The sequence below is a fragment of the Mustela putorius genome, unplaced genomic scaffold (genome assembly GCF_011764305.1).
Source record: "Mustela putorius furo isolate JIRA1106 unplaced genomic scaffold, ASM1176430v1.1 tig00003856_pilon_pilon_pilon, whole genome shotgun sequence".
In the NCBI taxonomy this organism is placed as follows: domain Eukaryota; kingdom Metazoa; phylum Chordata; class Mammalia; order Carnivora; family Mustelidae; genus Mustela; species Mustela putorius.
In genome coordinates, this window is record NW_025422008.1 from 1,713,519 (window position 1) to 1,781,375 (window position 67,857).

The following is a 67,857-nucleotide window of genomic DNA, read 5'->3' on the forward strand; positions in this document are numbered from 1 at the left end:
ATAGTTCCTGGGTCCCTGAAAGAAATTAGGTACTTTGGGAGGCCTGGGTGGCTCAAGAGGTTAAAGGCTCTACCTTCCGCTCAGGTCCTGATCCCGGGGTCTGGGGATAAGGCTCTGCGGCAATCTGCTAGGTGGGGGGCATGCTTCCCCCTCTTTCTCTCTGCCTGCCTCTCCACCTACTTGTGACCTCTGTCTGTCAAATAAATAAATAAATAAATCTTTTTTTTTTTTTTTTTTTTTTTTTTAAAGGAAAGGAAAGAAAAGGAATTAGGTACTTTGTCCTTGCTTTCTGAATACAAAGACAATGATGTGAAGTTCTTGGGGCTGGACCTCACAATTTGGGCAATCTTTTTTTTTTTTTTTTAAGATTTTATTTATGTATTTGAGAGAGAGAGAGAGAGAACATAAGCAGGGGGAGAGGGAGAGGAACAAACAGACTCCCAGCTGAGCAGGGAGCCTGATGCAGGGCTTGATCTCAGGACCTTGGGAACATGACCCAAGCTGATGGCAGATACTTAATGCACAAGCCACCAGGTGCCCTGGGCCATGATTTTTAGTAATGTGTGGAAAAATCAGTAGATTTTCTCTTCTCGAATAATTTATTTTATTTTATTATTTGTTTGTTTGTTTGACAGAGATCACAAGTAGGCAGAGAGGCAGTTAGAGAGAGAGGGGGAAACAGGCTCCCTCCTGAGCAGAGAGCCCGATGCGGGGCTCAATCCCAGGATCCCGAGATCATGACCTGAGCCGAAGGCAGAGGCTTTAACCCACTGACCCACCCAGACGCTCCTCGAATAATTTTTTTTAAGTTCTTTATTAGAATGTTTGCAATATGTCTGTGACAAAGGATTTGGATGTGGAGTATACAAACAACTTCTATAATTTGACAATGAATAAACAAAGGCAACAAAAATAACAAACATGAGTAAAAGACACTTTACAAAGGAAGATACATGCATTGTCAATGGTCAATATGTATATGAAAAATGTTTCAACATCAATAGTCATTAGAGGAAAATGCAGAGTAAAACCACAATGAGAAACCAGTGTACCTCCGTTAGAGTGGCTAAAAGTAAAAAGATTAATATACTATAAATGTTTGTAAGGATGTGGAACCACCTGAACTCTCATCCATTGCCTATACATAAGAATATAAAACATTTGGGGCATGCAGCTGGCTCACTTAGTAGGACATGCTACGCTTGATCTCTGGTCATAAATTCAAGCCCCACTTTGAGTGTGGAGATTACTTTAAAAAAAAAAAAAAGGAATATAAAGCAATCACTTTGGAGGGGCGCCTGGGTGGCTCAGTGGGTTAAGGCCTCTGCCTTCGGCTCAGGTCATGATCTCAGGGTCCTGGGATTGAGCCCCGCATCGGGGTCTCTGCTCAGGAGGGAGCCTGCTTCCCCCTCTCTCTCTAACTGTCTCTCTGCCTACTTGTGATTTTTGTCTGTCAAATAAATAAATAAAATCTTAAAAAAAAATCACTTTGGAAATCAATTTTCTTTTTTTTTTTTTTTTTAGATTTTATTTATTTAGTGAGAGAGTGCACGTGAGCTGCAGGAGGGACAGAGAGAGAGGGAGAGAGAGAACCTCAAGCAGAGACCCCGCTGAGTGTTCAGGCCCTCTTGGGGCTCGAATCAATGACCCTGAGATCCTGACAAGAGCCAGAATCAAGAGTCAGACACTTAGCTGACTGAGACACCCAGGTGTCCCAGTCTTGTATCTTTTAATAAAGTTAAACAAAAGGACTCTATGACTAGCTTTTTTGTTCCTAAGTATTTACTCAAGAGAAATGAAGACACGTGTCCATAAAAATGGTGTACACCAAAAAATGGTGTTCATAGTTGCTTTATTTCTAATAGCCCCAATCAGGGAAAACCTCAAAGGTACAAAATTTGTGTACAATCTACAATGGAACCCTACCCAGAAAAAAAAAAAGAAAAGAAAGAAAGAAAGAAAAGAACTATTGGCCTATGCAAGAACACGGATGGATTACATAGATATTATGGGAAACGCAAAAAGCCAGACACAAAGTAGGCTATATGCTATGAGTGCATTTGTATGATGTTTTTATTTATTTTTATTTATTTATTTATTTATTTTTAAATTAAATTTAATTTTTTTAAATGATTTTATTTATTTATTTGACAGAGAGAGATCACAAGTAGGCAGAGAGGCAGGCAGAGAGAGAGGGGGAAGCAGGTTCCCCGCTGAGCAGAGACCCCGATACGGGACTCGATCCCAGGACCCCAAGATCATGACCCAAGCTGAAGGCAGCGGCTTAACCCACTGAGCCACCCAGGTGCCCCAATTTTTATTTATTTTTTAAAAGAATTTATTTATTTATTTGACAGACAGAGATCACAAGTAGGCAGAGAGGAAAGCAGAGAGAGAGGAGGAAGCAGGTTCCCCCACCCTGAGCAGAAAGCCAGATGCAGGGCTCCACCCCAGGACCCCGAGATCATGACCTGAGCCAAAGGCAGAAGCTTTAACCTACTGAGCCACCCAGGTGCCACTGTATGATGTTTTCAAAAAGGCAAAAATACTCTATGCTGATAGTCCTTAGATCAGTGGGTGTTGGTGGGGGGAAAGGGAGACTGAATGAAAGGGGGCAAAGGGAACTTCCTAGAGTGAAGGAAACATTTTACATATATATATGTTTTTAAGGATTTTATTTATTTATTTATATGACAGAGAGAGATCACAAGTAGGCAGAGAGGCAGGCAGAGAGAGAGAGAGGGAAGCAGGCTCCCTGCCAAGCAGAGAACCCGATGCAGGGCTCCATCCCAGACCTTGAGATCATGACCCAAGCCGAAGGCAGTGAGTGGCTTAGCCCACTGAGCCAGCCAAGCGCCCCAACATTTTATATTTAGATACAGATGTGGGTGACATCACGGTATGTATTTGTTAAAACTTCATTGATAGGGACACCTGGATGGCTCAGTGAGTTAGGTGTCTGCCTTCAGCTGGGGTCATGATCCCAGGGTCCCAGGATCAAATCCCACATTGGGCTCTCTGCTCAGTGAGGAGCCTGCTTCTCCCTTTGCCTGCCTTTCTCCCTGTGATGCCCCTGCTGGTGCTTGAGCTCTCTCGGTCAAATAAATAAATAAAATCTTTATAAAAACATAAATACGGGGGCGCGTGGGTGGGTCAGGGGGTTAAGGCCTCTGCCTTCAGCTCAGTTCATGATTTCAGGGTCCTGGGATTGAGCCCCACATTGGGCTCTCTGCTCAGGGGGAAGCCTGCTTCCCCCTCTCTCTCTCTAACTGCCTCTCTGCCTACTTGTGATCTCTGTCTGTCAAATTAATTAAATAAAATATTTAAAAACAAAACATAAATACGATCCTGGGATCGAGCCCCACATTGGGCTCTCTGTGCAGCAGGGAGCCTGCTTCCCCTGCCTCCCCCACCGCTCTGTATGCCTCTGACTACTGGTGATCTCTCTTTCTCTGTCAAATAAATAAATAAAATATTTTAAATAAATAAATAAACTTCATTGATAGATTCACTAAAAATCTGTTCATTTCACCATATGCACACCATACCTGAATTTAAAAATGTTTATAATAAAATTTTTAAAATTCTAATGATAAAAATGAGCTAATTACAGGTAAGATGTATTGTAAAGGCAAAAACTGAAAAAAAAAAAAAAATCCATTATTAAAGAGCCAGTTGAGTAATTAAGAATGTGATAGGGTTCTCAATTTTTGTGGCTTCTTTATCTTTTTTTAGAATGTAAACTTGAATTGTTGTGTACCTTTTATTTACTTAGTCTTTTATTTTAGATTATTTATTTATTTATATGGGAAAGAGAGAATGAGAAGGGGGAGGATCAGAGGGAGAAGCAGACTCCCGGCTGAGCAGGGAGCCCAGTGACGACTAATCTGGGGACTGCAGGATCACAACCTGAGCAGAAGGCAGTCACCCAACCGAGCCGCCCAGGTGCCCCTGTGGTGTACCTTTTACAATATTTATCTATCTCCTCTCAACTGCAGATTCTTTGAAGGTAGGGGCCACCCCCATTTTTGCTAGTCTGAAAATCAAATATTCTGCATTGTTATGCCTATAAACACGCGAATCATTTTTTTCATTTTGGGACTCTCTTTGGGCCCCACTCTGAAAGACCCGCGGATCCCCTTACCCAAGAATCCAACACTGCCACTGGATGCAATCAGCAAGAGGTTCTTTATTGTTACGCAGGCACCTGCGGGTGGTCAGCAGCTCCTGCTAGCTGAGCACACCCGGCTGTGGTGGCGCCGGGTTTTTATAAACAGGTACAAACAAGTTTTGGGTGGGGCGCAACTGATTGGTTGACAATTAGAACTTTTGAAAAAGGCATACGTGGAGTTTGCTGATTGGCTTTGGGGACCCGCGCAAGCGAAGAGAGAGGCGGGAAGGGGGAACAGGCTGATTGGTTCTGAGGGCCCGTGTGCGGGAGGAGAGAGGCAGGGAGGGGGAACAAGAAGGGGGAAGGTAGGAGTGCCATCATGGCGTCTTCTATTATTTCTATAAGCCAAGCAGTTACAGAAGGGCAAAAGAGCGATTAATAAGCAATTAATAACCTAATTAATAACCTGGTCTATACCTAAAAGCCAGCGGTTTACAGAAAAGCAAACAAGCGGTTAGTTATCCTATCTATCTTCTAGGGGAGGGGTCTTTCATTCCCCCCTTTTTCTTTATCATGGATAGAATCTTCTATCCGTTCGTCTTGTTCTTGCATGTCCTGCCCTTGCATTGAGCTAGTCCGGGGCTCTGTTTGTTTGAGGAGTTGGTATCGCTGTGTCAGTACCATAGTCTGAACAACAGACAGGTGATCTTTAATGAACTGTACTAACCTGTTTAAGACACAAGGACCAAAAGTTAGAATTAATAACAGAATGATGAGAGGGCCCGTTATAGATGACAACAAAGTAGTAAGCCAAGGCAATCTGTTGAACCAGTTTTCGCGGTGGAGAAGGGTGAAGAGGGGGTGCAAGGCATCAGCCCCCTTCTCCATCCTCAGCCAGCCTCCTGCTCCTTCATTATTTCCCCCTGAACAATTTTGACTCTTAAATCTTTAAGGTGGTTGAAGGTGGAAGGTCTCATCTTCTGTAACTTCTTCCTGCTGAATAGGGGCGTAGAGCTGTCCCTACCTACTGGGGTCAATATTGATCAGTGGAGGAATGTATAGGGGAGTTACGAAAGGCAGAGGCAGCCGAATCCAGCGCTGACAGTGAAGAGGCGTCCTCTCATGCGACAAGGATCGTCTGTCATGGTGAAGTCATTGCAGCACCAAGTAGAGAAACATTGAACAAAGCAACATATTAAGGTTAATGAGGTGATAAAAATGAGAAGCCCGAGAAGGAGATTTGGCCATAGTCCTCCTTCAAACCAGGAACTTAACCAATCACTAAAAGAGAGAGAGAGAGACTTATCCCTAAGACAAATCTGGACCTGATGTGAAGTCATTACAGTCAGGGACTGTCCCATAGTGAACTTTGAGGCTCTTTTATGAGGGAGGCTGTTCTAGGTTTTGCTAAAGCATCTATTTGCAATCGCACCTCAACAGAGGTGGCCTCTAGGATAAATATGACTAAGGGATGAAACCAATAAGAAGACCTTTGAGTGGTCCAGCCTTAACAATATCCTGATTACAGAGGATCACTGGCAAGTGAGAAAACTTGTCAAGAGATAAGGGGAGTCCCCCATGGATCATCCAATCCACTCATAAAGAAAGTGGGGTCATCCATTATCTCCACAAGTCCATAGTTAATCCTATGGAGTGTGGTATGGTGGTTTTTAGGCAATTTCATTATCCCAGCCACACATAAGGTGTTAGTTAAGTTATACAATTGTAGGGGAATCAATCCCATTTTCCAGTTGTTTAATCACGTGCTGTGGGGTCTGCTAATATCCCCACAAAATAATAAGATCGACTAAAGAAGCTATTGTGCAACTTCTCTGAAGTTTACCTCAAATTGTTTAGCTTAGATAAACAAACATTTAAAGACAATCAAATCTAGAATTTAACATCCATAAAGGTGTGTTACTAAAACAATTTTTCTCTCTAAAATAACCCTCATTTCCAGAGATAGCCAAATCAGGACTAATTCACTTGTGAAACAAGTCCAGTTTTAACAAACTTGGCCTAATTATTTACATAAGCTCAGCAAGAACAGTGACTGTGATCAATAGATCTTTTAGAATCTGCTTTGCTGGAACTTTGTATAAGGAATCTCTAGGTTGAACTTTTAGTAGCCTCTCCGGGCCAGAAGCCAAGCCCTGTACTGGCCATCAGGCATGCCTGCAATACCTTTGGGCGAATTCCTCTTCCGGAGACTGCACCTACCAAGGAGTGACATTCTTTACTCACCTGGTGGGGCTGCTGGGAACTCTGTAAGCAAGGTATCAGGCCAACAGTCCCAAGGGGCTTTATGGATCCAGGTTTCATAAAGTCAACCTTAGTTCCTTTAAACTGTCTGGTCATATCTGAGTCTTTTCAAATATGACATCCCAGTCAAAGCCTTGGTAAAATAACCCGTGTTTCCAATTCTTTACTGTTACAAGGAGAACAGATTCTTATTGAACTTATGCAAATGACTGATTGCCATGGAAGAAAATACTTACTAAGACCTTTTGGTTTCAGAGGGTTCAGATAGAGAGAAAAGGTGAATGCTTTGAGCACTTTTACAAATGAGCACTTTTACATCTCTATAAGTTACAGATAACTAGGAGGGAGTATCCCTAGTCTGTAAGAGTAAACAGTAGAGAGAACCAGCAATGTTTAAAGTAAGACAAAACATTAACAGACACAACACTATAATCTTTTAGTTCATTTAGTCCCATGTTACTAATTCTGGTGAATGCGGCTTTAGTCAGTTCTGGAAATTCTTACCCATTTCAGTTTTGGGATTTTCAAGCATATCAAATATCTGTATTTGTCCTGAAAGTCCTTTATAGGAATATCCTTGAAGATAAAACTCATTTAGGACAAAATTACCTTCCCTTACCTTCAACAAAATGTATTCCCATTCCTTAAATCTTTCTTACTTTCCTACATACAGTTTCCCATTATTTCCATCAGTCTTAGTTACACTAAGCAGAACTTTGTATTCTTAGAAACACCTTTAGTTATTAACCAATTGTGAACTGTTACAACAGAATTCTTCAGGTGGCAATTTATGAATCAGTTAAGTGGCAAACAAGTTTACCAACAGATTTAAATACTCTTAGTTTCTTTGCAGTAAGAAGTCAAAAAGCACAAACCTACATCCAGTAATTAATGACTTAGCATTTTATCCTGTTTGGTTAGGACCTAGATGTCCACAATTTAATTCCATTTGTCATCCAAGCAAAACTTTAAAACTTTCAGACCAAAGACTTTGAAAGCTACTTCAGCAATTACCCATTAGAACTTTGAGATAGACAATTAACCATCAGTTTAGCCATTTCTTTGCTAACAAATTTTAATAAATAACACAAGCTTATTTGACCCTCAGTAAACTTTGATAGAATAAAGCTTCACATTTACTGCTGTTAACTTCAAAGATGCATCTATCTTAATTAAACCAACAGACTTAACTTAGTTCCAACACTGATTTACGTTCCACCTGGGCCCACTCCACTTTGAATGTTTACCTGAGACACAAGTGGGAAGATCTGGAGTGGGTGTGTTAGGTCCAGGGGGTACTCTTCTTGCTCCTTGACAGTGAAGAGAGAAGGAGCCGTGGTGCATGATCTAGAAGCTAGTCATGCAGGCTGCACACACCTTGGTGCAGAAACAGAAGGGGAAAACAGAGGAAACAAAGTGCTGCCATGAGGCAGAGAAGGGATTCCTGGTTTTAGAGCTCATAAGCCCCAACAGAGGAGCAGATGCCATGCTTTCCCACCAGCAAGGGGGAAGGGGTTAGGCAGTTCAAGCCAGGCCAGAGAACACAGGGAAACTTCCCCAAAACAAAGAGAGTTTCGGCAGCTGCTTGGGAATATTCCTTATAGTCTCTGTCTCGAGTTAGACCAACCCCAGTTGGCTCCAGTAATAGCCATTAACACGGGAAGTGAGTGAGGGAGAAGCCCCATTTTAGACTCAAAACACCAAGGACAACGAGTAGAACACACAAAACAATTAACAAAAAGGTCGCTGCGCGGTTTCGGTATGCTACCGAAAGCAAGGTTTCCACCGGCCCAGAGGAGCCTCGAGATCTCCCTGCGGTGGACAAATTCCGTCCAGGGCCGAGGGGTTCCTCTGGAACGGACAAACGGATATAACCCTCGGACAAATGAGGGGCTCCAAAAAATTGGGCCCCTCGACACCCTGGAGCGTCCCCCAGGGTTGGCAGGGGAGAAGTCCGAGCTCGTCAGCTCCTTCTCAAGCTGCCTACAAATACAATCCAACAACGCACGCTGTTGTACAAACACTATACCGCTACCCGCAGTATAGGTCAAACAGAGGCCTCACAAGACTAGAGACAAACAAGAACACGAGACTGGATACAAACGAGAACATGAGACAGGAGACAAGAATGCTGGCCAGCTTACCTCCCGGTGGGAGTCAGTTGGATCCGTGGGCAGGAGTCCGATGATCTCGGTGGGACCTCCAAATGAAAGACCCGCGGATCCCCTTACCCAAGAATCCAACACTGCCACTGGATGCAATCAGCAAGAGGTTCTTTATTGTTACGCAGGCGCCTGCGGGTGGTCAGCGCGCGCCTGCGGGTGGTCAGCAGCTCCTGCTAGCTGAGCACACCCGGCTGTGGTGGCGCCGGGTTTTTATAAACAGGTACAAACAAGTTTTGGGTGGGGCGCAACTGACAATTAGAACTTTTGAAAAAGGCATACGTGGAGTTTGCTGATTGGCTTTGGGGACCCGCGCAAGCGAAGAGAGAGGCGGGAAGGGGGAACAGGCTGATTGGTTCTGAGGGCCCGTGTGCGGGAGGAGAGAGGCAGGGAGGGGGAACAAGAAGGGGGAAGGTAGGAGTGCCATCATGGCGTCTTCTATTATTTCTATAAGCCAAGCAGTTACAGAAGGGCAAAAGAGCGATTAATAAGCAATTAATAACCTAATTAATAACCTGGTCTATACCTAAAAGCCAGCGGTTTACAGAAAAGCAAACAAGCGGTTAGTTATCCTATCTATCTTCTAGGGGAGGGGTCTGTCAACTCCACTCCCTTTCAATCTATCACATACCATCTGTATGGGGCTGAAGTGCCACAGAGAGTGAAGAGGCGGCACAAACAGCTTTTCCACGGTGCATTCACAACTGGTAACAATGCCTGATCTCTAGTACCTCCACATTTTAAGAGAAAAGAGAAAATGTACCAAACAACCACAGGATGACAATAAAAGATCATATATGTCTGCAAGCCAGCATTTTGTGGTTTGTATGATTTGGGGAAAAGAAAGAGATGAATGTCGCCAGAAGAGCCATGGTGGGGGCGCAGAGGGAGGAACTGATGTAGGTTGATTCTTTGTAGCATATACTCTTTGCCAGGAACTTTATATTAATATCTCTTTTAATCTTCACAAGGTTCATGCGAAGAGGAACCTCCTATTTTAGAGATCTATAACTGAGAGTCAGGGGTTTAAATAACCATTCTACAAAATCACCAGGAGCAAATCTGGATTGATACCCAGGGCTCCTGCCTCCAAACCTGCCTTGTTTCCATTATCCCACCTCAGTATTCCTAAAAAGAAGAAGATTTTGAATGGATCATGAGACTGGGGCTAAAACACAAGCTGATCTCCACAAAAACCATAGAGAAGTCCCCTCTTCACACATCCCCAAGCCCTCCTCAAAGAATTGGAATCATGTCATCTGCCCCACCCAGTACCCCTTCCTCTCCCTCTCCTTTTGGAATGGCTGGAGGAATAGGGGAGGAAGGAAGAAGGAATTGCATTCGCCTTTCTTGGGCCCTCCCCCTCCTGGGATCTCAGCCTTTCTACCATCTACCTTTCCCCACACCAGCCCATTCACTCCATAATCAAGTGCTTATTGTGTGCCAAGAATAACTGTGCTTGCCTCTAGGGATAAGAAAATGAATAAGACAGCACCTGTTCTTAAGGAGTTTAGGGTCTGAGACAGGAACAAAGACACTAGACTAGATTGTAATAACCTATATAATCCCCATCACTGGAGGGAGGACGAGGAAATGCAGGGAAAGGGACCTGAAGAGAGCTGACAAAGCGGGTGTAATAGGTCTAGAACTCTCTTTACTGAAGGACAAATAATGCCCTTCTGACTAAATTCCTTTCCTCCTCCTCCTCCTCCTCCTCCTCCGGGAGGAAGCAGGCTCCCCGCTGAGCAGAGAGCCCGATTCAGGACTCCATCCCAGGATCCTGAGATCATGACCTGAGCTGAAGGCAGAGGCCTTAACCTACTGAGCCACCCAGGCGCCCCGGGAAAGTGAATTTTTAAAAACATGATATTTAATTGGTGAGGAGGAGTCCCAACATTAAAACCCTCAAAACCCCACAGTGACAGTGGCGGTTAAATCCAGAACTGCAAAGGCGAGCTGGACCAAAGCACCCCTCCCCACCTGCGGAGCACGGAATCCTACCTCTGACTGGATTTTGTTCAATGGGATACAAGGAAAGGGGAAAGTCTCGCCTCTCAGGCAGATACCACACAATGGAAGCCTTCTGGGTGGTGCCGCTGTAGCTTCGGCCTGCAATTGTGCTGGTTGTAGAAGCCAGGCCAGTGAGCCTCCTCACCACCAGCCTCCCTAATGCCCAGGCCCACAGCCGGAGGCTTCACCTCCTGGGAAACTGAGGCCAAGTGGTTCACTCCCATCACCAGAGGCCCGACAGTGCCTCACCTGAGCGTTGAGCTGTGAGGAGGCTCATTTGTGTAGACACCTCCCCTTCACCCCAACCACACCCTCCCCCAAACTGTGGCCTTTATGAGTCTCTTTGTGACCACTTCCTGGAGCGCCCCCAGTGAGGGCTGGGGAGATAGAGGTTGCCAAGTCTGAGAGAAGAGAACGCCTGGCATAGGGGGTAGGGTTTCCTCTGAAACTAGTTGCCTCGCATAAAAGATTACCCCAAATCCTCTCCCCCACTTAACCCCTCACTTGGTCTTAAAGCAATGAAATTTGTATCAGATTGATTTTTGCAACCCACACTTACTGGTTACTTCTTGCTGGGCATGAGGGACACAAAGAGGAATAAGGTCTGGTTTTAAACGGTGTCAGTCTGATGAAAACTGAGCTGATTAGTGTACTATTAGACATAGATGCTATCACAGCAGAATGCATAGGGTCTGGAGGCTTTCCAAAGGAGGAGTGACTTCCACCTGTGGAGGTGCAGAAAGGCTTGAGAGGAGGCGGCTAACCTTCACCGTTGGAGATGAGTAGGGTCTTAAGTGGACAAACAAGGGGTGGGGGGGTAGAGCACTGTAGGTAACTGCACTACCAGAGTGGGGTTCTGGCAACCACAGGTAGATGGAAAACCTGACTGCTGGTGGGAGGATAAAGGACGTATCAGAGCAGGGTTGTTAAAGTGCTCACTCTTGGGGCACCTGGGTGGCTCAGTGGGTTAAAGCCTCTGCCTTCAGCTTAGGTCATGGTCTCAGGGTCCTGGGATCCAGCCCTGCATAGGGCTCCCTGCTCAGCAGAGAGCCTGCTCCCCCCCACCCGCCCTGCCTGCTTCTCTGCCTACTTGTGATCTCTCTCTGTCAAATAAATAAATAAAATCTTTTTTTAAAAAAGTGCTCGCTCTTGCCATTGCTGTCTGGCCACTTAATAAACTCTTGACTCTCAGCCATACAGCTTTAGGGTCTTATTTTCCTGGGTTACAGATGAGAGATGTAAGCTTGGAAGTTAGGTTATTTCCTAAATTCACACTGTGTGGGTATGTTAGTGAGTAAGGAATGTCAACCCAGGACTTTCTGACTACAAATCCTAGGCAATTCCCAGTTCCCCATAGGAGGCAGGCCCAGAAACTGTTTTTCGAAGGCAGTGGGGGAGGGTCTCATTGAAGGATTGAGGCAAGGCAGTAAAATGAGTAGACTTGTATTGACAAAGCTGCTGCTAGAGGAGAGATGGTAGAAACTGCAAGAGAAGTCCAGAGATGAATGGGTTTCTTCAGGCAATCCTTGCAAAATGCCCGGAGGGTAGAGCTTGAGGAAGTGATTCCGTGTACCTGATGTCACTGCTGAAGCCAGTCAGGGAGGCTGGAGGAGAGGAATCCGAGCAGGAGAGTGACAAGAGAAAGAGAAATCCAGGGTCACACGCTCAGATTAGGACTGCAGGAGTCGGTGGATTCAGCGATTAGGAAGTGACTGGTGACCTTAGCCATATCACACAGAGGTGGAGGCAAAAGCAAGATTCGATGAGATATGTTGTCACTAAGTGAAAAAGAAGTTTAGACTAGAATCTTATTTTTATTTGTTTAAGATTTTATTTATTTGACAGAGAGAGATCACAAGTAGGCAGAAAGGCAGGCAGAGAGAGGGGAGGAGCAGGCTCCCTGCTGAGCAGAGAGCCTAATGGGGATTCGATCCCAGGACCCTGAGATCATGACCTGAGCCAAAGGCAGAGGCTTAACCCACCCAGGCACCCCTAGAATCTTTTTTTTTTTTTTTTTTTTTTTTTAGAAAAGCAGGTTACTATGTTCCTGAGCAGTAACCTAGAAGAACATTCACCAAGGTGATAACAGTGGTGGTCTTGGGAGGAAAGGTGTTGGAGGGCCTATTACTTCTTTGTGATATTCTGAGATAGTTGGTATTACTTCTTTATCAGAAAAAAATCAATCAATTAAAATATCTTGTGAACTAAAAGCAAGTGGATGCTGGGGGGCAGAGAAGGACAATTTATTCTGGAAGCTTCTTGGAAAAAGAGAGGGTCAAAAGGCAGATATTTCTGAAAAAGGAGCCAGTGATAGCAGCAGCAGAAGCAACGTTTGATTAAAAATATTTTAAAATACCTTACTAGGTGCTTTTTGAGGGGGCTGGGGGATATTATCATGAAATGTCTAAGGCATTCTTTCCTCATTTCTACACACGAGGAAAACAAGGTTTGGTGAGTTAAAACCTTGTCCAAGGCAGTTCATCTCCTAAAAATTATCAATGGGGTGCTTGTTAAAAATAGATTCTTGGGCTTCCTCCAAATTGTCCTGAGTCAGGTTCTGGAGAGGAAAAGCCTGGAAAACAAATAACCCAGGTGATTCTTGGGTTCTGTCAAGCTTGGGGAGCACTGCACTGAACCATTCCAGCTCTCTCAAGAGCTGATACTAGGGAGAGGCTTTCCCTGCTGGAGAGAAGGGAATAACCAAGGGGTCAAAGAGAGGTCAAGGAGTTAACTTTGAACAAGAAAAGGGATGGCCCGTTGGGGAAGTACAGCCATAGAGGAGTGTGGAGGGGTATATATCATGGATTAGCCCTGACCTCTGAGTCAGAGAGCTCATCTCTGAAATAAAGGGCTGCTGCAGCATAGTAGAGGGTTTGAGGCCAGGGTAAGGTTTAATTTGGCTTGTATGGGGAGCAGAAAGTAGGAATGACTCTTTCCTCGACAGTGGACAGGCTCAGAAAGACTGTGGGACAGGGAACAGCAGCAGGACTACCGAGATGCCCAAACATTCCTGTTCTAGGATGGTCCAGTGAAAGCAGGGAGTAGTGGATGATGGGGTAGAGACCTCAGCCTTTGAGGGGCCTTGTTTAGCCTGCTAAGGAACTTGGAAGTCATCCTGAGGGCAAAAGGGAATCCTTGAAGGAGCAGCAGAGTGGTATGTAAGATTGTGTTTCCAGATAGATCACCGATTGTATCAGGAGGACATTTTAAATGGTTAAGACTGGAGAGAGTGGGGGAAAAAAAGGACTAGAAAGAGGGAGACCAACTAGAAAGACAATCCCAACAAGGCACGCTATGGGTTGGTTAGATGGAAATAGGGAAGAATGTCCAGATTCAAGAAATAGGAAGTGAAACATGGGCAAGGCTTGGTAATTATTTGAAATTGGGAGGTGCTGAGGGAGGCAAGCAGCAATCTAGAGTAAGTACCCATGGAAAGTACACCTGCTGATTGTTTGGGAACACCCAGTTCTGCTACAGAAGATAGGAAAACAAATGGGATGGATGGAATTTATCAGAAGTGTTGCATGAGGATAAGTAAATCTGTAAGACACATTAGAATATATTTGTGTGGGGGTGCCTGGGTGGCTCAGTGGGTTAAGCCGCTGCCTTCGGCTCAGGTCATGATCTCAGGGTCCTGGGATCAAGTCCCGCATCGGGCTCTCTGCTCAGCAGGGAGCCTGCTTCCCTCTCTCTCTCTCTGCCTGCCTCTCCGTCTACTTGTGATTTCTCTCTGTCAAATAAATAAACAAAATATTTTTAAAAAATAAAATTTTTTTTTTAAAAAAAGAATATATTTGTGTGAACTGAGATAGAAAGGGAGGAAAGGCGCGGGCGCCTGCTTGGGTGGCTCAGTTGATTAAGTATCTGCCTTAGGCTCAGGTCATGATGTTGGGGTCCTGGGACTGAGCCCCCTGCGTCAGGCTCTGTGCTCAGTAGGGAACCTGTTTCTCCTTCTCCCTCTCCTTCTGCCCCTCTCCCTGCTCAAATAAATAATCTTAAAGAAAGAATGAAAGAAAAAGAAAAAAAGAAAGAGAGAGAGAGAGAAGACCCAGCAGACACTTATGATATTTATGAAGTATGAGCCACCTGAGGCACATGATATTCAAGAAGTCAGTTTGACAGGACAGATGCACATTGAACACCCCAGAATTCAGGATGTAAAATCCTTCCATCCAACTTGTACCCCCCCCATTGTTTTCCCCTTGCTCCTCATTGTGTGTTCTACATTTATGCAATACACCATGTGAGTCAAGCATCTTGATTTGGTCTGTGAGCCTTTTTTTAAAGTTCATTTTATTTTATTTTTAGTCGTCTCTATACCCAATGTGGGGCTCAAACTCATGATCCCAAGATCAAGAGCCTCATGTTTTACTGACTGAGCCCACCAGGTGCCTGGTCTGTGAGCCTTTTTCTTCTGTAACCTCAGGGATAGCTTCTTGGTACTGCACCAGCAGGCTGCCTGGCATCAGGGGATCACAACCCAGCTCTGACTTGAGTAAATGGGTAGGATTGGATGGTGATGCCAACACCAGGAATATAGGATGAGGGCCAGGTTTTTCTATGATGGGAGCTAAGGATATACTCAGTTTAGATGTGTTGCGTTTAAGGCAATGAGGACTTGAGGTCAGGATGGCCAACAGGTGGTTGGATATACTGATGTAAAGTACGGGGCTTTAGATACTGTTAGTCATTACTATTTTTTTTTTTAAGATTTTATTTATTTATTTGTAAGAGAGAGAGTGAGAGCGAGCACAGGCAGACAGAGTGGAAGGCAGAGTCAGAGGGAGAAGCAGGCTCCCTGCGGAGCAAGGAGCCCGATGTGGGACTCGATCCCAGGACGCTGGGATCATGACCTGAGCCGAAGGCAGCTGCTCAACCAACTGAGCCACCCAGGCGTCCCAGTCATTACTATTTAAAGCAATGAGCTTGGATGAGATCCCATGGAGAAATGAGAGTTTTCCAGGGTATAACTCCTTGGGGTACCTGCGTGGCTCAGTCGGTTAAGCATCTGTCTGCAGCTCAGGTCATGATCCCAGAGTCCTGGGATTGAGCCCCGCATTGGGCTCCCCACTCATAGGGAAGCCTGTATCTCCCTCTTCCTCTGCCTGCTGCCCCCCCCCCCTGCTTGTGCTCTCTCTCTGTCAGGTAAATAAATAAAATCTTTTTTTTTTTTTTTTTTTTTAAGGATTTTCTTTCCCACTGTTCACTCCCCATTCCTTTTATCATCTCTTCTGGTGCCCTAAAAATAGTCATACAGCCTCACCTTTTCACAGGAACTTTGTGGGCTATCTCTCATGTTGACCCTTCCCACCATTTCTTTTCAGTGATGTACTCTCTGCAATAGAACTTCATTGCTCTTTCCCAGCTCAGCCCTGGGCAAGCCCCTTAGGAATTCTCAAGCTACTTAAATGACAGACTTTCTTGTGGTGCTGCAAGGAGAGCATGTGAACGGAACCCCAGGCATCTAGGTCCCAGGTCAGGGTCTCAGGGCTTGGGAGAAGTTGATTCTCAGACTGAAGGTCAGAGCCCAGCACTTTGTCATCATCCCAAGGAGGGCAATGAAGCAGAACAGCTAGAACAAAGGTGACTGGGGGCCAGGGCAGGCGGGGAGGGCGGGGGGGGGGGCGGTTTGGGGAGGAGGTGGTTGTTGTGGAAGATTCAGTACAGTCCTAAAGATGCAGAGCCATGAATTCGTTATCATTTAACTATTGAGTGATTCAGTTTGGTCACTGAATAAATATACCGGGCACCCTTCAGTGAGATTTGATATTATCTCCTCCTTCTGTCTAAGGGATCATATCCCTGACTCCAAACCCTTTTATGTACCAGAAAGACTGGATATTAGGCATTTAGTATTGGCAAATGTAGGACATAATTGTAACAGCCCCACCTTACCCCAGCCAAGGAATAGGGCTAGAGAACTCCCCATTGCCTCTGAGCTCGCAACCCTTCTATTCAGATGGGGAAAAAAAAAAAGAAAAATCTACCTTTTTCGAATCCAAAGTCTGGAAAATAACTGATCTTCTGAGGGTCACCTCCCTACCCCCAGCAGTAGTTTACAGGAACCCTGGAGACCGGTCAGGGTCTGAAGGGAAGTATACTTCTTTCTATTTATTTATTTATTTATTTGACAGAGAGAGAGATCACAAGTAGGCAGAAAAGCAGGCAAAGAGGGAGGGCGAAGCAGCCTCCTTGCAGAGCAGAGAGCCTGATGCGGGGCTCGATCCCAGGACCCTGAGATCATGACCTGAGCCGAAGGCAGCGGCTTAACCCACTGAGCCACCCAGGTGCCCCTCTTTTCTTCCTTTTTTAATCTAGCGAACATCTGAGGGTCTACTAAGTGCTGTTCATTGTACATCACCAATAAAAAACATTACAGTAGCAGCTGCTAGTTCTTGAATTCTTCTTGGTGGGTTTTACATGAACACCAGCATGCATTCTCTCGTTGGATCTTTACTTGTAAGGTAAGGACTGTTATTATCTCCAATTCCCAGTTGAGGAAAGTAGGGCTTCGAGAGGCTCATTTACATGGGCCGTGAGGGCTGCAGAGCCAGAGGTAGCATTTAGATCTGGGATGTCAGCAGGATGCCATGCTGGGCCCAGGCATGGGTTTCTGCCTTCAGCAGGTCTCATTGTGGTGCAGTGCAGAGCTGACGAGACTCAGTGCCATCAGTGTAGTCAATGTTGTCAGTGACGTCACTGTGGCATGAGCAGTGCCTTCAGGGAACACCAGCACTGGAGGAAGCCACTGGCTGCAGGAGACAGAGGTGGGGGTGGGGGGTGGCGGGTTGTGGGGGTGTAATGCAAGAGGGAGAAACCCTGTCTTCCAGAATGAGTGAAGGTTAATTAGTTGGAGAAGGGAATTCCAGGCATTCTGGGAAGTGGTGGGAGTGGAGGCAGAGAAAGCCACCGTTTTGCTCTCCTTTAACTTTGGAGTTTAGGAGCTTCGGCATTTCAGAGTCACCCATCCTCCAGACAGTGGTCATTTGTGAGGTGCTAGGGAACCAGGGCAGCCGAGAACACTGGCCAGGACTTCCTTCTCAGCATGTTGGAGTCTTTGCACTTCGGCAAAAGCAAGTCCAGGAAAAAGCAGAACTGCCAAATGAGGAGAAGAGAAAAGAGCAACCAGCCCTTCCTGACCCAAAGCTTGCGTCCACTCTCTCCAGAAATGCCTGGAAGCTGGGGCGGGGCCCTGGCCTGGATGGGAGTGATAGGTGTGGACCAATCTGTGGGGGGGGAGGGGGCGGGGAAGAGGGGGCAAGCCGGCCTCCCAGCCAACCATGACTCCATTACTTCCATAGCATTACCAGTGCCCTTTGTGAGTATAGTTCCATTGCTGAGCTGCCTGACCATTCTGCTTGTCTTCTCTCATCTGTATTTGGTGAACCCTTTCTCCACTTGTTCTGACGCAGTGCTTAGCACCCACGAGCACTCAGGGTAGGGCATGACCTGCTGTGGATGCATGACAGTTGGGCAAAACCAGGGGCAGCAAGTTCCCTGGTCCCAAACTGGTCTCCTTTGCCACAGTGTGTGTGACTGTGACTCCCGTGCCACTAGTGTTTGTGACTCTCCATAAAGCCCAGGGAAAGGAGCCCATCCCAACACGTGGGGCCCTTGGCTTCCGTCCTCCAGGACTCCAAGCTAACCTAGCAGAGGGACAGGCCACCTCTGAACCCTGAATCCTGGGGACCTTAAGCCACCTGATCCCCAGGGGATGGGACTGCTTGCAGCCAGTAGGCCACTGAGATGCCCTTTGACAAGAGTAGAGGCCCGCCTGTCTTGGGGAGCACCAGGCCAATGCCGGGGGTCTCTGCAGGACCTCAGATGCGCAGTCAGGGTGGCCCAGGGAAAGGTGGAAGACAGGGGAGTCCAACTGGTCTGTCAGGGGCCCACATGCCCTCACTTTCAGAGCCTGCTTGTCCTGAGCACCCCTCCAGCACACGCACATTCTGGATCTTCTGTGGGCTCCTGCCTTCCACGGTGATCACTGTGGGCGCTGCAGTGCACCTTTCTCTGGACGAAGGGCAGGAGAGCAGGAATGCTCAGAATTTGAGAGCTGGGTGTGACCCTAAGTGTCCTAGCATCCCTCTCTCTAGGGTGCTGAGCAAGGATTCAAAGAGAGCAACTGAAAGAATATGAAAAGAGGAGGGAGGAGCTTAGGATGTCTGTTTTCTGTCTAGCTTTTGGCCTGGGTGTCTCCCTCCCTGTATACACGCATCCACGCATCCACGTACACATGTACCGCCCCCTACCAGCTCTGTTTTCCATGAAAAGTTTTACCTCATGAAGTGTGTTTCTTGTAATCTCCCAAGCCCTCAAAACCAAGTCCAAAGTGGCATCCCAAAATCCTTGAACATAACTTGATCAGACTGGGTGGGAACACCTGACAGGTCTCTCAGGAAGGCTGCTTAGAGGAGGGAGGTGGGGTGCAGAAAGGCCTGTGCCAGCATCTCACTGGGTTTCTTCTCCCCCAGCCCTCCAACCCCAGTTTCTCTTCACAAGTGTGCAAACTGAAATCTATATTCCCACGGCGAAGACGTGACACAGGTAGATTGGAGGGTGTATGGGATTGGAACAGCAATTTTATGTTGGTGCTGGAAGGAAATGTAGAGTTCTTTTAGTTCAATTCCTCCATATTAAGTGAGGAAAATGAGGCTCAGATGGGGGAGAGGCCACTGGTTGGGGAGTAAGAGAAGGGCTGAGCATCCTGCTCTACAGACATTCCGGTTACTCCTGGCTACTGCTCCCGGGCCTCCCACCCCTCCCGCTTTCTTCTATTCAAGGTTAGAATGTCTGGACTGGGCCAAAGAAACTTCAGTTTGTGGACCTTGGTCGGGGAGAGATGGGAGGACTGTGAGAAGGAGAGGTGGAGCAGAGGAACGTGTGTACATTGAGATTGAGATCATCTTCCAGAGGAGGCAAAGCCTGAACCCTTCCCTCCTCAGCCCTCCTCACTTTCTTCTGCCTCCAGAGCGATAGAACCCAGAGATCAAAATAAGTGGTTTGTTACGCTTGTGTGGAGCATCTCCACTGGTCTCCATCTGAGCCCTTCCTGCTGGTTTTCCTGACCAAACCGCACCCCGATGCCCTCGCAAGGGGATGGGGGTCTGACACCTCTTTCTGCAGCCATGCTGGCCAGCCATACCTGGGGAGTGCCGGCCCTTACTGCCCTCCCACGGTCTCCCTGTAAGGCCCTGCAACCAGAACCTCCCATTTGTCTCTGTGAAGGGCCTTGACAATTGCACTACAGTTAAAGGTGTATGCAGAGAGTTTCTGCGCCCAGTTCTAAATTGTCTTTGGGACTTGAAGTTTTTTGGTGATTCTATATGACGCAGGGAAGTCAAGCCAGGTCTGGTGACTCAACCTCACTTCCAGTCTCCTGGAGGCCAACAACCTTGGGCTGCCACCCTGCAGACAGCCCCCTACCCTTCAGGCTCAACAGTAGGGTGGGGTTGGGGAGGGGAGCAAATCTCAGCCTGGGTCAGCCCTGAGAATCCCAGGAGGGACTGGCTGGGGCTCCAGGCAAACTTCACTTGTTGTGAAGCTTCTGGGTAAGACTCCATGTAAGCAGGCTGGCCTGGCTCAGGGGTCCCACTGCAAGCCAACCAGGGATCCTACCACCCGCCTTCTTCTGGTTCTCCCTCTGGAATGGGCCTCTTCCCCAGACCAGAAACAGCACATAGAGCAACTGCAAATTGTAATCTAAAAAATAAGAGGGCGGTGTTGGCAGGGAAAACGGAGGGTATGTGAGGAGTCACTAGCTGGGAAGATGGGCAACAGGGCCCTGGGGACTGGCATGGGAGGAGAGGTTTCTGGGAACGGAGAGTGTGGTGAGCTGGGAAGCATTGGTGTGGGGGATTTCAGCCAAGTCCTAGGACTGCCCCTCCCCCCCTCCTCCAGGAGGCTGTCTTCTTGGCAGACAGCAGATAGATGCATGACAAAGGTGCCGTGATGGCTCTGTCCTGGGGGTGGAGGAGATGACTGGGGAGGGGCCCCCTCCTGTTCTAAAGCATGTCTCTCCACCCCCACCAGGCCTCTTAATCTATCTGCCTTTTGGGCAGTTAGTGGCTTAGAGGGTGAGTACAGTTTCAGATTCACTGCCCCGTAGATTTTTCAACGGACATATGTCAAGTATTGAAATGCATGCGTACACTTAGTTGTCCATAAAGTTCATACAGATGGGTGCTTGAGCAGTACTGTGTTATATAGGCACAGGAGAAAAAAAAAAAAACAGGCTCAAAAAACTCACTGATAGCAAGGTAAAGACAGCAGGCCACAGTCAGGAGGGCCCCTGCAAGATATCCAGGCTCTCAGAATACAGACACTGAGCCACTGACACCAGCAAACAACTGCAGACAGGGCTGAGCTGAAGAGCTGCCTTAAGGTTGGCGGAGGTCAGTGTCCCTAGGCTCAGGATTCTGACCTTCCAAGCTGTGGAGAACTCTGATCTAGCCCCTCAGTTTGCCCTAGGGCCTCCATCTAGGACATTTTTTGTTTTTATTAGATTTTTATTTTTATTTATTTATTTGACAGAGACACAGAGAGAGAGGGAACACAAGCAGGGGAAGCAGGAGAGGGAGAGGCAGGTTTCCCGCTGGGCAGGGAGCCCGATGCGGGCCCAATCCCAGGACCCTGGGACCATGACCTTAGCCTAAGTCAGATGCTTAAGGACTGAGGCACTCAGGCACCCCAAGACAAGTTTTTGGAGCAAACACCATTCTTCATAGACGGGAACTCTGAGGGCTATTCTCTTGCAAACAGAATCAAGCCCTAGGCCAACAGTGTGGGCCCTCAGGACAGTCAGGGAGGCCCAGTAAAATAGACCCTGGTGGGGGAGAGCTTAGGAAAGGCCTCCTGCACCCCCTCTCCAAATGGTTCTCCACCTCTTCTGCATCTTTCTAGCCGCTCCACTAAACAAAGTGCATCCCTTGGCCTAGGGGTCTGGGGGAGGGGTGGCTGATGAGGCTGGACGCCTGAGTCTTCCAGAGGAAGGGGAGCAGGCTACCTAGGTCCCAGTGGGGGGCCCTGTCTGAGGCTCAGGCTTTGAGGGGTTGGGGGGATGGTGTTGCTGGAGTTCTTTTCCCTGCTCAGAGAGGGATTCTGTGGGGGGGGATTGGGGCTGGGGGTTGGGGGGCAGGAAGCTGTCCCCAGGGGAGCCATCCAGGCCCATTCAAGGGTTGAGCACTTGTTTAGGGTTAGAGCTGCCCCCTCTGGGGACTGGGATTGTCCAGCCAAGGCCATTGTCCTGCCCCCTTCCCCCAGTCCCTTCCAAGCTTCTTTGAACCTGAAGTCAGATATTTTTTCCTGCCCAGCTCTCTCCTTTGGCTTTCCCCACCCAGGGCCTAGGAGGGCTGGAGAGGCCTGGGCTGGGGAGGTGGAGGAGGAATGGCCAACGACGGGGCTACAGGCTCGGGTCCCTGATGGGGGACAAGGAGCCTGAGGTGGGGGGTCTCCCAGTGGGGGGCCTGTGGGGTAGATGTGTCTGATCCCTCCGTCTGGACAAAGTTAGAGAACGTGGGCCCAGTCAGTCCAGAGTCTGGCCCTTACAAGGGGAAGTGGCGGTCAATTCCTGGGTCTGGTAGGTTAGAAGGGGCTCTGGAGCAGAAGACTCCAGGCGTGGAAGAGAGCCCTTGGAGATGGGGTAGTCAGCCCACTTGGCTGAGGAGTACAGGGCATCTGTGGCTTTGGGGTGACTTAAACATGGCCAGTAATTGGGATGGGAATGCCAAAGCCCCGGTGGGGGCGGTGGGGATTGGGAATGAGGGAGGACAGCAGCCGGTGGCTGTTAAGCAATGAGGGGTAGCTCCAACAGTCCTCTACACATGCACACTCAGAAATGTTTGAGGGGCTGAGAAAATGCCTAGGCCCCAGTCAGGAGATGGGGCCCCGGTCTTTGGAGAGGGGTCAAGCACCGGGGCTCCTGAATATCGGGGAGGAAGTGTCCCAGCGAGCCCAGACAGTTCTAAGGTGTGCAGAGTCCTAGAGAAGACGGGCAGCCCCTCGCGAGTTGGAAGTGAAGGTCCGAATGGGGGCCTGCGTCAAGAGTCCAAAGCCTGGAGAGTCACTTAGCTGGAGCTCCCTGGCTTCCCGCTCGCGCGACGGACCACAGTCACCATGAAGCAAACACCCTCCGCCTCAGTTTCTCCCACCCCCACCTCCCTCTCCTCCACCCATCCAGGGGGCGGGGCCAGAGGTCAAGGCTAGTGGGTGGGATTGGGGAGGGAGAAAGGTGTTGAGCAGTTTCTTGGAAAGCCCTTATTTTTCCAGGCCCCCGGCTTGGGGCGCCTCCGTTCCCCATGGCGGGACACCTGGCTTCCGACTTGGCCTTCTCGCCCCCGCCGGGCGGTGGAGGCGATGGGCCGGGAGGGCCGGAGCCCGGTTGGGTTGACCCTCGGACCTGGCTGAGCTTCCCAGGCCCTCCCGGCGGGTCGGGAATCGGTCCGGGAGTCGGGCCGGGCGCTGAGGTGTGGGGGATTCCCTCGTGCCCCCCGCCCTATGAGTTCTGCGGAGGGATGGCGTACTGTGGACCTCAGGTTGGAGTGGGGCTGGTGCCCCAAGGCGGCCTGGAGACCTCCCAGCCGGAGAGCGAGCGGGGAGCCGGGGTGGAGAGCAACTCCGAGGGAGCCTCCCCGGAGCCCTGCGCTGCACCCCCTGGGGCTGTGAAGCCGGACAAGGAGAAGCAGGAGCAAAACCCCGAGGAGGCGAGTGAGCTAAAACGGGGCTGGGAGGAGGTGGCGGGGCTGGCGGGAGGGGGAGGTGAGGTGGTAGCCTACAGCTGCCTAGGCCTGGAACCCAAGAGGGGAGCAGGCTGGGGCCGTGCTCAAGTCAGAGATGGGTGTGTGGCCTGAGAGCAAGGGCAAGGTGGGAACCAAAGCTGGAATTCAGAGTGAAGGTAGGTGAGGGCTGGGGCAGACCAGGGAGGAATCGGAAGCTGCCCCAGGCTGGCCTTGCTTCCTGCCTGGCCCTTGTCAAGTAGCCCCTTTTAGGCCTGTCCTGACCAGGGTCGCTCACTTAATAACCAGCCCAGCGCCATACCCAGCTTGGGGTTTGAGCCCCTTCTCCCACCCTTAACCCTTCTTGAAAATTTGATCTTACCGATTCAGGATCTGGGCCTTAGGGTTAAGTGTGGCCTAAGGGTAAAAACAGTGCTTATCCCAGGGTTATTGTTCCTGAAAGTCTAGGGTGGGACTGATTTCTGATAGAAGCTCCTGTTTGGGCTGTGTGTGTGGACGTGTGGGGTTGGGTTTACCTCCCGTCAAGTTTAGGGCTTGTCTTCCCTTGACCTCTGCCTTGGGGCTAGTGAGTCACCATTATGCAAAGTGCACACCCTGGCACCAATTTCAGCCTTAATTCTGTTAGTTGTGGGCAAGCCAAAAAGCTAAGTGGAAGAAGTCCTCCCCAGGCCATTCCCCAAACGTAGGGTCTGCCGAGGCACTGAAAAGACTTCTGTGTCCAGCACTCCTGAAAGACGAATAAGGCTGTGACTTCCAGTCCTCCAAAGACAAGTGTAAGCAATTAGAGATCAAGTACTAAGCCCTTAGACCTCACAGAAGGAGGTGCGAGCGCTTCAGCCGACCCAGTGGCCCTAGACTTTGTAGGAGGCGACTGAGCCTTGAATGATAATGGCTGCCAATTGTGGTCCATTTCCTAAGTGCCTGGCTGTGTGCTCAGTGCCTACATCATTATCTCATTAACCGGCACAAAATCTCCCAGGGAGGTATTATTAGCCTATTTCACGGGTCCTACCTACCAAATGATGGAGTTAGGATCTGCGCTGAGGTTGCCTTATTTCAGATCCCATAAGTAGGATTTACACAAGCCAGTTCAGGGAGCGGAGGACATTTAGAGCTCTGAAGCATGTACTGAGCGTTGGCCTATTTGAATTTGATGTGATCAACCACCCTTGGAACCCTTCCCTCAAAGCTTCCAGGACTGCACATAGGTTTAGCTGCTCTTCTGGTCCCTTTGGCCACCCACCAGGGAGTGCCCCAGGGCTCAGTCCATCACCCTCTGCTCTATCAGTACCTTTCCTTCCTCTTACCTACCCTCGAGCTCAAATGCCTTGTACACGAGACTACCACTGTACACGGGACTACCACATTTTCTGTCTCTTGTCGGGATGGCTCCATGAACTGCTCCACCTGAACCTAACTATCACCCGTCGCTCAAGGCCCCAACCGTTAGTCGTCAGTGCTTTCACATTTTACATCCCATCTTTTGGAAACTCAGCTACCTTTCCCTTGGAAAAATACCATAAAGCTCTACCGGCCTGGTCCCAGCTGCCCAGTGAATGGGGGATGGGGTGGGGTGGGCGGACGGTAGTTGCATCCTTAGTCTGTTGTCAACACGTCATTTTGAAATCAGGTCATTTTACTCCACACCTCCATCCAGTGGCTCCCCATTTCATGGACAGCAGGATCCACAAGACTTGCCCTGCGCCCCCTTTGATTTTGTGAGTTCCTCACCCTCCTCCCTTCCCATCATCCTTCACCCACTGCAGGCCTTTCCACTTGGCTCTTTCTCTTTGCTCAAGCTTCAGTTTTCTTTTCTTACTCTTTTTTTTTTTTTTAAAGATTTTATATATTTATTTGACAGACAGAAATCACAAGTAGGTAGGTAGAGAGGAAGAAGCAGGCTTAGCAGAGAGCCCGATGCAGGGCTCGATTCCAGGACCCTGGAATCATGACCTGAGCCGAAGGCAGAGGCTTTAACCCACTGAGCCACCCAGGCACCCCAAGCTTCAGTTTTCTTTTTTTTAAAGATTTTTATTTATTTATTTGACAGAGAGAGATTACAAGCAGGCAGAGAGGCAGGCAGAGAGAGGGGAGGAAGCAGGCTCCCTGCTGAGCAGAGAGCCCGATGCGGGACTCGGACTCGATCCCAGGACCCTGAGATCATGACCCGAGCCGAAGGCAGCGGCTTAACCCACTGAGCCACCCAGGCGCCCCAAGCTTCAGTTTTCTTGATCCTCCTTAAAATTGTCTGCATCCCCATCATCTCCTACACTGCTGTACTCTGTAATCCTCTACCCTGCTTCACTTTTTTCCACAGTGCTTATAACATAGTAATGAACTGGATAATTACTTGTCTCTCCACGTGAGAATGGAAGCCCCCTGAGGCCCGGCTTTCTGTCCAGTTTTCGGAGCTGCTGGTTTATAGAAAGGGCAGTACATCTGTTGAATTAATCAAGGAGCATGCCTATGTGTTACAAAAAGATAGAGTAAAAATACAGAATAATCCAATTTGAAAAATGAGCACTAACTATATACCCTTCACTTAATTCATACCTTTTTGGGTATCTACTTTGTAGTGTGTTCGTGTGTATGCATGCCATGTCGTACCCTGGAAGCAAACTGGGGGAGAGTATAGGGAAATGAGAATTAGAGACATGGTGCCCTTTTACTTTCCTAGTTTGGAAACTGCCTCAGATTGGGGTAATGCTTGAGTCAGAAATCTATTGTGAGTATTAAGTGAGCTAATAGGCAGCAGCTCCCTACATAAGCTGACAGGTGTTCTCCTGGAGGAAGGCCTGCCTTTCTGTCTGTGCACACGTGGTGCTGTGTCTGTGGGATGTGTTGCTTTCTGGGGTGAATGACATTTGTAGAGAGGTTATTGCTAGATACTTAGTAGGCATTCTGGTGCAGATACTCCCATGGACCATTCCTTGAGGCCCAGATGGGAAGGGGGGTTGACCACTGATGTGTTTGTGTTTTTACATGTCCTCTGCCTTTTTGACTGCAGTCGCAAGACATCAAAGCTCTGCAGAAAGACCTGGAACAGTTTGCCAAGCTCCTGAAGCAGAAGAGGATCACCCTGGGATATACTCAGGCCGATGTGGGGCTCACCCTGGGGGTTCTCTTTGGTGGGTCTCCCTCAGCGTGTCCTCCCCCCCCCCCCAACACAGGGACCACATCTTCCCTGGAAGAACATGCCTGAACTTGGAGTATTCTCCCCACCAGTGGGGCAAGGGGAAGGGTGTTTCTGGGGCAGGCTTTACACCTTCCGCCTCATGAAAGAGGGTAGAGAGTGGGGGAGGAGGAAAACGTACTTGGACCTTGAGTTCCCTCTGGGAAGAAGTGGGACCCCGTTTGGGGTCTTGGGGTCACAAAGGTACTGCTTTCTGCCTCACCTTGCTTGCTTCTCTCTCACCTGGCCTCCCCAGGGAAGGTGTTCAGCCAGACCACCATTTGCCGCTTTGAGGCTCTGCAGCTCAGTTTCAAGAACATGTGTAAGCTGCGGCCCCTGCTGCAGAAGTGGGTGGAGGAAGCTGACAACAACGAAAACCTACAGGAGGTGAGGGTGGGAAGGGAGGCTCAGGGATCTGCCGAGTCTTGGGCCGGTTGTCCATGCTTCCTTTCCTGGTTTGCCGCTCTCCTTCATGGGGCGCGTGATCCTCAGTGGGGTGGAGTAGAATTCCTCCAAATTCTCCAGAACCGCCTGTCTAGATACCCCCTCAGGATTCTTCACACCATCTGGTGCTGGCGACCCATCCGGGCAGTGCCCCATAGCAGTCTGCGCTTTTTTTTTTTTTTTTTTTAAAAAGATTTGTATTTCTTTATTTAACAGAGAAAGAGATCACAAGATCACAAGTAGGCAGAGAGGCAGGCGAAGGGGGGGTGGAAACAGGCTCCCTGCTGAGCAGAGAGCCCGATGTGTGGCTCGATCCCAGGACCCTGAGATCATGAATCATGACCGGAGCCGAAGGCAGAGGCTTAACCCGCTGAGCCACCCAGCCGCTCCAGCAGTCAGCTCTGAGTCACTACCCTCATGGTGCTCAGCACGCTCCAAGCCTGCCAATCCATGTCCTCCCTTGGCCACTTCTTCCCCTTCCTCCCTCACCAGATATGCAAAGCAGAGACCCTCGTGCAGGCCCGAAAGAGAAAGCGAACAAGTATCGAGAACCGCGTGAGAGGCAACCTGGAGAACATGTTCCTGCAGTGCCCGAAGCCCACCCTGCAGCAGATCAGCCACATTGCCCAGCAGCTCGGCCTTGAGAAGGACGTGAGTGCCTGGTCCCTGGGTGTCCCCCTCCTTCCCGGTTATTACCTCCATTTCCCTGGCTCTGCTTCTTGCCCCCCAGCCACTGCTCTAGATCTGGCTTTGGGCCAAATGACTAAGCAGAACCAGCCCCACTTCCCAGAGCTTAGGATCCAGTGTCACTCTACCTTGTCTTCCATCCCAGGTGGTCCGAGTGTGGTTCTGCAATCGTCGGCAGAAGGGCAAACGGTCAAGCAGTGACTATTCGCAACGAGAGGATTTTGAGGCTGCTGGGTCCCCTTTCTCAGGGGCACCAGTATCCTTTCCTCTGGCACCAGGGCCCCATTTTGGTACCCCAGGCTATGGGGGCCCTCACTTCACTACGCTGTATTCCTCAGTCCCTTTCCCTGAGGGTGAAGGCTTTCCCTCTGTGTCTGTCACCACTCTGGGCTCTCCCATGCATTCAAACTGAGGTGCTGGACCTTCCCAGGAGTGGGGGCCCGAGGAAGGGGGAGAGTGCGGGGAAAGAGAACCTGGGGTTTGTACCAGGGCTTTGGGATTAAGTTCTTCATTCACTAAGAAAGGATTTGGGAACACAAAGGGTGTGGGGGCAGGGAGTTTGGGGGGACTGGTTGGAGGGAAGATGAAGTTCAAGGATGCTCTTGTTTTTAATCCCCACATCACTTTCCTAAATAAAGAAGCCTGGGACACAGTAGGTAGATACTCTTGTCTTCGGTTTGTCCTCCTCTGGTTACTGAAGAAGGGATGGGGATACCCAATAGTTAATAGCTTAGACCCCAGTGACCCTGACACCGAGGTGCCATTTAAACTGCTAAATCATACGATGTCAGAGGGAGAGCCGGTATTGGAACCCACTGATGTGTAGAGGGCCCCTATAGGTGTGAGCTAGTTCCTCAGAGCCTGTGACTTAACAGTTCTGGGGAAATTTAAGTGGAAGCCTTGTTTTATTCATTTATTTAAAAAGATTTTTTTTTTTAAAGATTTTATTTATTTATTTGACAGAGATCACAAGTGGGCAGAGAGGCAGGCAGAGAGAGAGAGAGGAGGAAGCAGGCTCCCTGCTGAGCAGAGAGCCCGATGTGGGACTCGATCCCAGGACCCTGAGATCATGACCTGAGCCGAAGGCAGCGGCTTAACCCACTGAGCCACCCAGGCACCCAAAAAGATTTTATTTAATTATTTGACAGGATAAGTAGAGAGGAAGGCAGAGGAGGTGGGGAAGCAAGCTCCTGGCTGAGCAGAAAGCCTGATGCGGGGCTTGATCCCAGGACCCTGAAATCATGACCTGAGCCACCCAGGCGCCCCTTACTTTTTAAAGATTTTATTTAAGGGAGAATATGAGCAGGGGGAGGGGCAGAGAAAAAGAAGCAGACTCCAAGGTGAGCTCCAGCCCAAGACCTTAAGATCACAGCCTGAGCTGAAATCAAGTGTCACTCAGTTGAGTGAGCCACCCAGGCACTCCTGGATTGTCTTATTTTTGTAGCCCACTCACTGTTAGGAGCCGACTTTGCTTTCCTTACTTGAGTCTGGAAGTGTCCTTTAGTAGCTTTATACTAAGGAATCAACTTGAGATCCTTTTCTTCTGCATATTGTCCCAACTAGAAACAGTTGTGCTTTGTTGATACCAAAGTCCATTTGGTTTCAACCTAAGGGATTTGGCCTACCCTGTCCGTGAGTGATGCACCAGACCCCCAAGTTTTTGTCCTGGTTCTGCTGTTACTTGGGCCCTTGCTTAGAGCTGTGTCCTTGATGTTGTGGTAGGGGGACTTGGGTTGGTAAGTCTAAGTAGGAATAGAAGACCATGGACTTAAAGATTGTAATAGGTTAAGATGAGGCTTTCCTAGTGAGAGCTATAAAACCTGTTTGGACCCTATGTTGGTTTGGTATTGCTTGGTGTAGGCTCACAGAAGAGAACCTGTGAGCTGTACTTGGGTTCCACTGCTCCACAACTAGACCAGGTGAGCATCTCCTCTAGCTGGTGTATCAGTTTTTCTCTTTTCAAAGGTTCTGCCATCCTCCTGAACTTGACCAAATGCCATCTACCTTATTTTAATGGCAATGGATCTGTTTTTCCTTTAAACTAGGAACCTTAATTACCTTTTCTCCAGTCTCCCATCTCCAGCCCATTCTAAACCAAGTAAGCAGGTCTAAACTTCCCTGTGCTGTGCTCATCTCTTCCCCTAAAGAGTCAAGTTTTCCAGACCATACCCTTCAGAACTCCAGGAGTATCAGACCTGGAAAAAGAATAAATATCTAGGAGTGAATGAAGCTGCTTATTCTTTATTTGAAAATAGAAGCAAAGCTCTGAAAAGCCAAGTCATGATCGTGGTCAGTGCCAGTGGTTGACTCAAAATGTAAAAGTTTCGAGGCTGTGCCTTAGGTTTTCCCAGAAGGCCTTAGTGATGCCATCCAAGAACATGTTTGCTCCAAGACCTGAAGCTTGTATCTGCCCAGGGATTCTATAATTAACGGGTGCTCTGACCACAGACATTCTAGTACCCATGACATGGACCTGTAGCTTGTAACGGAATTTTCAGGTTGCTGGCAGCTTCCTGGAGGCAGCAATTTCTTTGGCAGGAAACCATCTCTTCTGTCACCTTGGCCGTCAGGGCCTGCTTCATGCCTTGAGTCAATATCCATAGCAATGGACACTTTCCCTGTAGTCATCCCCACTGGAGAGGCAAAGGAAGAAGGGGGCATTTCTTAGGATCCATCGGTGCCCCACCCTGTCCACCTATGGCGTGGAGGTGGCAGCTTTCTGTCCTCTGGTGCCTTGGTGGTGGGTCTTAGGTCTGGATACCTATACGACACCCTGGGCACCGGAAGTCAGCCTCCCTGGCAGCCTGGATGCTGTAGCCAACACAGGCCACATGGAACCAGAGGTCACAACCATCACACTGAACCCAGGCAACTGTTTGTTCTTCCGGTAGGTAGCAACAAGGGGCTGCACAGGGCTCCCCACTCCCATCTGCTGGGGGAGCCCTGGGAGAGCGCACTGGGTGCTTCCGAGGTCGTCCACGCCTATTTCTAAAGAAAGTGACACAAAAACCAAGTCACTGGAAACCTGCAGAAGCAGCCTAGAACTTTACCTAGATAATCCTAGAGTGAGCCTAGATAGATTAGGGACCAGAATAGTAGAGCTGACCCAGGTCTTGCCAGTCCAGTGTCTGTTCCAGCTCCGTCTACTTCCCATTCCCATCTCTGTTTCCATCCCTGTTCCTATCCCCAGAGCAGATGGTCACCTCCCAGCCTGGGGCTCTACAAAGGGATCAAAAAGGAGTTAAAAATTGACAAAAAGGAGTTAAAAATTGAGAAAGATCTCTCCACTTACCCACCAGGTGTCTGTGGGGTTGTCTCTACACGGAGTTTCTTCCTGGGCTCCATAAAGACTGGTGGGGGGCCCTCAGGAGTCTCTCCCTCATCATCCAGCTCTGCCAACACTCGGTGAGCGGATTTCCTCCGATTTCTTGGGGGTGGGGCAGAAGGAGTGGTCCCCACCTCCCTAGGAGGAGTGGGAATAGGCAGGCTCTGTGGCTCACCCCCACTCCGGGAGAAGGTCAGGGGCAGAGGTCTGAGCTTGCTGAGACTACCGATGGAATTGAGGATCAGTGTGGCTTTGGGGGCAGGGGAAAGGGTGCTGAGGGGGCGCTGTGGGGCCCCCTGGGGGGGCAGCATAGGCCAGAAGCCAGCCTTGGTTCCCTCTTCACTAGACCGCGGGATGGTAATGGCTGCGAAGTCTTGAGGTTTGACTCGGACTTGCTGAAACATGAAGTAGAACTCCGAAGGGCTGGTTCCTGGGGGCCCTTCAGGACCAAAAGTCACAAGGTCCCCATCACTCAACTCCAGCCTGTGACCCCTTAGGAGTCGGACATTATTGACCAGAGTCCCTGTTGGTGGCAGGGCACCAGACAGATACAGAGAATGACAAAAACAAACGACAAGAGTTAGGAGTGGAGAAATCTGGCCACCTCTGATTTTCTAGGGAACATGAGAACAGGACACCTGTCCTCAGATTCTCACATTTGAAATCCCTCAGCAGGTGATACCAGATATTAAGCTCTTTGTGAATTGGGAACAAGTTTCTTTTTTATGCCATCCCAACAGGGCACATGGAAAGAATGGACTCCTTCCCTCACTGCTGAGGTCTCTTTCTCCGACACCCAATGCAAAAAGTTAGTGAGTACCCTAGACTGACTGGGTTGAGATCTTGGCTCCACCCTTACCAGTTCTGTTACCTGGGCAAGTTAACCTCCCTGTGCCTCATTTTCCTAGTCTGTAAAATGGGAATGATAATAGTGCTCTCCTACATTCGATGCACTTAAAAACAGGGCCTGGCTCAGAGAGTAAGCACTGAACGAATGTTGGCTACTATAGTTATCTAATCTCCACAACTCTCCCCAGACAGTCTTTACAAAGCCTTACATTTTACCTATGAGGAAACTGAGACCCAGAAAGGTGAAGGGACCAGGCCTTTCTCAGGCTGGCTGCAAATGCCTGCAAGTCAGGGAGTAAGACATGCCCAGATCATTAAGATACAATCCAAGGTGCACCTCAAGTCAGTTAAGTGTCTCCATTGGGTTTAGATCAGGATCTCAAGAATTCCAGGATCTGTCCTGTATCCAGGCTTCCTGCTCAGCAGGGAAGTCTGCTGCTCCCACTCCCTTTGCCCCTCCCCTGCTCCTCTTTCTTTATCTCGCTCTTACTCAATAATCTTTTTTAAAAAACCATAATCCAACACATAACTGCCTTCAGATAAGAACAAGGTGCCTCAGCAAATTTGGAAACTGAGTCATCTGAGCTTGGCCCCCCAGTGGCTCCAGAACATCCCCACTGTGATGCTTCCCTAATGACCCAGTCCCCGGATCTACCAACTCCTGTTCAGATGGTTCCGACTAGGCAGGGATCATCAGGGACCAGCCCCACAGAGAGCTTCTGACAAGCATACCTTTAGTGGGAAGATGCAGGTCTGGACTAAAAAACGGTCCAACCCAATAGGGAGTTTGGGAGGCAGGCAAGGTCCCTGCGGAGCCCCTTAATTCATTCCAGCCTAAGAACTGCAACTGCCCAGGCATAAGAGCGTCCCGCTTACTGCTCACCTTGGCTGCTATGGTCCTCCAGGCTGACCCTCCAGTCATCACCCCTGCGCTCAGCGTGCAGCTCTGCGTGGACTCCAGAGATGAGGCTGGGTTCCTGCTGGGGCTGCAGCGGCACATCACACAGGTCCGCCCTACGGCCCAAGCGGTAGGTGCAGCCAGCCCCGCTAGGGTGGAAGGTGTAGAGATCACCACCCCTGCCTCCCCCTATGCGCAGCAGCTGGAAACAGGGCAGCATGGGCGGTGCCCCCTCTGCACCACCTCTTCCACTTCAGGAGTCCATACACCTTTCTGACACCTGAGCCATGCACGCTCGCCTGAGTTCACTTTCCTTCTGATGCAGATTTTGAGCTGTGCTTTGTGCAATTTCAACTTCGAGCACAGGCCTGAGTTTTCACCAGGGGTCAGTGGCAAATTTCACATGAGAACCCAGGCCCGAGTAGTCCAAATTCAGAGTGCAAGGAACTTAAGGCATGCGATGCCAACAAAACTGTCAAGCAGCTTTACAAAGGAAAAATTCAGGATAGGTCCCAGCGTAGTGCAAAAACACGTCCTACTGCATGTGATTGAACTAGATCCTCAGGCCGTGAAGTATTCAGGGAGATTCGATCTGTGCGGGGCAACAATATATTAGGGAGCTTCCAGGGAAATGCAAACTGTAGATGTGTGTATAGGGTTTCCTGCTTCTGTACAATATTAACTTGCCACCTCAGTGTAATTTGGAGAAAAACTTCCTGTCAGACTCGCTTACCCAAATAGTGTACCCCTCCTGCTTGCTCGTGCCTCGCCCTTCGGGCCAATCTTTCCTAACTATCTTTAACCCCAGTGGGAAGGGAATCCATTGTCATCCCCGAAAAAGCAGTGGAAATAGTTCCTACGTTCTCCGACAAAACAGATCTAATCCTGATTTCCCAGCTTCTCCGGGTGGGATATAAACAGGGAAAGAGCGCCCCGAGATCCTGCACAGCAAGCCCAGCCTTTTCCTCCCCTGCCCAGTCCCGTTTCCGATCTACCGCGGTGCGGTCTCCAAGTAGTCTCTCCAGGCAGTGCCAGCGTGTGCGGTGGCCGTGGGACCCCTCCGGCTCTGGCCAGAGCTGGCGCTACCGTGGCTGTTTGACAGCGAGGAAGCCGGGGTCCAGAGGGGCGCGGTCTCCGCGCGCGGGCAGCTCCCGCCCCGCCTTCGGAACTCCCGGGTCCAAGGTGCGCGCAAAGCGAACCCGCCCCGTACCATTCCTGATTGGCCAGCTCATTTATGCCCCCTCCGCTCCATTGGGCGACGCTCGGGGAGTGCCCGGACTTCCCGCCTTCCGCTTTCTCTGATTAGTTCACAGGTTTTCCCGGGTTCCCGGAGTTGGGAGGAGCCGTCAGGGCGCGGAGACTTCCCCCAATGCCTTAATTGGGCCGGGCTTTAGATACGACTACGACTGCGCCTGCGTCCATCTTTTTTCCCTCCTCCCTGGATGGAACGGCGTTTTAGAGCGGCCCGCCAAGCTGCCCGCTTTGCGCAGGCGCGGTCAAGGGCGGAGGCCGCGCCCAAGGAGCGAGGTGTAGGGGTTGTGGCTTAAGGGCAGAGGGCGTTCTCGCGCTGGGTAAGGGGCGTTCGGGAAGAGTCGGTTGGGGGCGGGAAGGGGCTGAGAGGGGGTACGGAGGTGGGTTCAGGGGTCCATAGGGGAGAGGGCTATAGGGACCAGGTAAAGGAACAGATGAGGTGGCCCTAACAGCCTTAGAGCCCAGGGTCCAACAGGTTGAAGACTCGGGTTTCTGGGGGAGAGGTGGTGGGGTGGAAAGAAGTGAGAGCCTGCTAGAGTGCAGGGAAGCTCGAGCAGGCAATTGGGAGATGAGGGGGAAGTGAGGGACCAGAATAATTCCTTCAGGAAAAAAGCAGATGAGGCCGTACCCAGATAGGGGGAGGAAACACGTGAATTCTGGTGGGAGGATAGGGAGACCTTGAAGAGATCTCTCTTGTGCTCTGGGACTCTGGAGAGTGGAGGGGAGGCGACAGGAATGTCAGCTGAGGGCACAGTAAAGAGAAACTGAGGAAAGTTGCTGGAAGGGTTTGGATGAGATGTCAGAAAGCTGGCTTTTCTGCCAAGAGGTGTAGGCTCCCTGGATTCCCCGGGTACCTGGGAAGATGTCTTGCCCTTCATGTGGCCATATTCATCTGGGGCCAGGCCTTGGGCCAATGCTTTAATAGGGAAGGACCCAGGAGTCATGGCTTGGTGGTGTCTGGATGGGCTTCCGGAAGGCCTTGCTGAGCCATGGAGAGAACTCTGGAGATTGGGCTCACAGCCCCTGCACTGCACACCTCCGTTCTCACCTACAACAAGGAACAGCAGAGACTATAGAAACTTAAGGAGGAGGGTAAAGGCTCTGCCTGGAATTCTGAAAGTATGAGTAAAACCTAAGAGCTCCCTGTCTCAAGTTAATTCCCTCCCACTGTTACTGCCATAGTTCTGTCAGGAACCGGGTTGGGTAAACAAGTGAACTTCGGGTATTTCCTGCTTCTCTTGGGAAGTTACTAATGACTTTATTATTGTAGGAGCTTTCTAAGATATCCTGAAAATTGAACCGGGGTGTCCTTGTTTCTCCTACTGTCCAGGGAAGCATAGATGGCTGTACACAGAATCTAGAGACTTCATATAATGTGGAGATGTTTCGACCTCCAGGTCAGTGGAACCAGGAAAGGGGACTGGTGATTGTCTCTCCTTAGGAAACTGACCATCTTTGTCCTTGTGATTCCTCAGGTTCCACTGGGCTGATTCCCCCTTCCCATTTCCAAGCTCGTCCCCTTCCAACTGTACCAAGAATGGCTCCCACCTGGGTTTCAGACATTCCCCTGGTCCAACCCCCAACCCATCATGATATCTCAGAGAGGCGGCCAGACAACAAGAGACCTCCAGTGATGTTGTGGGAACAGGATGTTTCTGGCAATGGGAAGGAGCCAGGGCGGAGAGGCAGGTAGGGATTCATTGTTGCTCTTTTCATGGGCTTGCTTGCCAGTGACCTTTCTTCCCTGAAATAGATTCCTTACCCTGTTTCAGCCTTTAGTTCCCTAATATGTGCGGTAACCTAAGCAGTTACTAAAAGTTATAATGTACAAGTAATAAGGCAGTGTGCTAGGTGCTAGGAATGGGGGTAACAAAAATGAATGAGATTCTGATATCAATGAATTAGAAATCCTAAGGGAAGAGGTAGATTGACCAACAGTTGACAGTAATAAGCATAATATAAGGCAAGATAAAGAAGTGCAAACTAGTAGGAGTACAGTCTGTACTGTGGTAGGGTTGGATTCATTCTAATGGAGTGCTTGCCATTAGTGCTGGCCATGCTGTTTGTTGATGTTTTGTTTGTAAAGTTCTGATTCTTAGTCTTGATGTTTCATTGTATGTCTTCCTCCAATGTACCAGAATGTCATTCTGCCATTTCGCTCTAGATTGGGATTGCACATGGGACCCTGTCCAAGAGGAAGGAGCATGATGAAAAAAAGGGGAGCCCTGGAGTGGGTGTCAGGAGACAGAGACTGATGCTACCAACTAGGGTCCTTTGGCCAGTCAACTAATATCTCTAGGCTGTAGATCTCCACCATTTTAAAAGAAAAATCTTGTGGTTCTGGGCCTCAGTGAGGGAGTTATGTCAAGAGCCATGTTATCATAAGCTGCTTTAAACTTTACAAAACACCAGTAGACTATGTAATTTATTGATGTGCTGTTGACTCCTCATACAGGATACATAACACTCAATAAATACTTTTAACTAGCACCTGGTCTCACTGTATTGATACTGGAAGCCATGACCTCTCTTCCTTGAAACTTCCTCCAACTTTTCTTTGCCCTTAAATCAGAATTCAAAGTCTCTGGCTGTCTTCCAATCCCTCCATTTCAGAATGTGTGGCCTAATGATGTGCACATTTGGTGTTTAACACGTCTCCCTGTGTATAGCTCAGCAGAGATTGTGTTCCATGATCTCAGCTAGCCTTTAAGTCCTTTGAGCCCAGACAGTGAACCTAATATGCTTAGTAGGGCCATGATAAAAAACAACAGTGATGCAAAGGCGGAGATCCCCGTAGACCAACTTCATCCCCACCATCTCCACACACAATAGCAGAGGGATCCTTTTCTTCTTCCCATGTCCCTTTGTGCCCTCTGCCACCCTCCCAGCACCAGCGATAGGTCTCACGTGTGCTAACCTGTCTTTGAAGGTCTGTGGAGCTAGCGGGGTCACATGCTCTGAGCCAGCAGGCTGAGCTGATCTCTCGGCAGCTGCAGAGTTGCGGCGGCTTGAGGAGGAGGTCCGAGTCCTACGGGAGACCTCACTGCAGCAGAAGATGAGACTGGAGGCCCAGGCCATGGAGCTGGAGGCTCTGGCACGGGCGGAGAAGGCCGGCCGAGCTGAGGCTGAGGGCCTGCGTGCTGCCTTGGCCGGGGCTGAGGTTGTCCGAAAGAACCTGGAAGAAGGGAGCCAGCGGGAACTGGAGGAGGTTAAGAGGCTGCACCAGGAACAGGTGAATGTGGTGGGGGAGAAGGGTTTAGCTTCACAGTGAATGAACTGGGCAGAAGCTTCCCAGCAAAGAGTGGGTTCCACAGAAGAGGTCCCATGAGCAGAGGAGTGATGAGATGTTTGGTGAAGGTGAGAGATCAGAGGACCTGGAACGATGAATTTGGGTGTCTTGGTCTTTATTCAGGTTGTACTTTTCTCCCAGGACTCACTTGAAGCCCTCCTTCCACTTCCAGTAGGAAGTATTTTGTCTTCCTACCTCACTCTGGGTACTCACTTCATGTGAGAGCATTGTAGGGGTAGTGAGGAAGGTGGGAGAGGGTGGACTGGGAAGGGAGCTGACTCATTCAGGAAGCATTTATCGTGTTTACTCTTTGCCATCTTTGAGATAGGAACCAGGACCCTGAGGTGGGCAAATCAGCCTGAGTCCTGGTGGGTGGAGCTGACAGCCTAGTGGGGGACATGCACATTCAGCACCTAATTTAATCCTAATTAATCAATTGCAATTGGGAGAAATGCCATGCAGCAGAAGGACAGGGAGCTCTAATGCGCACAGTGCGGCGTAGGAACACCACCCTAGTCAATTGACATGTTAGGAAATGAAACTATAAAGATACCAAAAGAAATCATTGGTGAATTTTCCTTTTTTTTTTTTAAAGATTTTATTTATTGTTATTGTTGTTGTTTTAAAATATTTTATTTATTTATTATTTTTTTTAAAAGATTTCATTCATTTGTTTGACAGACAAAGATCACAAGTAGGCAGAGAGGCAGGCATAGAGATAGGGGAAGCAGCCTCCCTCCTGAGCAGAGAGCCCGATGTGGGGCTCAATCCCAGGACCCTGAGACCTGAGCCGAAGGCAGATGCTTAACCCGCTGAGCCACCCAGGTGCCCCTAAAGATTTTATTTATTTATTTGACAGAGACACAGAAAGGGAACTCAAGCAGGGGGAGTGGGAGAGGGGAAAGCAGGCTTCCCATGGAGCAGGAAGCCCAGTGCGGGGTTCCATCCCAGGACCCTGGGATCACATGACCTGAGCCGAAGGCAGATGCTTAACAACTGAACCACCCAGGTGCCCCAATATATATATATTTTTAAAGATTTTATTTATTTATCAGAGAGAGAGGGAGCGAGCACAGGCAGACAGAATGGCAGGCAGAGGCAGAGGGAGAAGCAGGCTCCCTGCTGAGCAAGGAGCCCGATGTGGGACTCGATCCCAGGACGCTGGGATCATGACCTGAGCCGAAGGCAGCTGCTTAACCAACTGAGCCACCCAGGCGTCCCCCAATATTTTATTTTTTAAAGTAATCGCTACACTCAGCATGAGGCTTGAACTCATGATACTGAGATCAAGTTGCACACTCTACCAGCCAAATCAGCCAGGTGCCCCTGGGTGAATTCCTTTATAACCTCTGATTGGTGAAAGCTTTTCTCCCTATGAATCAAAATCCAGCATTAAAGGAAAGATTGATACATTGGCTTTATAATGTTAAATTTAGAAATGACAGAAGTAAAATTAAAGAACATAAAAAACATTTGCAGTTCATATCATGGGAAAAGTTTGATGTCCCTAACATACTGTGTGCCTAGAAGTTGATAAGGAAGGATAGTAATCTAGCCAGGTAATGGACACAGGAGATAGTTCAAAGAAAAATATAAATGGCCTTTAGATTTATGAAAGATGCTTCATAAGAAGTTGTCATTTGAGCTGAATAGGAGTTGGCTGGTGAACTAGCATATGGGGAGGTGATGGGAGCTGGCAACACCTGGCAGCAGGTGGATCGTGAGGAGGCCAGAGGGGCTTGAGTATAGATGAGAGGGGCCCTAGATGGTGTGCGCATGGGGAGGCCTCGGGGTCTGTTCAGATCTTTGTACTTTACCTTGAGAGCAATGAGCAGCTGTTGAAAAGTATGTTATAGGGAAATGACATGATCAGATTTGTATTTTATGTCTAAAAAGGCCAGTTTTGTGGAGTGCTTGGCTGGCTCAGTCAGTGAATTTAAGCCCCAGTTTGGGTGTGGAGCTTAGTTTAGAGATGATAGATGGTAGATAGATAGTTCGATCGATCCATTGATCGATCAACCAACCAATTTTGTGATTTCCTTTTAAAATGATGACTTTGTGGTATGAAGATAGGGCTAGAGGGCAGCCTCTCTCCTTCCTCCACCACCTGTCCCCCAACTCCTACAGTGTCTCCCACATACTCATCACTGTTGGAGGTAGAGTGAGAAAAGGATAGGATTCCTACCTTCTTAGAGCTTCCTTTGGAATAGAGGGTAGCAGACACTAAGCTGTGGAGAGGATCATTCCAGATGATGATAGGAGCTGAAAATGACTTGGAACAGGTGATAGGATGGAGCAGGTGGTGGGGGGCCCAGTGAGGCCTTCTGAGGAGGTGACATCACCTGAGGTCTGAGGAATTGGGAGAAGCCAAGTGATAGGAGCTGAACTGAGAGAAGTGGCAGAGGCAAAGGCATGTCTGGCTTTGCAGGCGGAGGGAAGAAGCTGGGCTTTGTTGTCAGTGCTTTGATAAGCCACTGAAGACTTTATTTATTTATTTAAACTTTTTTCATCTATTTATTTGAGAGAGAGAGCATGAAAAGGGAGGAGGGGCAGAGGGAGAGGGATAAGCAGACTCATGGCTAAGCCTTGGGGCTAACTAAGATCATGACCTGAGCCAAAGTCAGATGCTTAACAGACTGAGCCACCCATATGCTCCCCACCTTGAAGGCTATTAAAGACTGGTCAGGAGTTTGTTGCATTTGTGCAGGCCCGAGATGAGGGTTGGTGGTGGTGGAGACAGAAGATGATCTGTTTAGTAGGGACCTGGCAGGAACTGCTGATGAACTGGCAGGTGAATGGAGGACAGTGAGGCACCAAGCACTGTCTGCATTTTGCCGTGTGTGCAGCTGGGCCATTTGCTGGGTTGTTGTCTAAGGTGACAGAAGATGGGAGTGCAGGGGCAGGGCCCGAGCGGAAGCAGATTTGGACAGTCTGGATGTAGGAGTGAGCTGGCCTCTGCTGTGCCCCTTCTTCTCTCCACAGCTCTCCTCCCTGACACAGGCTCACCAGGAGGCTCTTTCCAGTTTGACCAACAAAGCTGAGGGCTTGGAGAAATCTCTGAGTAGTCTGGAAACCAGGAGGGCAGGGGAAGCCAAGGAGCTGGCTGTGGCCCAGAGGGAGGCTGAGGTGCTGCAGAAGCAGCTGAGGTAAAGTGGGGGTGGGCAGCCGGGGAGACCTGGCACGTGGTGGACACGGTGACTCTCTCAGCTGCCTCACTGATGGCTGCCCTGTTCTCATCCCAACCCTAGCAAGGCCCAAGAAGACTTAGAGGCACAGGTGACTTTGGTTGAGAATTTAAGGAGATATGTGGGGGAGCAAGTCCCTCCGGAGGTCCACAGGCAGACCTGGGAATCGGAGCGCCAGGAGCTTCTGGAAACCGTTCAAGTCAGAGAGTATAGGGTGCATCTGGGTAGGGGCTGGAGGTTGGGGGGTGGTGCTCAGGGACCAGATCCCGGGAGAGGGGTGGCCAGGATAGAAGGCAGTGCTGACAAGGAGCAGCATCTGGATGCCGCTTGTGGGCCTGCATGGACGTCCCACAGAGGTCACTGCTCTCCCTTCCTGTCTGGTCCACAGCACTTGCAGGAGGACCGGGATGGCCTGCACACCACAGCGGAGCTGCTGCAGGTGCGCGTGCAGAGCCTCATGCACATCCTGACCATCCAGGAGGAGGAGCTGAGCAGGAAGGTGGGCCCCTTGCCCCCAGGGGCTCCCTGTGGGTACCAGCAGTTGGCGTACTGCCAGAACCTGCTGGCATCTTCTTTTCGGTGAACACCTCTTCTTGCTGTGGCTCTTTGTTGCTTGGGCAGGACAGAGGAAAAAACCCCAAACATGCCTCCTTCCTCTTCTCCCCCAGGAGCTCATCTTCCATCCCTCTTCCACCCTGCAGGTTCAGCCTTCGGATTCGCTGGAGCCTGAGTTCACCAGGAAGTGCCAGTCCCTGCTGAAGCGCTGGCGGGAGAAGGTGTTTGCCCTCATGGTGCAGCTAAAGGCCCAGGAGCTGGAGCACAGAGGATGCGTGGAGCAGCTGAAGGGACAGGTCACTTGACTCTCTCTCCCCCCGAATTCTCCCCCAGCTCCCGGCTCCTTATGTCAGGGATGGTATTAACCCGACAAAGATGTAGTGAGTGGTTTCCGTGTGCTGGGAGCACAGCCCCGAACAGAGGCAAGCTGTCGTGGAGCTCACATTCTGGAGCAAGCAATTAGACGCTGTCAAGAAATTATGTGTGCTTTAAGGAGAAGTGTGAAAGTGTGACAGAAAGAGATCGTGGGGTGGGCCAGCTTTAGACAGGATGCTCAGGAACGGCTTCTTCGAGGAGGTGACAATGGTCAAGCATGGGTGGCATGGGCGGAGGTGGTGAGTCTTTGTGGGTATGTCACAGCGAGCTTCCTCAACATGTTTCTGGAAGGAAACCCGGACTCAGACTCCATTCTCAGGAACCCAGGCTTGTCTCCCTGCATGTTGTGCTATCAGAGACTTGGGCACCAGCCCCTCCGTACCCAGTGCCCCCCTCCAGCTGTGCCCTGTCCCGCCAGGTGGCAGAGCTCCAGGACCAAGCTGTGGCCCAGAGCCAGGAACAGGCCATCCTGCAGCGCTCCCTACAGGACAAAGCTGCCGAGGTGGAGGTGGAACGGATGGGCGCCAAGGTCTGTGTGCCAGGCAGGGGTGATGAGGCGTCAGGGATTCCTCCCACCTCTTCCCACACAACCTTGTAGAGGGGACCCCTCTCCTCCTGGCATCTTTGCAGGCCCTGCAGCTCGAGCTGAGCCGCGCTCAGGAGGCCCAACGCCGGAGGCAGCAGCACGCAGCCACAGCCGAGGAGCAGCTGAAGCTGGTGGCCAACTCTGTCAGCAGGTACTGGGACAGAGGGTGCGTGGAGTAGAGTTCTGCTTCCCCAGCTTCCCAGCACCTTGGAGTTTAAGAGCCCAGGCAAGCGGCAATGAAAAGCTGGCAGTTGGAGGATGCAGGGCGAGAAGTTTCTAGCCCCAAGAGTGCCTGGGCTTGTTCTTCCCTGGGACAACCTGCTCCACAGTCCCCTGAGGATCGCTTGTTAGGACTACCATGCGTATTTGGTTGGAGGTGAGGCCATGCTTCCTCCTGTAGTTCAGTTCACCTGGGAGGATCACTACCTTCAGAGTTGTTTCGAGGATGGAGAGTGTGGCTACACTTTCTTTCTTTGAAATTTTACAGGCACACCCTATTTTGTTGGAACCAGATTTAACCCGTATTTTAAAGCTGTACACCTGTATGCCAGTTTCCTTCTTAATCACTTGCCAGCCTGTGTCTCTCATACCAACTTCCTGGGTGTTTCCTTCTTGCCACCTGTTTTATAACCTTTAGAAAGACCTCTCTAAGGAGGAACACACAATTCTTTAGGCTGGTAATAGCCCGTCCTCGGCTTTGGACTTGGGATGCTGATGTGGTCCTCGTAGACCTCCTGGCATGGTGCCTGGCGTGTCATCTGACTCTGTAAATGTTTACTGTTACCAGGAGGCTGTTCAGGATGGATCACGGAAGAATTATTGGTATAGCAAAACTGGTGCCAGATAGGTCCTTGGTGGGGTGGCTGATGGTCCCCACCATCACTTTGTTTTTTCTTTTCTTTCTTTCTTTTTCTTTTTTTTAAAGATTTTATTTATTTATTTGAGATAAAGAGGGAGAGAGCACAAGCAGGAAGGGGGGCAGAGGGAGAGGGAGAAGCAGGGAGCCCAACACGGGGCTCAATCCCAGGACCCTGGGATCATAACCTCAGCTGAAGGCAGACGCTTAACCGACTGAGCTGCCCAGGTGCCCCTCCACCATCACTTTCTGTTGGGTTAGTACCTTGAAGACTAATTTTACTTAAAAATTATGAAAATTTTAAAAAATCATGAAAATTTTCCACTTTGCACGGAATTAGACTAGTTATAATGAACCATCCATATTTGATTCGTTGTGCGTGCCTCCTACTTCCACGAGAATGGGAAGGTACACTGTACACAGAGTTTTAGTTTGGCACCAGGACATCACTGAAATGGTTCTTGCTAATGACTCATGGCCCACGAGGCTTAAAACAACCCACACTCAGACTGTTGTCAGGTTTGTTAGATAGTCTCTTGATGGCCTGGAGACTTTATCTGAAAATGGCTTTCTTTTTTTTTTTTTAAATGTTTTTATTTATTTATTTGACAGAGACACAGTGAGAGAGGGAACACAAGTAGGGGGAGTGGGAGAGGGAGAAGCCCAATGCAGGGCTTGATTCCAGGTCTCTGAAGGCAGCTGCTTAACTGACTGAGCCCCCCAGGTGCCCCAGAAAATGGCTTTAGAAGAGTCATGGGGTGTCGGAAGCATCTGCTCAAACACTTTAGGTAACACATCTCTGCCGTGCTGCTAGGAATACAACTGTCAGCCTTTGTCGTCTGCTTGTTTTTCAGTTGATACAGACTTGGACCCTCCTGGAGAACTCCACCCTTGCCCTGAGATGCTGCCTCACCCTCCTCCCAGGGCACCTATGTAGGCTTCTCAGCTTTCATGAGCCGTGCTGGTCCCGGTTGGGGCACAGCCAGCTGATAAGGCACCTGGATCTGGCCTTCACTGGCATCAGGGAATGGTTAGAGAGGATAGCTTTGATCTCTAGTGCATATTAGTGACTAAAAAAATAGGTTATGAGAAATAAATGTGTCAAGTTGCTTGCAAAGGTCTGCTGCCACGTAATGCCTTCCTGGGGTAAGGGCTCCTTAGAAAACTGATGGAAGCTATGTGCTTTGTTCTTGAGGAAAATGCACATAAGTTCATACACCCAAACGTGGCATACGGCACCAGGAGATTTCCAGAACCAGGAGACATGTCCAGCGGCTTGCTGGCAAAAAAGTCCAAGTCAGCTAGAGATGAGCTAGCTTTATGACACTCGATTTATTTAGCCTCTGGAGAATCATTTGTGCTGAACTCTGCTGTATTATGGGCTTGGGTCCAGATCAGATGTGACCCCGTGAAGCTCGTTCTTGTTTTTATTGCTCTTATTAAAGATAGTGATTGCGGGCGCCTGGGTGGCTCAGTGGGTTAAGCCGCTGCCTTCGGCTCAGGTCATGATCTCAGGGTCCTGGGATCGACCCGAAATGCAGGGAAGTTCCTCTTCTCTCTCTGCCTGCTTGTGATCTCTGTCAAATAAATAAATAAAATCTTTAAAAAAAAAAAAAAAAAGATAGTGATTGCTAGGACCCAAATGAGAAGTTCACCCTGGATTTTGGGACTAAGCATAGCTGTGCTGTCCTTATGAGTAACAGGATCATTTTTTTCTAACACTAACAGGCTTAAGCTCTCAGGTTTTCTTCATTGGCTGAGAGAGCTCAGACATAACTGGCCCCACCCCTTGGCTTCAGCTTCTTTCTTCCCTGCTATGCTTTTCCTTTCTGTGCTCCCCACATACTTCAGAATATAGGATAGAAGGAGTTGTCCTGACAGGTCACATCAACTCCTTTAGGGAATGAGGTGGGGTTGAAGGGTCAGTGACCTTGTGCCTTCTCCAGCTTTCAGACCTGGCTCCAGAGCACCATGGCTGAGGTGGAACGAGCCACCACCCAGCTTCCCTGCCTCAGCAGCCGAGTCAGCTACGCAGTCCGCAGGGTCCACACCATTCAGGGTGGGTAGGACGACTGCCAGCCACGCTGTGCTCCTGCTCTCTCCTCCCACATCCATCTTCATGCCTACTCGTCACCAGCCTGGGCATCCTTCCCCTTCCTCCCTTCCTCCCTTTTGTCCTCCTCAAACTCCTCTTCATTGCTTTCTGCCTTTTCTCCCCCAGGCCTGATGGCTCGAAAACTGGCCCTTGCTCAGCTGCGCCAGGAGAGGTGAAGTTTGGGGCGCTGTGAGGTGGACAGGAGGGGGTTAAGTGTTATTTGCTGGGACCCCAAACAGGAAGGACTGAAAAGGGGTGGGGGCTTAGGGATCAGGCTGGGTGATCTCCCTGGACTCTGTTTCTCTTCCCTGCCCCAGCTGTCCCCCACTCCTGCCAGTCACAGATGTGAGCCTTGAGTTGGAGCAGCTGCGGGAGGAACGGAACCGCCTGGATGCGGAATTGCAGCTGAGCGCCCACATCATCCAGAAGGAGGTGGGCCGGGCCCGGGAGCAAGGTACGTTTGGTCCTAGAGTCCCGGAGCTGGAGCAGGCACCAGAGCTGGGTGTGTTGGGGACAGAGAGAAGAGAAGAGCTGGGGTCTGGGGCACAGAGAGAGACCCTGGGAGTGCTACCTCTTTCCAGGGGAGGCTGAACGGCAGCAATTGAGTGAGGTGGCCCAGCAGCTGGAGCAGGAGCTGCAGCGGACCCAGGAGTCCCTGGCTAGTCTGGGGCTGCAGCTGGAAGCAGCCCGCCAGGGCCAGAAGGAGAGTACGGAGGAGGCTGCCAGTCTCCGGCAGGAGCTGACCCAGCAGCAGGAGATCTATGGGCAAGGTGTGCAGGAGGGGCAGTGGGTTTACCATGGAGGGCTGGGGGAGACAGAGGAGTGACGCTCCCTGCGACACACTCCATCTGCCCCTTCCCCCCAGCTCTGCAAGAGAAGGTGGCTGAAGTGGAAACTAGGCTGCGGGAACAGCTCTTAGAAACAGAGAGGAGATTGAACGAGGCTCGGAGGGAGCATGGCAAGGCAGGTGAGATTTGTTGGGATGGATACGGGCATCCGGGAAGAAGGAAGTGTTAGACGTGAAGTTTTTTGGTTGTTTTGTTTTAAAATTTTATTTATTTGAGAGAGCACGAGAAGAAAGGGTCAGAGGGAGAAGCAGACTCCCTTCTGAGCTGGGAATCCAATGTGGAACTCGATTCTGGGACTCCAGGATCATGACCTGAGCTGAAGGCAGTCTCTCTCTTTTTTTTTAAAGATTTTATTTATTTATTTGACAGAGATCACAAGTAGGCAGAGAGGCAGGCAGAAAGTGAGAAGGGGAAGCAGGCTCACCTCTGAGCAGGGACCCTGATGCAGGGCTCGATCCTGGGACCCTGGGATCATAACCTGAACGGAAGGCAGAGGCTTAACCCACTGAGCCACCCAGGCCCCACTGAGGGCAATCTCTTAACCATCTGAGCCACCCAGACGCCCCCTACATGAGGTTTTAAAAACTGTTTTGAATCCTGCAAATAGTGAAGTTACAAGAAATGGTACAGATCAATTCTCATGGTGTGAACACACTCCTGTAGCCAGCCCCCGTATCCAGCACCAGCATGAGCCCCACCCAGCCACTCCCCTCCATAAAGGCAACGGCCATCCTGACCTCACACCAACTGGTACCCCCAACTTTTTTTTGCCTTGGAACAATAGAAATTTATTCTCTCACAGTACTGGAAGCTGGAAGCTAGAAGTCTGAACTCAAGATGCTGCCAGGGCTGGTGCCTGCTAGAGGTTGAGAGACACTTTGATAACACCCCGCCCCTGGTGGGTGGTTGCCGGCAGTCTGTGGCATCCTTTCATTTGCAGGCACATCATTCCCTTCTGTCTTCATCTTTACATGGTGTGCTCTGCTGTGTGTGTCTGCCCCCAACTTTCTTTTTTTTTAAGATTTTATTTTTAAGTAATCCTTACACCCAGCATGGGGCTCAAACCCACAAACCTAAGATCAAGAATCTTACTCTCTACCGCTGTACGGACTGAGCCAGTCAGGTGCTTCCCCCTCTTTTATTAGGACAGAGTTCAAATACCTGGACAGATTACAAGAGTCACATAATGCCCACTTGTTTACCTCCTCTGACTAGATGGAACAGTTAGTAACCAATTTTTTTTTAAGATTATTTATTTATTTATTTGACAGATAGAGATCACAAGTGGGCAGAGAGGCAGTCAGAGAGAGAGGGGGAAGCAGGCTCCCTGCTGAGCAGAGAGTCTGATGTGGGGCTCCATCCCAGGACCCTGAGATCATGACCTGAGCCGAAGGCAGAGGCTTTAACTCACTGAGCCACACAGGCGCCCCTAGTAACCAATTTTTAAAAATATTTTATTTCTTGAAATAACCTCTACGCCCTGTGTAGGGCTCCAGGCCACAACCCCGAGATCAAGAATCTCGTGTTCCACCGACTGAGCCAGCCAAGCACCCAGCAGATGTTAATCTCTTGCCACATTTGCTCTATCCACATATATATACACACTGGTACGTGCATTTTTTGGGAAATACTTTAAGTTACAAACATCATGACCACCCAGCTGCATCTCCTATGAAGAGGATATTTTCTTACATAACCTCAGTGTCATTGTCATACGTTAAGAAAACATTAGTGGCACAAAATGGAATATCTGGTTCATATTCAGATTTCCTCTACACGACTCCAGGAAGTCTCCGGGATGAGGAAGGTACTTTGGGTTCACAGAGTCAGAAGGTCGTGGAGCATCAGCCACTACTCCCACCACACAGAGGAGACAGCCCTGGAGCATAAGTGGCTTCGCTGAGCCATAGAGCTGAGGGCCCAGTGTTCCCACGATTGCAGTCCTGTTCTCATGGTGCCTCTCTGCTTCTGGGCTGCCCCACACCTGTGCCCTCTGTGCCCTGGCTTCCACGTAGTGGTCTCCCTGCGCCAGATGCAGCGCAAAGCCACCCGGGAGAAGGAGCGGAACCAGGAGCTCAGGCGCCTGCAAGATGAGGCCCGGAAGGAGGAGGGGCTGCGGCTGACCCAGCGCCTGCAGGAGCTAGAGAGGGACAAGAACTTTATGCTGGTAGGGGAGAGAGGGAAGAACAGAGACCGGGGTCTGGTGGGGGCGGGAATGAGGAGGGGCGGCTCTGCCTGGGCTAGGTGGCGTTTAACCCTCTCCTTCCCAGGCCACCTTGCAGCAGGAGGGTCTCCTCTCCCATTACAAGCAGCAGCGACTGTTGGCAGTTTTTCCTTCCCTGCTGGATAAGGGGAAGTCTGCAGAGTCCAGCCCCTGGGCCCCAGGGTCTTCACTGCCTGTACCTCCAGGAGCAGCACCCATCTCCAAGGAGTCCATAAGAGGTATGGGCCATGTAGGAAGGGACAAATGCGGGGGACTTTAGGAATCTCTCCTTTAGGCACTCTGAATGCATGAGCATCATTCTCTGTGACCCTTGGAGGCCCACAGCCTCTCAACTGTGCCCGCATTGGGCCAGGGAACCTCCAAGCTGATGGCAGCCCTGTTTGCTGCACTGGAGCTGAGCTGCCCTCTCTGCTCAGCTGCTATCCCTTGGGGTCTTCTTTCCCAGGATCCCTCTCTGTCCTGCTCGATGATCTGCAGGGACTGAGTGAGGCCATTTCCAAAGAGGAAGCTATCTCTGAAGGAGACAACCAGAACTGTCCTGCTCCAGTCTGCCTCTGAACAGTTCCCTCTGAACAGCTCCGGGCACTCTGTGCAGCAGGGGGCTCAAGGTGGGCGGGGTGGCCCCCAGAGAAGTGGAGTGGGGGTGGGGAGGTCAGCCAGCTGCCCTTGTGGACACCGTGGACACCGGCCACCAAGATGCCTGTGAATCCTGTGGCTTAATAAAGACAACTGCAGCAGGTGCCGTGTTCTCTTGGGGAATGGGAGGGAATTCTTGCTGCAGCTATCTCTGTCTGGAAAATGCAGGGAGTGGTCTCACACAGCTACTTCTCTAGGTGGTACCTTTTTCAAAACCCCTTTCTCTGGCTGCTTAGGAAGTTTTTTGAGGTGCTCCAGAAGTTTATTCTCAACTTTTGTTTGAAAACTCTTCACCTCTGGAAAATGATCACTGCCAGGAGTCAGAATATAAAACATCACTCATTTGCTGGGAATCTCAGTGCCAAGCAGTTTCCTTGCTCAGGGACCACAGTGGTGGATTTGATGGGTGGGTCCCTGTTCCCTTGGTCTCAACATCCCAGCGCCGGGGCGGGAGATAGATGATGGACAGGTACCTAAGTGAACAGAGCAAGCGTTGCCATGAAGAGAAAAGAAATACAGTGACGTGACAGAACCTGGCTTGGGAGGGACAGCTAGACCAGAAGACAGAAAGGGCTCCCTGGGGAGGGGATCTGTGAAGATCTGCCTGCCAGCAGGAGCCAAGAGGGCCAGCAGAGGAGTCCTGCAGCGGGCAGGCAAGCACTGAGGCCCAGAGCGGGAGGGAGGGACTGGTAGCACGGGCGGGTTTATTTTAAGTCAATAGAAAGCCCTTGGAGTGCTTTTCAACCAGGTGCAGGCACACAGTTAAGCTGATATGTTTATGAGCTAGGTTGGCTGGCTGTAGAGGATGGGGCTTGGGTGGGGGAAGGGTGTTGGGGGGGGACCAGTTAGGAGGGTGCTGGGGAGGCTAGGGAGAGATGAGCTCCCGAATGGGGACATGGGCTGAGCTTGCCTTGGGGGGTATTGGGGTTGGGGAAAGGAGCAGAATGAAGGCTTCGAAGTGAGCCACAGGGGAGCAGACCAGATGGAGAACAGCCTGGGGAGGAAAGGAGTTCTGTTTGGGAGGCATTACTTCTGAGAGGCGAACTAGAGCTCTAGACCAGTGGCGGCCTTCCTGAGGTGGAGGTTCCAGGGTGTCTGAGACACTTAGACAAGACTCGCACTGAGCTCTGAAGGATGGGGGTGGGAAGGGCACAGAGAGCTGGCACCCAGAACCAGGGCAGCAGCCGCCTTGAGCAGGATTCCAGAGGGAGGAGGAAGAGGCGGGGATTGACAGGAAGCGGAGGCAGCTTCCTCCTGAGGCTCTGGGCTGTGACTGTTGGAAGCTGCTCTGGGGAGGGGGTTAGGAATCAGGATGTCCTCATACTTCCTCACCTGCCATCACCCCAGGCGGCTCCTTGATGAAATTCTTCGGATGTCACTGCTTGGGAGGCCCCCTAGGTGCCTGTGGAGGCATGTGGGAAGGCAGCATGTGGTTCCCAGTCCTGAGAGGAGTGAAAGGTCCAAGGACAAAACTGAGTCCCAGGGGGAGGCTTGGGGTACTGGCTGAGACCACTCTAGTTGCATCCTGTGTGTTTATAACAAGCCCCTGTCCTTGCTCTTGCCCGGGCGTCCTGCCTCCTGACCCCTGTAATTACACTGCTTCCCCACGCATGGTTGGCTCCCATTTCTTGGCTTCCCGTGGCTTCAAGGGATGAAAGGTGGACGTCCTTGTGATTACAGAGATGACAGGTGGGTATTGATTGCTGCAGGGTGTGTGTGGAGGAGGATGTGAACATAAGGGTGGGATGACCAAGGTCTAGGTCACTGATAGAGCTTGGGTGGCTAGATCCCAAAATGGGGGGGGGGGGCTAAAATGAGGGACGCTGCTGTCAGAGGTTAAACATTAGCCCTGGCCTTCCAAACGGGTTTGACCAGTTAGGTTCTGATGGGATTCCTTGTGTCACTGGGCTGGCCACTCCCCAGAGGTCGGACACTGCCTCTCACTCCTCCCTTATAAAGCCTCTTGGGGTTCCCAGGCACCTAGACTCAGTTTACCCCCAACTTCGGGGGCCAGGAGACAGCCATGATGCTCACCTGGAAGCTGCTGGGGATCCTGGTCCTTTACCTGTGTGCCGGAGGTAAGCTGGGAACAGGCCAGGGTGCAGTTGGAGGTGATGGAGGATGGTCAAGAGAGGCAAGTGTGAATTGGATGCATAGGAATAGAGGAGATTCTAGAAGATTCTGGGTATTCCCATGAGGGGAGGAGTTAAGAGATTGAAGGTGATGCAGGAAAGTGCATTTTAGCTCAATGTTTTTACTGGTTCAAGTGTAGGTTCATGTGGCAATCTAGATCAGAATCCAAGTGTGGGTGAGTATTCATCACAGCTGAGGACTATGTGTTTGCAGAGGGTGGGGTCTGGCTGCCACATGGGCACAAGGTGTGGATGGCTTTGGAGGTGTAGACCAGCACAGAGGCTATGCCAGTGGGAGTCCCAGCCAGGGCTGAATGGAGCTTACTTAGGTCAGTTCCTGTCCGTTTAAAATTGTTCAAGTCAATGATTCCGGTCAAGGTTTTTATGTCATTTTAAGATCCCTTTGGGTATTTTGTAAATGTGTGGAGAGCTCTTTGAGAGTTACCTTTCAAGTTTGTGGTGTCAGCTCAGGCTGTGGTCTATCCCAGAGAGGCTATGCCCCCTGAGTCTGCAGCTAGGGGAGGAGGGATCTGGCCCTCACCACCTTTTACCTTTCTCCTTCCTCCGCAGGCATCTCAGGCAGTGGAGAGCACCCCCCTCCCCCACCCACAGAGGCTGGAGAGGAGGAGGGCTCCCCAACATTGCCTCAGGGGCCCCCAATCCCTGGTGATCCCTGGCCAGGAGCACCCCCTCTCTTTGAGGACCCTCCACCTCCAGGCCCCAGTCGTCCCTTGAGAGACCTGCCAGAATCTGGAGTCTGGCCTCCTGAGCCCTCGAGAACCGATCCTCCTCAACCTCCCCGGCCTGATGACCCCTGGCCAGCAGGACCCCAGCCTCCAGAAAACCCCTGGCCTCCTGCCCCTGAAGTGGACCATGGATCTCAAGAGGAGCCAGACCTTGACCCACCGCAGGAAGAGTACAGATAAAGGGATTCCCCCACAGATATCTTGGGCCTCCAGGCAGAGTGCCCCTCAAGCCCATTTGTACCATTCTGATTCCTCTTCAATTTTTGCATCAGCCTCAATTTCCTTCCTCATTCCTTCAATTTTATGCTGAACTCTGAAAGTGTCATTCTCAATATTTTCTGTCCATTCTTGAGATCCACTCCACATTTTTCCTCCCTTTTTCTCTGACAGCTAAAGCATACAACCCTACCTCATGTCCTGTCCTCTCCCCTCTACCTGCTTCCCACCTCCTCCCTTTTCCCCACCCCTGGGGCTTCTGGGGCCAGGCTTGCAGCGCCTTTTTCTCTGCTGCCATCTGGTGGCCTACAGCTGGGAACTATCCAGAGACCATGACAGTACTTCCCATGAAATGGAAAAATAAAATCCATGTTTTCTTAATTTTGATTCTTGGCTCCTTCTTTGCCAGTGATTAGATCTTTGAATATTGAGATGCCTTCCTCAGGGCACAAACCTACAGAGGTCTGGAAGTAGTCTGAGTTCCTGTCTTGTCCATATGCATGTAGAGCCCAGCAGGAGGAGGTTGGAAACGTAACTATCAGAGTAACAAGGACATTCAGACCCACATTTCTCCTGTTCTGGAACCCCTATTTTGGAGAATGAGAAACCAAATTAGGTCTCTCTCTCTCTCTTTTTATATTTTTATTTATTTATTTATTTATTTATTTATTAAAGATTTTATTTATTTATTTGACAGAAAGAAATCACAAGTAGATGGAGAGGCAGGCAGAGAGAGAGAGGGAAGCAGGCTCTCTGCTGAGCAGAGAGCCCGATGTGGGACTCGATCCCAGGACTCTGAGATCATGACCTGAGCCGAAGGCAGCGGCTTAACCCACCGAACTACCCAGGCGCCCCTCTCTTTTTTTTTAAAGATTTTATTTATTTGACAGAGATCACAAGTAGGCAGAGAGGCAGGCAGAGACAGAGAAGGGGGAAGCGGGCTCCCTGCGGAGCAGAGAGCCCAATGCGGGGCACTATCCCAGGACCCTGGGATCATGACCTAAGATGAAGGCAGAGGCTTTAACCCACTCAGCCACCCAGGCGCCTGTAAATCTCTTTTTAATAGCTTATGGTTTGCACACTCCTGACTGAACGTGAAAACTTTCCTAAGGGTGTGTGTGCAGGAGTAGGATCTAAGGAGATCAATTTCCAGAAGTATATGTATCCTTTCCTAAAACGAATCTGTCTGAGGGCTGTACTGTATTATTTCCCCATTTCCACCTGCCTCCATTAACAAACCATACTTCTCCCTCTAGAAGGAGAAAGCCCCAGCTCTCTTGTTCACCCTGAACATGACTTGGGTGCTCTTCCTGGAGTTGCTAAACAAAAGTCAGTGGGGAACAGAAATCAGCCTTTTCCATCTCATTTAAGAGATGCATCTTAAGTAAGAAGCTACTTTTCTGTTTAATCAATATTTGTAGTTTTGACAAATTGTGCCTTGTAATAGTTGTGGTAATAAACCCACTGCAGAATAACTGTTTTTAACACATAGGGTCTTATAGTCACAGGAAATAAATTTCAAATTTTATACATATTTTTGTTATGGAGATATACAAAAGGACTTCCCCAAAATACAATAAGATACCAAAAAAAAAAAGATGATACAATGGAAATATATTTCATTAGGATAAAACTGTAGGGAGAGTGGAATGGAGAAAAACTAAACAGAAATATAAGTTAACTTTGCTGACTGGTTAAAGGGCTTGCTCACTTATTAAAAGGGCATTGTGGATATGAAAATGTTGTGGTATTAAATTCCACCTGCTATATTCGAGTGATGTAACTTTTAATAGGTCAGTGGGTACAATTCCCTGGAAAGTATACTCTTTGTAATATTTAAACTTATGATTTAAAATGTTAGCTGTTGACTTAAAAATGTGTAAGGCATACCTAATTTTAAAAAATTCTTGGGCACCTGGGTGGCTCAGTGGGTTAAGTCTCTGCCTTTGGCTCAGGTCATGGTCCCAGGGTCCTGGGATTGAGGCCAGCATTGGGCTCTCTGCTTAGTGGGGAGCCTGCTTCCCCCTCTCTCTCTGCCTGACTCTTTGCCTACTTGTTCTCTCTCTTTCTCTGTCAAATAAATAAATAAATGAAATCTTTTTTAAAAAAATTCTTTAAGGGCATATTTGAACAGTAAATTTCAAAAGTCAGGAGCCAAGCGATGTCGATGGCCTAAGGTCAATTCAAGTGGCTTACCAGGATGGGGGCTGAAGAGGGGTTGAAGGAAACTGAATGTTCACCACTTAGGACCCAATTTGTTTATGTGGCAACTTTAATCAAAACCTGTGTGTGACTAGTTTGAAAAACTAAAACAAAACTTATATTTTTAAAAAAGATTTTATTTATTTGAGAGAGAGACAGTGAGAGAAAGTATGAGAGAGTAGAAGGTCAGATGGAGAAGCAGACTCCCTGTGGAGCTGGGAGCCAGAAGTAGGACTCCATCCTGGTACTCCAGGATCATGACCTGAGCCAAAGGCAACTGATTAACCAACTGAGCCACCTAGGCACCCCGAAACCTAATTTTTGAGTTTAGAAATGATCCTAGAACATATAAGAATTGTAGGGGAGGGCCTAGTAGAATTTAATAAGTCCCAGAGTGGACTAAATTCACGAAATTCATTCCTTTAATATGTCCATCAATGCCAGGTGCCCTGAGGGAATACAGAAAATAAAAAATATACAGTTCCCACTCTCAGGAAGCTTAAAATTGAGCTGGGGAAGAAAGGATTTGCATGAAAAGTTAAGTAACAATATCACACACCTAAGGATGCATGTAACTAATTATATGAGTAAGTACCAAACAGCCTTGGCAATAACGCTGTGAGCTCAGAAGGGAGTCACCGCGAGGTGCGCTAGTCAGGGGAGGCTTCCAGAAGGAAGCATCCCCATCTCGCACCAAGCCCTGCGGCTGGGGGTCCGGCCAGGAGGGGGTGGCCAAGGATGGGGAGGCGGGGCGGTTGTGGGCTCCAGCCAAGGAGCGGGCCGAAGCTGCCCGCCGCCCACTCTGGGCAGGACCTGCCCCTGCGCCTGCCGGCTCGGGGGTCGCGGGCTCCTGCCTTTGTGCGTGTTGCTCGAGCTGTCTGGAAAGGCCTTCCTCTCCCGGGCCGGTGGTCATTCTCTTCAGTGACTCCGCTCCCGGCTTGCCTGCAAGCCCTGCCCTGCGCCACCGCTCTGCGGTGCCTGAAACAAAGCTCAGAAGGGAGAGGCTTTATTCCCTCTGTTCTCCCCTCCTAGGCCTCGAGCCTCTTGCGCGCATTCTAGCTTCCCATCCCTTTGTTCATCTGTGTAACCCTGACACTGCATAAGTGCCTTAATAGGTAGTATTAGGGTTCTCCAGAGACACAGAACGAATAGAAATATATGGAGGTTTATTATAGGAATTGGTCCTTGAGATTGTGGAGGCTGAGAATTCCCAGAAATTGCCGTCTAGAAGCTAGAAATCCAGGACAGCCAGTAGAGTAATTCCAAAGGCCTGAGAACCAGGGGAGCAGATGGTGTGGGTCCCATGCCTTGTCTCAAGGACTGAGAACCAGGAGTGCCGATGATGGCTGAGGCCAGGAGAAGATGGATGTCCCAGCTCAAACAGAGCACATTCACCCTCTTCCTGTTTGTTCAAGTCAGCCCTCACAGATTGGGTGATGCCCACCCACACTGGTGACAACAAGCTTCTTCCCTCAGTTCCCCATTCAAATGCTAATCTCTTCCAAGAAACAACTTCACAGATGCACCCAGAAACAATGCTTTACAGCTATCTGGGCATCCCTTAGTCCAGTCGAATTGACACATAAAATTAACCATTGCTTACATGTTTTATAAATGGCTGAATTCATTAATAAATGGCAAGTTTGTGGGGGCACTGGAGTGGCTTAGTTGGTTAAGGGTCTTTGGCTCAAGTCATGATCCTGGGGTCCTGGGATCTAGCCCTGTATCGGACTCCCTGCTCAGCGGTGAGTCTGCTTCTCCCTCTCCCTCACCCCCTGCTTCAGCTCATGCATGCTCTCTCTTTCTCTCCCTCCCTTCCTCTCAAATAAATAAATAAAATCTTAAAAAAATAAATGGCAAGTTTGGGCAACAGAGAGTAGACTGCAATGGTTAGAATGAAGGGCTTATAACCTAGAAAAGAGGGGGATATTGTTAGACAGTGAGCTGGGGGGAAACAAGGGAAGCCAGGCTTGAGAGCTTAGATCAAATGTCTTTCTCCTCTGATAGAATAGTGCCCAATGGTGGGGAGGCTCAGACACAGGCTTGGGTGTGCTGTGGCCGTGAGGTATGGGAGGGAAGGGAAGAAGTCTGGACCCCTCAGACTGACCTCAAACTGGCCTGAGATGAAGCTCATTGGGAAAAGAGAAAAGAATATTTAAAGGAGAAAGGAAGTGAGGGAAAGGAACTGCGTTCTTGGTGTGGCCCAGGCAAGGACCTAGGGCTCTTTACATCAGGCTGTCTTACTTTATTCCATAACATTATTGTGGTTTTCATGTGTTCCTCCTCTTGAAAAATATGAGCTTCCTGAGGATAGAGACTGTGCCTTGTCTGTGTTTAATGCCTTAATTCTCCTCCTAGTCCTTGGCCCAGAAGGTGTTGAATAAAGCAAATGAAGAGCCCCATTTCACAGATGAGGGAACTACTCTGACAGAGGTAACTCATCTGTCTAAGACATCACCCAAGTGCCAAAGTCAAGGCGATGCAAGACGTCTTGGCTCCAGACCAGTTCTTCCCAGTTTGACACAACAAGTGGGTGAGTGGGAGAGAGAAGGGGGAGGCATGAGGTAATTGGAGGTTTTAAAGCTATTAATAGGCTGCAGGTATTGACACCCAAACACGGTATGTTTATTAGCAGGGAAGAGACTGAGTGGGACTGAAGGGTTTGGAGTATTAACACAGGGGAGCCCATTGTGCCAGCTTATCCGTTCAGGTTAGACAATGCTGTTTTTTTCCCTGTCTACTTTGGCTGACCTCACTTAGGAGTGAATGCAGTGTTGCCTCTTATGTCAACATGGAGCCAGAGAATTAAATAATAGTATAGGATCACAGATTTAGAGAACAATAGCTCAGTACCTTGGACATGGGAAGTAGTCAAATAAATGCTTAGCCAATGAAACAAAAGAACCTCTAACTTGTATCGTGGTATAGTCTAATTATAGAAGCTGAATTAATTTGAGAAGGCATCAGGCACAGCCCTTGGCCTTTGGGCAGGCCAATCATGGCTTTGGACTAGACAGAAGAGATGGTTGTCTGCTCTTCTTTGAAGATCTCTTGTCAGGGAAACACCAAACCACTCATTTGTTCATCCGTTTGCCCATACAACAATCATTTATTGAGCATCTACTTACTGTGTGGAGTACTAGGCTGTGATGACCATCCCAGGAAGTAGTTTCATTCCTCCCTGCCCTCAAGGAGCTCTGTGTCTGGGGAGGAAACAAACATGTAAATCATGACAATAAAATGTGATATTAGTTAAATTACAGAGGGGCACACCCTGAGGTAGGAGCTCCTCTGCCAATTTCATGTTTCAAATTCATTTGAAAACTTGCTTTGGTATAGATTTAAGCTCTCTTGGGTACCTGGGCGGCTCAGGCATTAAGTGTCTGCCTTTAGCTCAGGTCATGATCCCAGGGTCCTGGGATTGAGCCCCACATTGGGCTCCCTGCTTAGCAGGAAGCCTGCTGCTACTTCTCTCATTCCTCTTGCTTTTTTCCTTTTCTTGCTATGTCTCTCTCTGTCAAATACATAAATAAAATCTTTTAAGGATTTTTATTTATGTATTTGACAGAGACAGACACAGCAAGAGAGTGAACACAAGCAGGGAAAGTGGGAGAAGCAGGCCTCCTGCTGTGCAGGGAGCCCATTGTGGGGCTTGATCCCAGAGAATTAAATAATAGTATCATGACCTGAGCTGCAGTCAGACTCTTTATGCCTGAGCCACCCAGGCGCCCCTAAATAAATAAAATCTAAAAAAAAAAAAAAATGTAAGCTCTCTTGCTTTACATTATCTTCCTCTAATCTTCAATTAAGTGCCCAGTGGGTGCCTGGCACTGGCTCAAAAAGCTTGTTGAATTAAGCCAAATCCACCTTCCAAGCTTTCCTCCCCTAACCTCCATATCCTCAAATAGCCTTCCTTTTGGCAGCTTAGACTCAACTCCTATGATGGGGAAGACAGGATGGCATAGTGGTGAGAGCATCAGACTGTGACCCAAGTCTTTGTCCCTACTCTGCTGTCTATCTCTGTGTGATCTTGGGATGTGACTTTAGGGGATTTCTTTAATAATATCTAAATTTTCACCCAATGCTGAGAGCCCAGTTCCTTGTGTTGGATATTCTACGTTCTTCCATCAGAGGGCGGCCTTGAGGCTCTTGCAAGGTGTTTCATTCCAGAGTCTTCCCTGTTCCTTGCCTCTAATATCATCTACTCCCCAGGCCTAAGTCAGGCCCCACTGGCACCCTCTTGGTCGCCAAGATGACCCCTCTGAGGTGAGTCAGGCACATGAGGTGAGATGAGGCAGACTCTGGGGCCCTCAGGAAAATTTGGGCACAGGCTGCTTGGTCAAGTGGCTCACATACTCATTATTTCTTCTTTCTCTCATTATGAACCAAGTTCTTTTCATAAGCCAGGCAGTGCTCTAGGATGGTGGGTACAGTGGTGAGTCAAAGAGAGGAGGACCCTCCCCTCATGGGGCTCACCTTGTAGTAGAGAAAGGGAACAATACAAAGATGTATCTAGGACATACATAATAGGGTGTCAGGCTGTGTAAGTGCTCTGAAGAAAATTCAGGCAGATTCAGCTCAGGTCATGATCCCAGAGTCCTGGGATTGAGTCCCGCATTGGGCTCTCTGCTCAGCAGGGAGCCTGCTTCCCCCTCTCTCTGCCTGCCTCTCTGCCTACTTGTGATCTCTGTCTGTCAAATAAATAATAAAATAAAATCTTAAAAAAAAAAAAAAAAGAATTAGCTTCCTTAAAAAAAAAAAGAAGGGAAAATTCATGCAAAGGAAGAAAATGGAGCATGGTAGCCCATATATGAGGTTGGGGTGCAATTTTATTTTATTACATTTAAAAGATTTTGTTTATTTATTTGAGAGAGACAGAGAGAGAAGGAGAGAGAACATGAGCAGAGAGAGGGGCAGAGGGAGAGGAGAAGCAGACTCCCCATTCAGCAAGGAGCTGGACACGGGGCTCAATTCCAGGACCCTGAAACCGTGACCTGGGCCAAAGGTAGATGCTTAATTGACTGAGCCCCCAGTGCGTCCCTGGGGAGGGACTTTCTTTAAATAGAAAAGACAGAGTGGGGGCCCTCTGGAGGAAATTGCAGGTGACAAGAGGTAATGACATGCTAGAGGGAGTCAGGCATGGTAATACCCAGGAAGAAGAGGAGAAAGCAGCTTGGCACGGCATGCGGAATACAGTATCTGGAGTGCAGGAGAAGCCCCAAGCCATTGGGGGCGGGTTAGACATCACCTTAACTCCCTGGACTTGGGTTTGCAGCTCCAAAGAGCGAGTACTAATTTCCATCTTCTAGGGTCATTGAGAGCGTCCAGATCAATCCCGCATATGTGGATGACTGGGTTGATCTGACTGTTACACAGCGTTGAGGAGTCAGTGTTGTTTTCTGGTCCTAGTCCTGGTATCCAGGAGAACAGAGGTGGACTGGGGATACCAGCCTCTCCGACAGGACTCTGTCTTTTCTGGCCACCTGTGTATGTGGGTGACATATCAGGTGCCAGGGGCAGACACAGGAGAAGCTTCCTGCCAACAGAGCTCCCAGCCAGAGGGATTTAGGCCAGAAGAAGGAGAGAAGATGGGCCAACACAACCCAACCCAGCAGCTCCGACAGCCACACCTGGCCTGGGAGTCCCTCTTGGTACAAGTCCTTCCACTTGCTCCCTCAGACTGCGCTCTGGCCTTCCCCTTCACCCTCCCCCACTCCATCCTTTGTGCTGGATGGGAGCTAGGTGACTGATAACAATAAAAAGCATTAATAGCTATGGTGGAAAGAATGACTATTTTAAAGGTGAACATAATGAGCAGACAATGAGTGCCGGTTTCTCTAGCACTCACTCCACAGAACAGAGAAGAAGAAAAATATTATTGTTGCTCTGAGAGCTAATCAAACCTCTGCAGTCACCTCCTCACAAGACAAGAGAGGTGGTGGCGAAATCAGATGTAACTTAACCCAATGGTCTTGGGAGCATGACGGGCACTCAGCTGACTCCCTGCTGCTCATGGGAAGTGGGGAAGGGAAGAAAGGGGGAGCAGAGAGTCTGGTGGGCAGAGCCCCACATACTGAATTCTTTCTCTTCAGGACCCAATCCCTCGGGCTCGTCTTCACTCCCATGTCCCCAGCTGGGACATGGGAGTGGTGTCCCTGGGGACAGGGACTTGTGTACCCTGAGTCGTGTGGAGGGTGCCAGTGGGCTGCTGACAGGGTGAGGATGGGGCACGGGAAGAGCAGAAGTGGAGGCTGACCAGGTCACATTCCGGGAGGTCAGTCCTAGAGGAGGGATGGATGGACTAGGGAACTGCTGGAGAAGGAGGAAAAGGTAGAGCTGAGTATAGACCACACCACTGAATGTTTTGAGGGAGCAGAATATAATTTGATGAGGTGTCGATTGCTTCCCAGAACAGTGATTCTTAGCTCAGGGCAACATGTTATCCTGGGTGGGATTCCCAACAAGAATCACCTTAGGGATTTTTCAAATACACAGCCCTGTCCCGCTCTACCCGGGGTTTCAGAGGAATGCTGGGTGCGGGGGTAAGTCCCCAGACTTCCTCAGGGTGCCGCGTGAGCTCTGCTCTTTTTTCATGAGGCTACATCCTTCAGAGAAAAGAGAGCATCCAGTGGAGAGAAGAGTGGCTCGGGGGGACAGTCACCTATGAGGAATGAGGGTGGGACAGATGGGCCTGCGAGAGAGTGTGAGTCCTTTTGTGACAGAGCCAAGCTCATGTGCCTGCTGCTCCCTGCCTGGACAGACCACGTGCTCCTGGAGGCAAGGCCTTGGCCACTGTGGCATCCCACCTGGCCCCTAGGGCGGACTGTGTGTGATGTGGATGGGAGGGGCGGAGGGCACTGAGAGTAGAGATCCGGGGTAAGGAAGGTAGGAGGGAAAGAACTACCTAGAGCCTATGATGGGAACGTGCTTGGAATTCAGTGAGCAGACACATGCTTTGCCCACCATCCTGGAGCCCACAGTCCGGGGCCAGGGGCTGTGTGGGGGCTGCACCCATGACGTGTCGCAAAACCTGTCAGCACAGAGGGCAAAGGAGTCAGGCCACATGGAATGTACGTTCTGTGCTTGATCATCTCCCACAGGGAAGAAACTCTAGGGGCAGTCAGAGAAGAGAGACTAAGTTTGAGGCAAGGTTAGCCAGTCCCATGGGCACAGCTGAGCTAAAGATGGCACAGGCCAGGTAGGAACTCCCATGTACAAATCTGTCCTCTCCTTCCTAGACCCATGTCCTCAGTCACAAGAGGGACTGGGTGGAGATTGTGGGCGACTCAGGGGCACCCGTCCCCACCACAGGGAAACAGGGAGACCTTCCTGGGCGTGGGCCAGGGGTGTCAGCCTGCCCCATGTGGGGGGAACCCTGACTGCTGGAGAGAGCACCCCACCACATGCTGGGCAAGTGAGATGGAGGAAGAGAGGGCAGGAGAAGAAAGTGCCTGAGCAGAGAGGCTCAGGGGAGTGACGAGACCTCAGGTCCTGGGGTGCAGAGCAGCTTCTTATCCTCTGCCCCCACAAAACAAGCACCTCTCTTGGGCTTCTTCTCTTCCTGTGTTTTCACTCCCCTGTTCCTTCTCTCAAGTGGAAGACCTAGTTCTACCAAACACCCCTGCACGGAATGCTTGTTCTAGAATTTCTGTCCTGGGTAAAACACAGAAGAAACAAGATGAGGGAGAGGGACAGCATGTGCTGTTGACCTTCTCACTTAGGCCCTCTCAACTTTGAGGCTCTGATGACACACAAGGGTTTTTGCACACACCCTTCCAGTGTCTAATGAACCTGTGAAGTCTGTCTGTGGGCCACTGCCATTAACGTGTGGCCTGGTGTCTGCTGAAAAATGGGACCTATGTGGGCTCTGGAGTCCAGCGGGCTTGGGTGTGTGTCCTTCCCAGACCCTTTGCCACTTACCAGCTGCTTTGAGCAAACAATTTAAACTCAGTTTCTTCATCTGTGAAATGGGCGAGAAAAAACTCTTCTGTAGGGCTGTTGTGAGGCCTAAGCACCAGAGCACGTGGGGCTACGCGGGACAGTATATGGCCCACATTTGGCCATCAGGACACTGTGGTCCTCTACACCATGCCTCTTCATGCTGTCCCTCATTCAGAACCCTCCATTCCCTGCGTCCTCCTGCAGGAACCTCAGTCCTCCCTCAGCCTGCCACTACACATCACCTATGATGCTGGCCCAAGTTGTTTTTCTGTTCCTCCGGCCTGCTGTTCCTCTGTTTTTACTTCCCAAGCCAAATGCATGTTCTAAAGATACCTTTGGCACACCAGGGCCCTGAGTCTGAGCTGCCTGCTCCTTGTCCTTCTCATCATTCCCCCAACCCCAGGGAACGTCCTAATGCCTCTTTTTTCCATGCTAGGCTTCTCTCCAGGCTGTCTGTTCCCAGCTGGACTTCAGTTCCTCAAGGGCGAGGGCCATTCATCTTCCTCCTTGTCGAAACTTCCAAAGCACAGTGTCGGCCCAGCAGAATGCAGCAGCCCAGAGCAGTGCAGGACAGCTGGAAGTGGACACAACCCACCTTCTTGTGAATGTGGGGCAAAGGTACCCAAGCTCTTGCCCTTTAAAGGCATGTGCTTTAAGTCTAGTTTTCTCTGGTGTGTGAGAGCCAGCCCCGCTCTCTCACCCAGTCCATGTGTTGGGCAGGGCACTTGCAGCTGGGAACACAGGAGACCCACCTGCACTTCCGTGGGCATTGTCTCATTGGCGACTGTCCTGCAAGATGGCCCTGGCCTGGCAGGCACCCAGCCGGTGTCCCTCCCCTGCCCTCCTCAGCCCCATCCGCTTCAGAGTTTCACTGCCTGAGCTGAGAGAACGGTGAACGATGAGTCGAAGGGACATAGTAGGGGAAAGCATAGCAGAGCAGAGAGGATTCCAGTAAGAAACAGGGAAAGTGGAGGGGAGCTGGGAAGGCCCATATGCGGGCAGATGTGTGCGGTGGATGGAGAGGACAGGAGGAGGACTGTGCTGTAGGGCAGCCTGTGGGTGGCTGGAGATCTAGAGAGAGGCCCAGAGAGATTGTGCCTCCTCCAGCCCTGGCTGTCCCTGCCAACAGCTGACAGCATCTGGGAGGAATGAGAGGAAGAAAACAGGACAGATGTTGCCTCCTCTATTTGTGCTGGAAAAGAATATCCCACAGGCCTTGCAGGTCCTCCCCTTTTCCCCACCCACAAGGCTTCCTGTGCCTCTTCTTTCGGGCATGCCTCTCCCTGCTCCCAGCCCACCCCCCAACCTCCTCCTCCTGGAGACCAGCGCCAGCCAAATGGGCCCAGGAGTCTAGGAGGGAAGAGATGTGGCCAGGACAGGCACTGGGGAATGGACATCACTTTCAGTAACACCCCTGTGTGCATGCTGGTCGCTGCTCCTAAGTCTGCTGGGCTGGAGACTCTAAAGAGAGAGCCTGGGGCTGTGGAGTGAGCCTTTCATGCTTGCTGTCCCCCAGGGGAGGAACCAGATAGGACCCTGTGGGGACTGCATCTGCTAAGCTCCTGAGCCAGGAGGGCTACGCCTGTAGCCTGTAGTCCCATTGAATCTTTCTGATAACCTCCCATTTGATCCTTCCAACTCCTCTGTAAGGCAGGCATGATTTAAAAGATCTCCATTTTACAGAGGAGGGCACTGAAGTTCAGAAAAGTTTGGAGACTTGCCTGAAGCCAGGAAGTTAGCTGGGACTTGAGCCCAGGGCATCCTGATTCTAAAGCCAGTGTTTGTGTTTTTGTTTTTCTCCCACTGCATCAACCCTCTTTGGGGGACACCATCCCATGACCTCCTCTCGCCATAGCTCCCAGCCCCTCTTCCTTCCCGATCCCAATTTGAGTGTGGCAAAGTCAAGGACTAGACTAAATGGTAACCACTAGCTGCACATGGCTATTTACATTTAAGTCAAAATTAAGTAAAATTAAAAATTCAGTTCTTCTGGTTGGTCATATTAGCCCCATTTCAAGGGCTTAGTAGCCACATGTGGCCAGTGGCTACTGTATTTGGTAGCACAGATACAGAACATTCCTATCATCAAAGGAAGTCCCAAGGGCAGCATTGGGAGGGAGGGAAAGACGGGTTGGGAGAGAGAGAATGGGGGAGGGCGGCCAAGGGCTGGAGCAGAGGCTGCCTTTGTGGGAACATGTATGGAGCTGAGAGTCTGGATGAGGAGGGCAGGGTCGGGGGAGGAGAAGAGGCAGCTTGACCTGACTCCCAGGCCTCTCCCTCCGATACTGATACTCTGGGCAATACTAGTGAGCAATTAATTGGCTGGGGTGGGGCCAGGACCAAAGCAGGAGGGAGGGGAATGGGATGTAGAAGGACCTGCCTCCCTTCTGGCTGAAGTCAGGACTCTGATCTGCCAGTCCTGCCTTTCATCCTTCTGGGGTGCTGAAGTCTGCCTGGCCCTCCTTTACCCCATTCAGCAAGGAGCTGGCCGCTTCCTGTCCCCTCATCCAGGTTGGGGAGCCAGCTAATGGGCTGCAGGACTGTCACATTCCCAATTAGCCTCATTAGTCTCTGGCTCTGACTCCCACTGGAGTCAGGGTCACCAGCTGTTGGGGAGAGGCTATGAGTGGCCTGTGAGTAACCTCAGACCCAGCTACAGCAGGGGTTCCCAGCCCAGGTCTCTCCCCCAGCTGAGGCCCAGCACCCTTCAGACTACTCCAGAAGCCCCCAGAAGGGAGAGGTCAGGCAGCTGGTATTTGGAGTGCAGACTCCTAGCTGGCAAGAGGGGAAAGTCTCATTCATGGATGAAATATGTAAGAGGCATGTGGCAGGCATGAACATGGGCAGTGACAACAGGGGGGCTCTGGGGAGTGGAGTGCAGACCCTTTGATCTGCAGGAGAAATGTGGAGACTGAGTGATGGATCCCAAGGAAAGGGGCAGATCCAGGGGCTGTGGGTGAGAAGCCAGGTGGCGGGGGGGGGGGGGGGGCGGCGGTTCTGAGCAGGCACCTTGCTGTGGATGGGAAAGTTGAAGTGTCTGTGTCTGTGCATGGAAGGAGGGTGGGGAGAGGGACAGGCCAGCACAGGGGGAGGTGGGAGAGTGAGGAAGCCCATGATGGGCTTGTGGTGAGAGCGGCTGCCTGAGTGGGTGGGCAGAGGGCCTGGTTCCGGGTTAAGCAATGCATAGCCATGGGTAGGCCAGTCAGGTGGCAGGAAGGTGGGAATCATTAAGGGCCCTGTGGCCAGGGGTTCCCCCAGCCGAAGCCTCCCCTGCCGCTGAGTAGGCAGATGCCCTGACTGATTACTTCAGCTCCTCCTGGCCACACCAAGTTGCCCCGAGCACCTGCCCCTCCACCTCCCCACCCCTCCCCACAGTGACTCTTGCCCGGAGAATGTCCAGCCCTGGCATAAAGGCCCTGGGTGTCCACGAGCTGCTGTCAGTCAGAAGGCTGCACAGTCCAAGATGGGCTCCTCGCAGGCACCCCAGATGGGGCGTGTGGGAGGGCGAGGAATGATGGCACTGCTGCTGGCTGCGCTCCTCCTGCCAGGTAGGAGGCTGGGGGGCCCCGGGAGCGGAGGCAAGCAGGGAGGGTTGGGGTAGAAGGATGCAGATCGCAGATCAGAGGAGACTGGCGGGATCTGGAGCTGCGGGTGCTGGCAGGTGGGAGGAATCGCCGTCCAGGGAGAAGCCAGGAGAGGACCCAGCAAGGGGAAAGGGCAGGAGCTCTGGAGTCTGAGGGCTACTCCTCACTGCCCTGTCACCCCAGGCAAGTTACTTGAGCTTCCCGAGCCACAGTTTCTGGAACTTTAAGACCAGGTTAATGGTAACAGCTAGCTCTAATCAGATCTCAGAGTCTCAAATTAAATAATGTATGTGACAAGTGCTTTGGAAATTAGAGGGTTATGAAAATGTTTGTGGTTGTTGTCATTGCTTTTGTCAATGATTAGAGCAGTAGAAGACGAAGACTCGATATTTAACAGGAATAATCGTTACCATCTATAGAGTGTTTTTATGTGCCAGACATGATTCTAGCACTTTCCATGAGCACTTTCGATCTTTAGAAGAACCGTATGAGAGAGATTCATTATTCCCACTGTACGGGGAGGACACAGAGGCTTGGACAGGTCAAGAAACTGGCGAAAATCACAGCTTAGAAAGCAGGAAAGCCAGGATCCAGCCTGGGGCTGTGCTGTGGACCAGTGGGTATTTGCGGAAAACCTGCCCCCGGCCCCCGGGGGCAGAAAGCAGGCTGTGTGCCTTGGGGCAAGGAGAAGGAGAGCAGGAACTCTCCATGATGAGTGCTGCCAGGTGAGGGGGGCTGCAGGCAGAGCTGGGTTTGGTATGGAAGTGGCCACAGAGAACTTCTCTTGGAGGAGAGAATGGGAACCTCACAAACTGAGGAGAAACTGCTTGTTGGGGGACAGATTCGACTTCTCCTAATGTATAAACTGATGCTCAGAGACTTAGTAACTTGCTGGCATGAAGCTTAGCGCACACTTCTTGGGACCTGAAGGCGGTGAGGTGGGGAGCAGAGGAACAACGGGGGTATGTTGAGCCCGGGGTTAGAAGCGAAGTCTTGGTTAAGGAAAGAAGTGGTTCCACATCTGCCAGGGATGAAAAGGTGGGAGCGTGAAGGGCAGGTGGGTGGGCATGGCTGATGGCTGGGTGGAGAGTGAGGGAAGCTGATAATGGTGGTGAGCCTTGGAGGCGGGTTTCATCCTCGTGCCCCTGGGCTGGGCCAGGACAGCACGGCTGGCTCAGGGTGCGGTGTCCTGTCACACTGTACCAGCAGGTTCTGAGGCGACAGTGGTGCCCCCACATCCTGGCCTCCACCTAGCTTTCCTGGCAGGGCCAGGACTGAGATGTGAACAGAACTCCCACCCTCTGCCCAAGCCTGGACTCTCCCCAGGAGGCTAGTGACAGAATCTCAGTCCTCAGACACCCTTGCCTTTACCTCAGTCCCTCTGCCACCGGCTTCCTCTTTTCTCAGTCTCTTTTGCTACTTTTCCTTTCCTTCCCGGCCAGCTATTGTTTTGTCTTGTCTCCTCCTTCCATTTGCTCCCTTAATCTCATCTGGGATGTCCCCCCCTTAGGATGTATGCCCCGTCTCGAGAAGTCTCAGTCTCCCCCACGCTCTGTTTCTTTGGGGTCCTTTCTTTTGGAGCCATAAGCCCCTGCTACTCCTCCTTGCCGTCTTCTTCTAACACCTCCTCCTTTGGAGTCTCATTTTCTCTGTCCCTGCCCCCTTCCAGAACATTGAAATGGCCCTTCTACTGCCACCTCATTTTCCTTTACAGACAACAGTCAGTTCTCACTTCCTCTTCCACCCCAGACTCCCCCTGGGCTCCTCTCAGGAGAAATCAGAAGCAGATGACTGAGATGAGCTTGGAAGCTGAGGGAGGAAGCCAAGCCACTCTGGCCCTTACTAACCACTCCTTCCTCCGCAGGGGCCTTGGCTAAGAGCATCGGGACCTTCTCAGACCCCTGCAAGGGTGCACGTATCACCTCCCCCGGCGACCCCTGTTTCACTGGGAAGAGTGGTTCCAGTAGCTTCAGTGGCCACAGTAGCTCCAGCAGTTCCAGCAGCTCCATTTCCAGTTCCAGTGGCTCCAGCAGTGGCTCTTCTGGTGGCCCCAGTGGTTCTGGTGGCTCCAGTGGTGGCGCCAGTGTCTCCAGTGTCACCCAGGGTGGTTCTTCAGGATCTGCGTTATTTAAGCCAGGAACAGGGCATTCCCAGATCAGCTACTCCTCTGGATCCAGCTTCTCCCAGTCAGGAAGCAGCAGCTCCCAGTCAGGAAGCAGCAGTTCCCAATATGGAAGCAGCAGTTCCCAACCAGGATCTGGCTCGGCTCTACCAGTCAGTGATGGTTCTTCCCACTTAGGATCTTCCCAGTCTGGAGGCGGCTCAAGCTCATCTGTTTCCCAAAGCTCTTGGATATCCAGCAGCAATGGCCAAAGGGTCAACTCTAACTTACGCCCCTGTAATTCAGATGTCTCTGACTCTCCCTGCAGTGGGGGGCCTATTGTCTCCCACTCTGGCTCCTACATCTCCAGCTCCCACTCTG

The 67,857-nt window shown here is 50.2% G+C and overlaps 5 protein-coding genes across 8 annotated transcripts in view; 4 read left to right on the forward strand and 1 right to left on the reverse strand.

Moving 5' to 3' along the window:
* Nucleotides 1-22,790: 22,790 nt before the first annotated feature.
* On the forward strand, nt 22,791-28,241 carry POU5F1 (POU class 5 homeobox 1). The gene is made up of 5 exons (XM_004782317.3): nt 22,791-23,246; nt 26,287-26,407; nt 26,708-26,838; nt 27,388-27,546; nt 27,728-28,241. Exons 1-5 carry the CDS (start codon nt 22,842-22,844, stop codon nt 27,992-27,994), a joined length of 1,083 nt encoding a protein of 360 aa, XP_004782374.2. The 5' UTR covers nt 22,791-22,841; the 3' UTR covers nt 27,995-28,241.
* Nucleotides 28,242-29,803: 1,562 nt separating this feature from the next.
* On the reverse strand, nt 29,804-33,850 carry TCF19 (transcription factor 19). 2 transcript variants are annotated; one of them, XM_004782297.3, is made up of 4 exons: nt 33,650-33,850; nt 32,640-33,246; nt 30,875-31,430; nt 29,804-30,570 (listed from the first exon to the last, which is right to left on the reverse strand). In XM_004782297.3, exons 2-4 carry the CDS (start codon nt 32,872-32,874, stop codon nt 30,330-30,332), a joined length of 1,032 nt encoding a protein of 343 aa, XP_004782354.2. In that variant the 5' UTR covers nt 32,875-33,246; nt 33,650-33,850; the 3' UTR covers nt 29,804-30,329. The 2 variants fall into 2 exon arrangements, with proteins under 2 accessions (XP_004782354.2, XP_044921128.1); XM_045065193.1 differs by having other exon boundaries at nt 32,640-33,850.
* Nucleotides 33,851-34,096: 246 nt separating this feature from the next.
* CCHCR1 (coiled-coil alpha-helical rod protein 1) lies at nt 34,097-48,655 on the forward strand. The gene is given in 18 exon segments (XM_045065192.1): nt 34,097-34,225; nt 35,381-35,594; nt 36,835-36,896; nt 36,899-37,137; nt 40,177-40,340; nt 40,443-40,578; nt 40,768-40,878; nt 41,081-41,230; nt 41,728-41,838; nt 41,940-42,046; nt 44,698-44,810; nt 44,973-45,018; nt 45,164-45,300; nt 45,428-45,616; nt 45,712-45,813; nt 47,710-47,861; nt 47,965-48,136; nt 48,364-48,655. Coding segments are annotated over 17 exon segments (2,256 nt in total). The 5' UTR covers nt 34,097-34,225; nt 35,381-35,442; the 3' UTR covers nt 48,477-48,655.
* On the forward strand, nt 48,047-52,035 carry PSORS1C2 (psoriasis susceptibility 1 candidate 2). 3 transcript variants are annotated; one of them, XM_045065194.1, is made up of 4 exons: nt 48,047-48,136; nt 50,204-50,243; nt 50,531-50,632; nt 51,257-52,035. In XM_045065194.1, exons 3-4 carry the CDS (start codon nt 50,578-50,580, stop codon nt 51,610-51,612), a joined length of 411 nt encoding a protein of 136 aa, XP_044921129.1. In that variant the 5' UTR covers nt 48,047-48,136; nt 50,204-50,243; nt 50,531-50,577; the 3' UTR covers nt 51,613-52,035. The 3 variants fall into 3 exon arrangements, with proteins under 3 accessions (XP_044921129.1, XP_012906316.1, XP_012906315.1); XM_013050862.2 differs by lacking the exon at nt 48,047-48,136 and adding an exon at nt 48,406-48,526 and having other exon boundaries at nt 50,235-50,243; XM_013050861.2 differs by lacking the exon at nt 48,047-48,136 and adding an exon at nt 48,435-48,526.
* A 13,100-nt stretch (nt 52,036-65,135) lies between these two features.
* Nucleotides 65,136-67,857, forward strand: part of CDSN (corneodesmosin) — a 4,540-nt gene continuing 1,818 nt past the window's right edge. Inside the window, exons 1-2 of the mRNA XM_004782295.3 lie at nt 65,136-65,339; nt 67,240-67,857. The exon at nt 67,240-67,857 is cut by the window's right edge and continues 1,818 nt beyond it. Of these exons, the coding sequence (XP_004782352.1) occupies nt 65,255-65,339; nt 67,240-67,857 (703 nt within the window). The 5' untranslated portion in view covers nt 65,136-65,254. The remainder of the gene's footprint in view (nt 65,340-67,239) is intronic.

What these genes read in the sequence shown, in the direction of transcription:
- POU5F1 (XM_004782317.3), top strand. Translation starts at nt 22,842, where the DNA reads ATGGCGGGACACCTGGCTTCCGACTTGGCCTTCTCGCCCCCGCCGGGC. An exon ending in AGGAGCAAAACCCCGAGGAG is followed by an intron (nt 23,247 to 26,286) that starts GCGAGTGAGCTA and finishes TTTTGACTGCAG; the next exon opens with TCGCAAGACATCAAAGCTCT. An exon ending in ACAACGAAAACCTACAGGAG is followed by an intron (nt 26,839 to 27,387) that starts GTGAGGGTGGGA and finishes CTCCCTCACCAG; the next exon opens with ATATGCAAAGCAGAGACCCT.
- PSORS1C2 (XM_045065194.1), top strand. Translation starts at nt 50,578, where the DNA reads ATGATGCTCACCTGGAAGCTGCTGGGGATCCTGGTCCTTTACCTGTGT. An exon ending in CCTTTACCTGTGTGCCGGAG is followed by an intron (nt 50,633 to 51,256) that starts GTAAGCTGGGAA and finishes CTTCCTCCGCAG; the next exon opens with GCATCTCAGGCAGTGGAGAG.
- TCF19 (XM_004782297.3), bottom strand. Translation starts at nt 32,874, where the DNA reads ATGCTGCCCTGTTTCCAGCTGCTGCGCATAGGGGGAGGCAGGGGTGGT. An exon ending in GGAGGACCATAGCAGCCAAG is followed by an intron (nt 31,431 to 32,639) that starts GTGAGCAGTAAG and finishes TGCCACCAACAG; the next exon opens with GGACTCTGGTCAATAATGTC. An exon ending in ACCCCACAGACACCTGGTGG is followed by an intron (nt 30,571 to 30,874) that starts GTAAGTGGAGAG and finishes CACTTTCTTTAG; the next exon opens with AAATAGGCGTGGACGACCTC.